The following is a 72,089-nucleotide window of genomic DNA, read 5'->3' on the forward strand; positions in this document are numbered from 1 at the left end:
TAAAACTTCGTTTATATTAATAAGTCAAGATTTTTTTTTTTTTTAAAGCCGATAAAATTCAAGTAAAACACTATGAACGGATATACCATAATTATAGAGTAACTGCGCTAATAGTAATAATGTAAATGGTCTAGAACAAGAAGCAACTATTATCAAGGATCTAAAGGGATAAGACAATGGTCGATAAATTTATGTACATACCCATTGATGATGCACAAAATTACCCTTTATGTAGTTACAATTAGTGGTTAAATCGTTTGAATACTCAACACAATGAAACAACCAATTAAAATTTAAAAAGTCCCCAAAGTTGTTAAACCAACGAATTAGAAAAAGTTATAAAAATATAAACCTTTGGGGACTAGTGGCATAAACATCGCAATGTCCTCTCCCTCCCTGAACCATTATAATACGAAGAGAGAGTGATTGCATGATCCTGGTGATAATGTAAACAATTCACAGATATAATAAGCAAGAGTTTTTATTATACTTTCTCTTTTATAAGTAGCGCAGCTACTTTATAGTTGTAATTAAAAATGATTAAACACTTTTTGAGGTTCTATTACAAACCCAGGAGTGACAAAAGTCGGAGTGGACAAATACAGGAGTATCTAAAACATTAAGTTAATTAAGCATTTTTATACAGGTTAGGTTAGGTTAAGATGAGAATATACAAATAAGCCCCCCGAGGGGGTTAGGCATTTTTTAAAAAATATAGTTTAAAATAGATTAGGTTAGGTTAAGTGTACACTCCGACGTTTATCCTTTTTAACACATTTTTGATACTTGTTTTAGATTTCTATGACCAAAGTTACGCTGTCCTTCCATCTGTATGCCTGAGCTGGATCTTTAAATTATTTCAATGGTGCGCCAATTTGGGGTGAGACAACTTTCCACCAATGAGAGCACAGCATTTTACGAAATGCCGCGCTGTGATTGGCTGAAATTCGGCGCACCCCGATTTGGCGAATCATTGAAATGATTTAAAGATCCAGCTCTGTTTTATTTAATAGTTTTATTTCTAAGAGCTCTCCAACTTTAAAATATTGTCATTCACGTTTATTGAACACTGTTATTAACCTTTCGTATGTCTATACTGTTTATTATTTTTGACACACAACTGTCTCACTTGACGAATATTAATAAAGCACGATATAAAAACGTAAACGATTAAGTCTAGTAAATAGGAACCGTTTTTAAAGCAGGTTTTTGTAAAGTAAAATAACATATATGATTTAATCAGGAGGGAAGGGACTCTGATCTGTAACTTATTCTGGCACCCAAAGTCTTTTATAAACACTATATATAAATACTAGCGGCTACGCCCTTAGAGGCCTCTGGTGGCACTTTGAATGTTTTTTTTTTATTTAAAATATTTAATTAGAGAAATAATTGGTTTATGTTTCGTTCAAGACTCTTTTTTGGGAAGGGGTAATTTTTTTCTAGGGGTTATTTCTCATGGGAGGGTGGTGGTACCCTCCCCCAAAATAGTTATAAACCTTCCCAGGACCTGAGAATCTACCCTGTAAAGGAGAACCCGATCGGTTCAGCGGTTAGTGAGATCCTTCGGTACAAACACACAGACAAACACACAGACAAACACATAGACATCCTAGTATAAGTATAAGGATTTTGAAAACTTTTAAGAAAGCGAATCAAATTAGGCCTTTTTCTCAAATAATTTCGGGAATATTTTTTTTGCTTATTTTGTGTCATCTGTGTACAGGGTTGTTGTTTATTCATGATGTATGTTGTTGCAGGGATTTTAAGGGATAAGATAAAGGCCAATACATTGATGTGCAGGTGCATTAACAATGCACATAGCGATTCTAGAGCAAGAAACTTTAACTTTCAGCAATCAACAAACGAAAACTTCAGTCCTATGTAATTTTGGGTCCAGAATCATAATCTGTTAAAACTAAAATCCTATGTCTTCCTATTTGCAATAAAATCGCATTAAAATTGCAACAAATATTTGCGATACCTTATTTTTATCTTATAAGAAACAATAATCCATTTTGCTAAAACAAAAATTAAAGTTAACCATTTATTAAGTACTTTCATATCTTTAAATTTGCAAAAAAAAATATTTTTTTTGCAGAATAATGCCATTTTTGTCAGCGATATAAAAAGTCTCCTTTAAAACAGGTTGTTAGAAAAAAAAGTAAATGTAAGTATTATAATATGTTTTTCTGAAGTCATTTAATAAATTTATACAGTAAAAACCAGAATTGTGCAACTTATTTGAATGAAAAGCCAAAAAACGTAATTTGCAAAAAAATTGCAACCCCTAAATCACCTAGAAAAATAAACTTTTAACCAAACTAAAGTAATATGTTTTAAAAAACATTAAAAAATATTAATCTTTTATAAAATAAAGTTTGCTTGAAAAGTTCTAATCAAATAGAACAGGGCAAAATTATTTTTTCAAAATGTAAACAAACACTTAACTTTGAATATTTCTATAGATTTTCTAAAACTTAAAAATCAAATCGTACTCAAAATCAATGTTTTGTTTGTTAAATCTTCTTGTGGCGAGATTTTTTAATGTTATTTTTTTATATGTATTGAATAATCATAAAAAAAGAAGAAAAATTGCATTAAGCCGATTCAAATATATTAAATATTTCCTTATTAAGGCAGCAAAATAAAAAAAGGTGTTAAATAAAAATTATTTATTTTTATTTTTTAAGCTGTATAACTTTTTTAAAAATTTAAAAACATGATTTTTGCAAAAATAGATATTTTTTCATTAAAAGGAAATATTGTTTTTCTAATCAGCTGTTATCAAAGAATATATCGTTTTCTTATGTTGGGCTAAGAATAGTAATTTCAAGGGATCGACAGCCGCGCACAAGCCTAAATATCCGCAGTTTTAGATATTCAGCTTAATTTAAAAGTTATAACTTGATGATTTAACTGAGGCTTACCCGCAGCTGCTGAACCCTGTTAATTTTAAAAACTATATTCATATTAATAAGATTAAGTTTGAAATTTGCAGTCACATGAGCCGATAAAATTTTCCTGGTGACCGGGAGGATCATACTTGCATCATAAATGTAGATTGCACTCTCATTTTAATTGCGTGAAAGATTGAGTTACGCCCTCTGTTCCCTCCAAACAGTAATTATTTGGTCGCCCCAAAATAGACATTAAAAAACAAGGATGACAACATCCATAAAAGCGAAGCTCTGAAACGGTAGGAAACAAGGTTAATACCTGTAGATTGTCAGAACTCATTAATTATTATATAAAAGTATAAAAATCGAAAAAAAAGTATATTTGTTAAAAATACATGACAATGTTTAAGGACATACTTACATTGTTAGGACTTGGTTATAGAGATACTTCACTTATGAAATTGTACTTTGTTGTCCTAGGAATCAGTATTCCAAAAATCAGTAATTGGATAATAACATCACATACAAATTTGTTGTTTAAAAGTAAAAAAATCTACATGTTTAAAATGGACGTACGGACATTCTAGTATTGAATATAGAGTTGCTACGCTTTCTGAATTGTACCTTACTATAAAAGGAATCACCCTTTAAAGTTTCAAATTTATAGGACAACTCTAACATGCCATTATTAACGAAAAGAGCTATCCGTTCCGGACGAACGGACGGACCGACCCTAATTATAGAAAAACTCGCTTTTAAAAATGCATCTATAAATTTTAAAGGATAAATAAGGGCAGAAAAATCGCCTAAAACCACCTCAGGACCTACAGAAAGCTTCAATGTAAAGGAGAACCATATTGGGTCAAAGGTTAGCAAAAACCTTTGCCTCAGACAAAAAAGCTTACTACTTTATATAGCAACAACTGCGTCCTTAGTATCTTGGGATATTTGAAGGGAAAGAAAAGGGCAAAAAAATAGCTTTAAACCAGCGGTCGACTATTAAATAAAATTAAAATAGCATAACACCTTCCCAAAAATAAGAAGCTTCGCTGTAAAGGAGAACCATATCAGTTCAGCGGTTTGCGAGACCCTTCGCCACAGAAAAAAAGCTTACCACTTTATGAAATAGGACTAGCAGCTGTGCTGTGCCCCTAGGATCTATGGGCACTATATTCGAAGTGATATTGAATGGCAGAAAAATAGCCCATCGCAGAACCTATAAGAGGCTTCGTTGTAAAGAAGAACCATATCGGTTCAGCTGTTAGCGAGATCATTCGCTACACACAAAAAAATCTTAATACTTGGAAGATAATCACATTTTAATTCAATAAATTACGGCCTTTCAATTAGTGTAAAGTTGGGGGGGGGGGGGGGGGGGAGTTCTGACTCTTTTTCGTAAACAGTGATTACAGGCTTTGTCTTTGGAGGATTATTTCACAAAAAAGTTTGCTTTTGGAATGTAGTTTTCCTATTATAAATTTATTTGGCCTCCATGTTCAGGTACTGCTAGTCTCCAGGTGGATTCTGGAAAGGTAAAAAAATTCAAGTTAGAACAAAACTTATTTAACAAAAGTTGCAACTTCATGGATATATGAACTAATTTGAAATTAAATTTTAAAACCTGCTTCAGGTTCAGGTACTGCAGGCTTCCATTTGGATCCCGGACTTGTAAAAACTGAAAATTTTTACAATAAAAGTTAGAATAATTCTTATTTAACAAAATTTGCTACTTTATGGATGGTATGAAATAATTTGAAGAACATTTTAAAATTAGACCCCAGGTTCAGGTTCCATCTGGAGTTCAATAGAACTTGAACCATGAGTCTAATTTCAAATTTATCTTTGAATTAGTTAATATTATCAACAAAGCAGCAGTTTTTGTTAAATAGATATAGTAGTTCTAACTCTAAAGATAAATCTTTGCATTTTTACTTGTCCAGAATCAACCTGGAGGCCTTCAGAACCTGAACTTGGAGGCTGATTTCTTCATTTTTTTCTTCAAATTAGGTAATACTAGCTAAAAAGTAGCAGCTTTTAAAATAAGGTTCTAACTTAAATAGTAAACATTTTTAGTTTTTAACTGTCCAGGATCCACCTGGAGGCCTGCAGTAACTGAAGCTGGAGCCTGATTTCAAGATTTTCTTCAAGTTAGTTCACACCATCCATAAAGTAGCAACTTTTGTTCTGACTTCAAAAGTAAAAATTTTCTGTTTTTACTGTCTAAGGTCCACCTGGAGGACTCCAGTACCTGACCCTGGAGCCTAATTTCAATAAGTTCTTCAAATTAGTTCATACCATCCATGAAGTAGCAACTTTTGTTAAATAAGTTTTGTTCTGACTTCAAAAGTAAAAATTAGTTCATACCATCCATGAAGTAGCAACTTTTGTTAAGTAAGTTTTGTTCTGACATCAAAAGTAAAAATTTTCAGTTTTTTCCTTTCCAGGAACCCCCTAGAGGCCTGCAGTACCTGAACCTGGAGCCTGATTTCAAAATTTTCTTCAAATTAGTTCATACCACCCATAAAGTAGACACTTTTGTTAAATAAGTTTTGTTCTGACTTGAATTTTTTTTACCTGTCCAGAATCCACCTGGAGGCCTGCAGTACCTGAACCTGGAGGCCAAATTTTTTAAATAGGAAAACTACATCCCAAAAGGAAACTTTTTTTGTATAACAATCTATCCTCTCACTCCAAAGACAAATCACTGTTTACGCAAAAGTGTCATAACTCCCCCCCCCCCTTATAAAAATATTTACTTTTACCTATGTAATTCAAATTATGCTCTATAACTTGGATCTGAGCCCTATTCTTAAAAGCGAAGCTTTTCTATAATTAGGGTCGGTCAGTCAGTCCTTCCGGAACGGATAGCTTTTTTAGTTAATTTAGGCATGTTAGGATTGTCCTATTGATTTTAAACTTTGCATGATGATTCCTGTAGTAGTTAGGTACGATTTAGAAAGCGTAGCAACACTATAATTGTTTCCAGAATGTCCGTACGTCCATTTTAAACATGTTGATTTTTTTACTTTTTTAACAACAAATTTTTATATGTTCTAATTATCCGATTGATCTGATTTTTGGTATACTGATTCCTGGGACAACAAAATTCAATATTATAAGCGAAGCAACTCTATAATCAAGTCCTAAAAATGTAAGTATGTCCATAAACATCATCCTGTATCCTGTATTTTGACAAATTTACTTACAATTTTGCTTCAACTCTTATACATTTACATTCTGATTATTCAGTCCTAACACTATACAAGTGTTAATGTCCGTTTGCCCTCCGTTCCAGAGCTTCGCTTTTATCGATGTTGTCATCCTTGTTTCATTTGCAAATTAAATAAATGTTGCGGGAGATAATTTTTTAAATTTCGTCTTGGTTACCGCAAAATAATGCGGCACTGCTATGACTGTAATAAAAAAAACTACAATGCTGATTGATTAACACTTTTTTTTATATATGATTATATCTTATAAAATCAAATACGAACGCTATTACATTAAAAATCTGTTATAAATTACATTAAATTAATATTATTTTTTTACCACTGGGAGTTAATAATGTGAATGTTGTAAACATTATAGCAGACAGATCTAAATTTCAAATTTAGAAAGGTGAAATTTTCAGTGATATAAAAAATAAGTGCAGAATTTTTTTCATTTAAAAAGATAATCTAATTAATTGTCAATAATCGTATTTCAATATAATATATTTTTGATAGGCAATATATTAACCCTAAAAATTGAAAGTCGTCGTAGTGCTTTTAAGAATAAGGTTTTTAATTTTTTTTTAAAAATTAAATATCTCTGAAGAAGGGGAAAGAAGGATTTAACCGTAAATGAAAACATGAAATATAGGCCTTAATTATATCGCCGCACTTTGCGGATTCTTGCGGAAAGGTGTGGATAGTATAATACGCCTCTGCCTTTAGGTGAATGCTAATACACAAAATTAGATTACAATAAGTGGTTAAAACGTTTGAAAACTCAAAATTCAATAAAAGTCTCCAAAGTTGTTCAGCCAACAAATAAAAAACACTATCATAAAACTTTGGGGACTAGTATCCCCTCCCTCCTTGATGATGTTGTTAAGAATTGGGCCACTTATTTGCCATGTACACACTTAGAAGCTTTTTCTTGTTATACTGGAATAATAATATAAAAAATAAATAACCATTTATTCCCCTTTTTTACAAGTGTAGATTCTCTAGAATTAAGATATGTCGTACATCCGAATGTCCTTCCGTCACTGTGTAATAGTTATTTATGCTGTAGATATATTCTTACTGATTTACAGCTAATTGTTCTTTAAAAAATTCCTTATGTTTTACTACTTATGGAAAAAAAGTTCTTGCAGCGTTTTAAAGGCTATCTATCTAGAGAAATCCAGTTTTCTGATATTTTTTTGATAATACAATAAAACTCACAATTAATAGATAGTTTCTTTAATTGTTCAAACTTATTAATTGACGTTTTTTGGAAAATAATTTGCAACTATTGAAATATCACAGCTATAAAACACCATAGATGAAATAATAAAGTATGTACGTACAATTACAAAATTATTGAATCTTCTAAAAAGTTTTGTTGTTTTTATAATTATTTGGTTTAAAGTTTTCTTATACAGTTGGTGTCGTGAAACTAAATTTAAACTTAAATAGATGGAAAATTATGTCTGATCTTTACATCTAATTCTCAGTTTTGAAGATTTTACTAAACCCACAAAAAAAAACAAATAAAACTTAATTTCAACTTTAACTGGCAGGGGTGCTTTTAAGTCATTATATCTGCTCACAACTTTATTTTAGATACAAGAAAGGTTAAAGATAAGCAGTAAATATGATTTTGGGAAAAATTGTAATCCGATGCTATGTTTCTTCTAGGATAAGACTGCTTCAAACTTATATACTTATGAACATGTGTATATATGAAAAAGGGGGGCAGCTGAAAACAATGCAACAAACATTCAGGTTGATACATAGATACATATCTGTACCTTAACCTATATGTACTGTGTTTGTACCAGGAATCAAGGATAAGTGAATTAGTCTAGAACTCAAAGTTGGCAATTATTTTGTTATAAGTATCAAACCAAACCAAAAAGACAGCTTATTATTTGCATTCACCATTTCAACAGGCATATATCTTTATTACTTTTAATAACAGAGTTCTGTTAGGAAATTATGTATTGAAAATTGTACATATGTTTTCCAGGATTGCTTAGATTAGAACCAGTTTTCAGCTAAAAAGTTATGCGTGTCATTGTATCATATTCAGTCATATACAAATATAAAAGCAAGTTTTTTTGGCCCTTGCCATTAATCTCATTATTGTACATTTTTATATCGGCGGAAAGCTGTTTATAATACAATGCAATAAATTACTATTCTTGTATCGAGAGTATCTATGAAAATCAAACTAAATCAAATTGTGAAATACACTATGGAAATTTAATCAGTAATGGATTTAAATTTGATATGAAAATGTTTACTTATGGCCCATTTATCAATCCTTTTCTTCTGTGTAGTTGTTCTGTGTTGTGCCTTGCTGACTGCATTTATAATTGCATTTCTTGATTGCAATACAAAGTAAATGTAAATAGGTATATTAATATCATGCATAATACACAACTTTTAGACAAATGCTGTTCTAAAGAGTTAAGACAATGTTCAATAAATTGATGAACATCCTCAATAATGTAACACGAAATTACCCCTTCTGTAGATTAAAACTAGTGGTTGAAACATTTGAACACTCAACTTAGTGAACCAACCAATCAAAATTCAATTTAGTCCCCAAAGTTGTTAAGCTAAAAAAATAAGAAAAAGTCATTGAAACTTTGGGGACTAGTGTAATAAATAGCCAATGTCTTCTCCCTCTCTGTATCCAGGTTAATAAACTTGTCTGTTTTTAAATATTGGTTTAGTATATCTGAAAATATCTTATCAATAACTTTTTTGAACAGTAAAATAGATCTATAATTGTGAATCAACTTAAGCCCAGTTCACAAATGACAAAGGTCAACCTCTGGAAATTTTAGGTTGACCTATAAAAGCTTTAGGTTGACCGATTTTATAAAGGTATTTGTGGGTTGTACTTGTTTAGGTTGACTTACATAAAAAATTGGTCAACCTTTTAAAGCTTTTTGTGAACTGGGCATTAATATCTTTTTAGACAGTCTTTATTCACTCCTATACCAACAAAATGTAATTTAAGGAAAAGACTTGACATTTACATAAATATTTTTTACAAATTATGAGAAAAATAAAATTTTTTGATGTTGTCATCCTTAATTTTAACTATTGTGTTCTTTTATATAATTGGCAAAAAAGATACAAAGTGAATATTGTTTACAAAAAAATACACATCAAATAGATCAGGAAAAGTATAACTTCCATAGTGTTTCAGAGAAACAAAATTTCATATTCTTCAAAAGAAATTTAAAATATCACGGAAAATTGAAATCCAAACTTTTATTTGTGAATAATGCAATGAATCCTATTTATTATTTGCATAAACTTACTTTGCTGCTGGCACACAAAGTAATGGCCAAACTTTCATTGGATCAAACTTTGGTTAAAGTCATGATCTCTCCTCCTCCCAGGCTGACCTTACCCAGAGAGGTTAATATGATATAGCAGCAACATTACAATACATAAATATGATGACATGTTGGTTCAGAGTTGCACAGATTAGTGCATGTATACAGAACTAGTTTCAACAACTCTGATTTCCGGTTTCAAATGGAAACTCTATTGACGCAGAAGACCAAAAGGAAATGTTTCATAAAAGGATTTAGCTCAACGTAGAGGCCCTTAAACATTATTCACTTAATAGGATAGATGACTATTGCTTATTAAAAGCAAAGCTTTTCCATAAGTAGGGTCGGTCCAAACAGGTTAGAATTGTCCAATCAATTTCAAACTTTGCATGATGATTCTTATAACAATTACGTAGGATTAAGAAAGTGTTGCAAATTTATAATTGATGATTTCTATGACAATTAGGTAGGATTTAGGAATTGTAGCAACTCTATAATTGCTTCCAGAAATTCTTTCATCCATTTAAAACTTTTAGTTGATTTTCAATTTTCCTGCCTTTCAAATTAGTTGAAAATATTAAAAATGTAATTACTTTTAATAATTGAAAGTGTCTTTCAAAGCTCAATCCTAAAGAAATGGCCCACATTGTTTCTCATTTAAGTGTTAAATAACCTGTCTTTTTGAAAAGACAAAACTTCAAAAGTCATAAAGAGTAATCTTAATGCTCCCTACTGTTTACACCAATTCTAAATTTGTTTGAATCCTTATATTTTGTGTCCAATCAAGATAAAATTTATTTGAAATCTTTATATATTTTATATCCAAAATGTATAAAGAATAAGTAGTACTTGTGTAAAACACAATTTTATTTTATTTACTGTATTGTTTTGTTTCAGATATAAAATGTTATTTCCTCAAAGGTTTATCTTATCTTCACTTCTTATGCTAACTCTAGGTAAGCAAAACAATTCAACATTTCAAGGGGATACTCTTCATGTTGCAATATATTTTATAAGCGAAGCTTTTCTATAATTAGGGTTGGTTCGTCCGTCTGGGACAGTTAGCTTTTTTCATTGATTTAAAAATATTATAAATGTCCTATCGATTTTAAATTTTGCATGATAATTCCTATAACAATTAGGTACGATTTTTTACTTTTATGTTATAATTATCCTATTTATCTGAATTTTGGAATACTGATTCCTATTTAAAGATGTACAATGTTATAAGGGAAGCATGTCTATAATCACATCCTAAAAATGTAAGTATGTCCTTAAACAGCATCCTGAATTTAAGAAGTTTTACATTAATTTTGTTTGGATTTATGCATTAATATTCTGATTATTTAAATCTGACACTCAACAAGGTCTTATATTTTCTCTATCTTATCAAAGCTTTGCTTTTATGGATGTTGTTATCCTTGTTTGAAAGACCATACAATAGGAAAGATAGCATAACTGTGATTTGTATTATTATCGAAATGATTTAATCTAGTATATTTCATGTCTTATGCCATACTGAAAAATCATGTATTGATGTATATTATAGACAATTTTCCATGAATAATAAAATGAAAATCATAGAACTAATACGAGCTTTGTCATAAATGTAGAAGGAAATTATATTATTTTTCATTTTACTATACGCGGAAAGCTGTCTATAATACAATGGGAAAAATAACTATTCCAGTTATAGTATGAAGTAATTGGTTCTTTTTCTCAAAAAAGTCAAATACTCAAATTTAATCTGATAAAAAAAATTTGAACGATTTTAAGTGGTGTATTAAAGCCCATTACAATTTAAGTCGTTTTTGGTTCAGCATTTTTTAAGTATGTTGTTTTCATAAAGTCAAAATTTCTTGTAGAACTAACAATATTATGCAATTATGTATTCATTAATCATTTATTCCTATCTTTTTATATTAAAAACTACTTAACTAATTATTCTGGTAGGTACTAAACATAGTCTAAAAGCTGTTAATTATACGGTTTATATTTATGATTTTCTGTTTGTACATATAGAGGTACTAATTAATTTCTCATTAGTCTTTTTTTTGATTTGTTGATTGAATAAATAGAATTTTTAAACTTCTATGTTTATGAATATTCATTATATTAAGATTTATTAATTCTATTATTTTTATTTCACTTTTAATAGCCGGCTTCCTTCCTAGTCTCAAGTAGCTTGAAATACCAACATTCACTGAAAAAAGCTTACCTTAAAGGAAGCCTGCAAGAAATACCACGCTTTAACTGCTGAAAGACTGCCACAAGTAGACCAAATACCCCAAATTTGAAGCCTTCAGCTTCTATAACAAAAAAGTTCTAGGCATTTTAAAATGACATTTTATGTACATAAAAATTTTGAAAGAATTGCAACGCTCATGTTGAAAACTTTGAAATTAAACTACGTACCGTGGCCTAGAAACAAAATTATAAGCTTATTTTTGTCATAAATTTAGGTTTCCAGTAACTAATTATATTTTTACAATAAAAATACCCATTTTTATAGTCAAAATCATTAAAAAAAATTAAGTTTTACTTGCGTTGTACCGAATGTACTGTAGCCAATCAGAAGGCTGAATCAGCTTAACAACCAATCACAGCTAAGCTTGTATTAGTTTACCCCTTTGTTTCCGCTATGATTTTCGTTTTAAAATGCAATCTAAATCGAATTTTTTTCATAGATTTTGACTATGAAATGTGGTGTTTTTATTGTAATAATGTAATCAGTTACAGGCAATCTAAGTTTCTGACAAAGATAAGGTTATAATTTTGTGTCTAGGCAACGTAATTTAATATTGTTTTTTCTTTTATGAGCATTGGAAATCTTTCAAAAATTCCATTGTACATAAAATGCTATTTTGAAATGCCTAGAACTTTTTTGTTATTGAAGCTGAAGGCTTTAAATTTGGGGTATTGGGTCTTCTTGTGGCAGTCTTTCAGCAGTTAAAGCGTGTTATTTCTTGCAGGCGTCCTTTAAAGCAAAATTAGTTTTATTTATCTTAAAGACAGCCCAATTTACAGACTTTGGTGACTGGTATAAAGTTCCCAAAGTTTTTAAAGAAGGTTTTCTTATTCGTTGGCTTAATAACTTTAACTAACATTTATCTACAGAATGAATAATTTTTTGTATCAGGTGTATCAATTTATCAGCCATTGTCTTATCCCTTTAGATCCATGAATATTTACGCTCCAAATGATAATAAATAAAATAACCTCATCTATCAATAAAATTTGAATACAGATATTTTGTAGTCCCTGCCTAAAATCTAGTAAAAAATTCCTACAGCTTTTGAGCCAACGAATGTTTAGTAAATTTAGAGTGAAATATGTAGTCCAATGACCCCTCCCTTCCTGGTTGACCTGGATCAACAAATAGGTCAGAAATTGCAAGATTTAATCAAATGAAAAGTAAATTATACACCATTCTCTTTTCAATTGAGTATAGGCCATTTTTTCGTACTACAGTAAACAAGGATAACAACATCCATAAGTAGCAAAGCAAAAAGCAATCATGGATGGATAAACGGTCAAAGTGAGGTATAGTGCATGTGTTCAGTTGCCATTAAGAAAATGTGTGATTATTAAATCGAATAAAATTAGGACACTTTCTAGAAAATAGATCTGTTTGTATTTGGAGGATAAACGTCTGATGAACGGAAAAAGTAAACTATTTAATAGATTATCTTTATTAAAGATTCACTTTCCCAGCAGACAAACGGACAGACAAAGTGAATTATAAAGTAGCTTTGCAACATAAAACAATATACTAGCATACAGTAATTATACAGCAACCTTTTGTTTGTTGTGTTTAAGTACCACATTGACTGTTCAAGATAGTGTTATTAAAAGCGAAGCTTTTCTATAATTAGGGTCGGTCCGTCCGTACGTCCGTCCGAGATAGATAGCTTTTATTCGTTAATTTAGGCATGTTAGAATTGTCCTATCGATTTCAAACTTTGCATGGCGATTCCTGTAGTAGTTAGGTACGATTTAGAAACGTAGCAACTCTATAATCATTACCAGAATGTCCGTACGTCCATTTTAAACATGTTAATTTTTCTACTTTAAAAAAACAAACAAATTTTTATGTGATCTAATAAGCCGTTTTATCTGATTTTTGGAGTATTGATTCTTGGGACAACAAAGAACAATATTAAAGTGAAGCAACTCTATTATCAAGTCCTAAAAATGTAAGTATGTCCATAAACATTATCCTGTATCAAGCAGTTTTTCAACAAATTTACTTACAATTTTGCTTTGACTCTTATACTTTTATATTCTGATTATTTAGTTCAGACACTATACAAGTGTCAATGTCCGTTTGTCCTACCGTTTCAGTACTTTGCTTTTATGGATGTTGTCATCCTTGTTTATTTCCTTTTGATACTATTTGAAGGGTATGTACCCTCTATCAAAAAATACTTCCACAAATAATGTAACTTTTAGTTAAAGATAAACATTATACATTTTACCTTCAGAAAGTTTTTTATTTTTTTTTTGTTAATATTTACTTATAATATACTCAGGGATTTAAAGGTATAAGACAATGGCCGTTAAATTAATGTATATCCCCAATGATGATACATAAAACTATTCATTCTAATAAGTGGTTGAAACGTTTGAACACTTATCTTAATGAACCAACCAATCAAAATTCAATATAGTCCCCAAATTCGAGGAGCCAAAGAATAAGAAAACGTTTTCTATAAAACTTTGGGGACCAGTGTAATAAACAGCCTAATGTCCCCTCCCTCCTTATAATATATTACATGTAAAGTATTACGTTAATCCTACATACCGATACTGTCAGGCAATATTGGAAAATAATATACTAGTTATTTTATATTTAAGTAAACAAAAAACAAAAACCTAACATTTTCTGGCTGATTTTTATATGTTTACCTTCTTAAAATTTATCATCTTTCCTTTCCTGTTCTTTTAAACAATCTTAACCATGTATATACGAAAATATTTTCCTGTATGGCTTTGAAACCGATTAATATCCGCTGGATTAGAACCAGTTCTCAGCCACACTGAAAATTCATTTATAGCATCATATTACAGACAATTTACCACGAATATTAAAATTGAAACCATTAAATGAATACCAGTTTTGTTTGCCCGAGACGTCGGCCTCTCTGGTATAACAAAGCTGATATTATTTATATAATTTTTCATTTAAATATCCGCGGAAAGCTGTCTTTAATGCGATGCTATATATTATTAGTGTATTACATCAAAACATTTCAATTGTAGGCGTGTACAAGGGGGGTGGACGCTGGCCCAACGAACAGGAGATGCCAGCATTTCACCTGGAGAACAAGATATTCAACCTGACCGCTGTGGAGGGCAGGAGGGCTGTGCTCACATGCACTGTTGATAAACTTCAGGATAGACAGGTAAATAAGATATTCAACCTGACCGCTGTGGAGGGCAGGAGGGCCGTGCTCACGTGCACAGTTGATAAATTTCAGGATAGACAGGTAAATAAGATATTCAACCTGACCGCTGTGGAGGGCAGGCGGGCCGTGCTCACGTGCACAGTTGATAAACTTCAGGATAGACAGGTAAATAGATATTCAACCTGACCGCTGTTGAGGACAGGCGGGCTGTGCTTACATGCACTGTTGATAAACTTCAGGATATACAGGTAAATAGAACAAGATATTCAACCTGACCGCTGTGGAGGGCAGACGGGCCGTGCTCACGTGCACTGTTGATAAATTTCAGGATAGACAGGTAAAGATATTCAACCTGACCGCTGTGGAGGGCAGGAGGGCCGTGCTCACATGCACTATTGATTAACTTCAGGATAGACAGGTAAAGATGTTCAACCTGACCGCTGTGGAGGGCAGGCAGGCTGTGCTCACGTGCACTGTTGATAAACTTCAGGATAGACAGGTAAATAGAACAAGATATTCAACCTGACCGCTGTGGAGGGCAGGAGGGCCGTGCTCACGTGCACAGTTGATAAACTTCAGGATAGACAGGTAAAGATATTCAACCTGACCGCTGTGGAGGGCAGGAGGGCCGTGCTCACGTGCACAGTTGATAATTTTCAGGATAGACAGGTAAAGGAATAAGGATGACAGCATCCATAAAAGCGAAGATCTAAAACGGTAGAACAAACGAACATTAACACTAGTAGAGTGTCTGAACTGAATGAGCAGAATATATATATAAATATCAAGAAATAAATATAAAGTCTAAAGTAAATTATAATGAATAATAGGAATCAGTAAACCAAAAGGTTTTATAAAAACATTTTCATATTCGTTTGCTTGACAACTTTGGGGACTTTTACTAAATTTTGATTGGTTGGTTTATTAGGTTAAGTGTCCAAACGAATTTTAATCTACAGAAGGGATAATTTTGTGTATCAATATTTGGGATGTACATCAATTTACAGGCCATTGTTTTATAACTTTAGATATCTGGATATTTCCATTCCAACTTATTTTTCCTTCAGGTGAGCTGGATCCGGAAAGCTGCCCACCCGGTGATCCTGTCCAGCGGAACCACAGCCTTCACCACAGACTCACGGGTGTCTGTGAAGAACCCTCCGGGATCTCAGGAAATACATTTCATGCCAACCATTAAACATTTAATGGACTAGAAAAACCAAGGCTCGGCAGCCGCGCCACAGCCGCGTATAAGCCTGAAATTTAAGCCCGCTTGTGTGTTAAAACAAAAATCCGAAGAAATGGATTATCTGTTTAGTAACAGGTTAATACTTTAGGCTGAATTTTAAAGTTATAATATGACGAGGCTTACTCGCGGCTGCTGAGCCCTGAGAAAAATAATACAAAATAGACTGTCTTTAGATATTATTTTTTTAGAAAAGCTACTCAATAATCAGTCAAGATTTTCTATAAAGCCACATATTCTTGTATATGACCAATGAACATTGCTTTTAAAATCATTTTGTTCATATGTTCATCTATGATTTAATTGTGCTTTGCTAAGTAAGTATATTGACATCCTTGTTGACCCTTGTTTATAAATATCTTTTTTTTGCTTTAGAAACCTAGCAGTCACAGAGAAAAACTTTTATTTATTAAGATAAAATCTATTAAATTTAAGATTTTTCAATTTATCTATTATAAAATATTTTCAACTTTATACTAATTTATTTAGCTTTAATATTAGGTATAGAAAGTACTGTTGTATAACTTTCACTGGAGAAAGGGAAAGAAAATATATAATTCTACTGATAGTGTTAATCTACAGAAGGGGTAGTTTTGTCCATCATTATTGGGGATTTTAATTAATTTATCCCTCATGATTAATGATACTTTTATTGCACGAATTTTATCTAGCAGTCTCAGTTGCAAGATTTTGAGTATAATGAAGTATTTTTAAGCCTATTTACTCATAGTTTTTTCCCTGCTACAAGCACATAGAGAGATAACAGAGACCTAGTATACGGGGACTATACACAAGTTTAAAAAGTACGATAGCTAATAAGGACTTTTAAAGCTTCTAAAAGTTAAATTGATAATTTGTATAAAATAAGCTTTGTTTTGTACACTTTCTTAGTAAAACTCAAGAAATATTCATAGATCATAAATAATGGGTTCTAGGAAAAACGTTGCAGTGGACACTTAACCTATTTTAAATCATCTTATAGGTTTCTTTAAATGCCGAACCACTGCACTTTGCGGGGCTTATTTGTCTTTTTTTCATTTGAAACTAATCTAACATGTATTGAAATAGTTAATCAACTTGATATTTTAACACTCCTTCGTTTGTCCACTCAGACATTTGTCACTCCTGCGTTTGTCCACTCAGACATTTGTCACTCCTGCGTTTGTCCACTCAGACATTTGTCACTCCTGCGTTTGTCCTGGAACCAAATAAAATGTACACAATTGGACCCTGAATTTGCCTGTGGTAAATAGAAGAGTAAGACAAGGACATGTCAGTGACACACCACACACACACACACTATATGAAAATAGTATTTACCTAAGTCATTTCCAATAACACTTCACGACATCAATATATATTTACAACCTTATGTTTATATAGCCATACCAAGGTTATATTTAGTTAAATTCATCAAACCTTTTTAAAAGAGAAGTTTTCTGTAATTAGGGTCGGTCTGTTCGTCCGTCCGGGACAGTAAGCTCATTTAATAATTTAAGCAGGTTAGAATTGTCCTTAAACAGTATCCTATATTTAAGAATTTTTTTACTTACAATTTTGTTTAGATTTATGGATTAATAGTCTGCTTATTAAGTTCTGGCACTCTACAAGTGTTATTATTCGTTTGTCCTACGGTTTCAGAGCTTATCTTTAATGGATGTTAAGATCTTTTTAACTTATTAAATAAATTTCTGGCTTTTAAAATAACACTGTCTATGGATTACTTTTTTATTTCTCCGAAATATATTAGCTAGAATAATTATAAAGTTTTAAATTATGAAATTATGTTTAGCATATTCATCATTACTGTGAATTATCTTCCTAGAATTTACCCCTTTAATCATGGTTATAATAAATTAGATTATAGAACAACTAGATCACGTAAAAATTTGATATTAAATATCTTTTTTTTATATTAACATGTTAAAATATACAAAGAAGGTGCTCTTCTTTCTAAAATATACCTAATTTTATCAGGAATCATTGCGCCAAGTTTTGACAAGAATGTATTTTTTTAAATTAACATATAAAATTGTTCTGTAGGTTATAGAGATGCTAGTCTTTCTAAGTTATACCTAATTATAACAGGAATCATTATACAAAGTTTTGACAAGAATGTATTTGATCAGGACTGGGTACTGATGATTGACAAAGTAAAGAGTGGTGATAGTGGACAATATGAATGTCAGGTAAGCTTCATTTTTCAGGGATCTAAAGGGAGAGGACAATGCCCGATAAAATAATCCCCAATGATGATACAATTAGGTGTTTAAACCTTTAGACGCCTAACTTGAACCATACAATCATTATTCATCAAAAGTTCCCAAAGTTGTTAAGCTAACGAACAAGAAAACGTTAAAATAAAACTTTGGGGATTAGCGTAATAAACAGTCCATCGTCCCCCCTTTCTCTGTATATTCACCTATATTATCAGATACAATAATAAACCCAACTAAAATAGGAATTTATAGCAGACAAATTTTTATATTTGGGTAACTATAGCGGAATCTCCGTAGGGATAGGGCTTCGGAAGTTTAGAACCATCAATCGTTCTTATTTCTTATTGTAAAAGTATAAAAAATGTTCCATATATATTCAAGATATATGCATGCAGATAATTTATACTTGGGTGCTTAAAGTTTACTGCTTGAAGGATGCAAAAATTTGGGTTCCCTTAGAATTTCAACTAAACGGGATTGCAAAAATCCGTTTGAGTTAAGTTGTGGTATCCGCCGAGGATAAATGGCAGACACCGGAGTTCAATTAGATTACGGCAGTGTGACAGACGTGGACACCTTACTATAGAGAAGCTACGCTTCTCTAGCTTTCACTAGATAATGATCAACATCTATTTTCAGTTGTCACTTTATTGAAGGGTTAAGCAATACTAAAGCTATATACAACAAACAACAATTACATGGATAGGAATAAATAATCATAACATGAAAGCATAAATAATACATATACAATGGTCAGTTTGGGCAATAATGATTCCCCCATCCCTGGAAAGGGTGGGGGAGAATTAAGAATACAGTTAACCATAATAAACATGACAGATTCAAATCATTAATTCTAAGCGTAGGGAGGGGGTCACTAGACCCCTTCCCCAGGACTCGGGGGAGGGCCATTGACCCTCCACCGAACCCCAGATCAGGGGTGCCATAGGCATGGCTCACGGTTGCCGAATACCACAACTCTCCCCTCGGAAGGCTGGGAGGTGGTTTCCCTATCAGACTTCCGACAGTGGTTGAGGCCTTCGGCCCGCTCATTAGAGCTAAAATATATACAAACGATAATGATTCAATGGAATCCTAGTGGTGAGTATCTTCTTAGGGTTGATGGGCTCCCAATGTGGGATAGAAGGCAGAGGCTGACTTGGGTTGGATACGTTGGTCAGCGCCGGCAGGTATCAGGTTTGCTGGTGGCACAGTTGTTGCTGGAACGGTCAGCAGTGGGGCCTGCGGGTTGTTGTTGGCAGCGGCTGGGGCACTGGCTGCCAGGTTGATTGTCTGAGCAGCGGCCTGTCCTCCTGAGGGGCCGCGGGGTCTGCCGGAGGGCGGTCCTGGCCTACCTGGGCGGTCATGCCCGCTGTCAGTTGATTTCATAGACACCATTTCCTCGGCTGCTTCCCTGCCGATGGGAATGGCATCCCAGTCCACTGAAAAGTCCCGGGACTTGGCATGGTTGAGCCTGGCTCTAGCCAGCGCCTTCCTATACAAAGCTGGATGGTACAGGAACACTTGTGATATCGCATTCAGGGCTGCCCGGACTCCTCCTTGTGCTGCTGCCAGAGAAATGATGGTTAGGTCCCCCAGCAGTTTGAGGATCAGCAACAGCAAGCACAGTATGGCGGCGCCATCTCCCCACTCGTGGATGGCTTGTCTAAATCCTGCCCAGACATCCAGGGCTGCCTCTCCTTCTTCCGCCAGTCGGTCAATGTTGTAGGACACTATCCCATGGTCTCCTGTGGCCGAACAGCTGCCTTGCTGAACGCAGGAGCCATAGGATAGGCCGGTCAGCATGGCACTCTTGTATGCTGGGAACGCCAGCAGTTGTTGCCAGTCGTTCAACTCAGCCTGCGAATACAAACCACCTGAACTGAAGTCATCTAAGGGTTCTGTCAACAACTGCTTAGGCGTATCCAGCGGGGGTGGCCTCTTCTTGGGAGCAGGGGTTAACTCTATCCAGCCTTCCTCCGCGTGCACAGTCAGGGGGTAGGTGGAGGAACAGGGAATCTTGGTGGCGTGCTCACTGTATACCCGTGTCACAGCGTCTACAAAACCTGTGGGCTCCACTGGCACTTTGTCCCAACACTCCTTGTGTTCGCGGACAACATACTTGTGCCTTTGGCAGGTCAGCTGCAGCAGGATGTCTCCCCTCAGTACCGAGAACGTGCTCCCCTGGACACGCACCGGGTGGGCCGGATCTAGTTGCTGGAGCTTCCAGCAGTTGGCCGCTACTTCTTCTGCTGCAGTGCTTCTCATGCGCGTTTCCAGGGTAAACCCAATATAACCGGCATGGATCTGTGCTTGAAGGGGAACGTCAACATCCCTAGCCGACACTCTGGGCAGCGCAGCCGCGGCTGGGTCAGCTGCCACGAACAACGCTGGATGGTTGGTGGCATGGGCCTCGAAGTCGCAGTTCACAATTGAGGTGGGGTTGGTCATGTTGATGAAAAACTGGGCCTGATGGTCAACCAGATATGCATCCCTCACCAGGCTGGGCTGGAGGCTGCGGATCAGCCTCAAGGGGCAATCTCTTCCCAGGTGGTCCCACACGTAGGTTGCTTCCCCAGTGATACAGGACAGCTCAGAATGGGGACACTCGAGGGTCAGGTGGTCAGACTGGGACTCCACCCGTCCATCCTCCACCACATAGGTCTCCTCCTTGACCAGCAGCCGCCGCTCCTGGAGCACTAATTCATTGCGGTAGAGCTGGCCCTCAAAGTGGACGTCCTCCCCCTCGCAACCCACCCCCTCGGGGCTGTTGACGAGGGCGCCCACCATGTCGATGGTGAAGAACAGGGGGTGGTTCAGCTGGAACGTCAGTGGCTGGGTCTTGCCTGGCAACGTGTATACTCGGTTCCTGGCCAGGTCTCGGCACGCTTCTGGGTCTATCTTGGTTGGCCTCATGAGGGTGGGGACCGAGGTCACCTTGAGGTGACCCCATACCCCACACCTGAATGTCCACTGGGACACGGTGAGCTGACAGCTGAACCCAGTGGTTTCCCTCACCTTGACTTGCTGCAGGACGTGTATGTCATGGCCCAGGGGCACCTCCTGGTGTAGGGGCTCCGTGTCACACATCTTCTCTTTATTGTAAGACGTGACATGGGTGGGGTTGGCACAGTCCCACCCCACCAGGACGTAGCTGGTTGTAGGCCACACGGCTGCCAGCAGGAGGCCCCACAGGACCATCCACCAATGGGAGAGGCTTCCAGGTAACCATCTTCCTCGTACACGCGGCTGGGGATCTCCGGCTCTGGTCACGGCTGCTTCTTGGGACTGGACACGGCTGGGCTGCTCCTGGCTAGATACAAATTTCCATTGAGCGTTATCTGTATGCGGCCGAGGCACCCCGATACCCTCCCCAATGACAGACTGGCAAGCGACTGGCACTTGCCTGGGTGTCGGCTCCCCTAGCCCTAAGTGCTCCCTTCCCTGGTCCAAGGCATGCCCAGTGGCATGGGGCTGAAGTGCATGTGGCACAGGCTCGCCCTTACTCAATGCCCTCCCCTGCCCTAGGAACTCAGGTGCATGTGGCACAGGCAAGTCCTTATTTTCCCAAATTTCAATCTCCCCAGCCTCTGGTGCGGGGGGCACAGGCAAGGCTGGGTGTTTACAAGGTTTTGGATACAACACATTTAACAAATTCAACTTATCCTGATGGTGAGCAGCTGGGTTCCCTTGGCTGGTAGAGGGCTCTGGATGGCATGTAGCTGGACTCTCCCTGCAGGCTGGTGGCGCTGGCTGGCATGTAGCTGGGCTCTCCCTGCAGGCTGGTGGCGCTGGCTGGCTGGGGGTGACGGGTGTCACCCCTTCCTCTGGGACCGCTGGCTCGTTCCAGGACTCAGGTCTCTCGGTGGCGGCGACGGTTGTCGCCCCAGACATCAGGTTGGAGGCTGGCTCGTTCCAGGATCCAGGTATCTCGGTGGCGGCGACGGTTGTCGCCCCAGGCACCAGGTGGGAGGCGCTGGATAGCACCCCCCCATCATCCCAGGTGGCGACGCCGGGTGGCGTCCCATACATCGATGCAGAGGTGCTGGCTAGCACCTCCTGCCTCTCTCGTTCAGCGGCTGCCAGGGCCTCCCCATACACCGTCTCAGGGACGCTGGGCAGCGCCCCTCCACTCTTGCTGGGTAGGCTCAGGCGGGCAGGTTCCATCATGTTGAGGCTGAAAGGCTGGGGCCTCAGCACCTCTGGCTCGGCTATGTTGTTGGGCTGTACCAGCTCTGGCCCCAGATGGTTAAGACTGAAGCCTAGGCCAACCCGGTTGGGTTCAGCCGCGCCGCCCAGTACGTTGATCCTAGCTGGGACAGTCCCGAACTGCGGCATCCCATCGGCTCGGTCCGCAGCTCTGGGGGCGGCTGCTTGCGGTGGTGGTGCTGGGGGCGCGCTCCCTTCCATATGGGCCACTCTGCTGGACTTCCCTGGAGGGGCACCCTTGTCGGCGGTGCGCCTGCGGCTGGCTACCTGGGCCCAGTCAGCTCTACAATCAGCCGCCGTGTGACCGTCATAGTGGCAACGCTCACACTTGGCAGAACGGTCACGGCGTGGCTGGGTGCGCCTCTCCTCTAGGCTAACTTCCACAGGCGTTGGACAGTCTCGAGCTCGGTGGCCTCTCCCCTGGCAGCGGTAGCAGCGGCCTGGAACCTTGTCATCTGGAGCGACCTTCCCCATCTGGTGGAGACCCGGAGCCAAGGAGCCAATCTCCATTGGCTCCGACTCGTCATATTGGGGCAACTGGATGCAGGCAGATCCAGTCAGCCCGTCGGTCGAGTCCACTAAGCACACACCTTCCTTCAGCTGCTTAGTAACCATGGTCACGGTGAACATGGCCTTGAGAGTGTACTCAGGTACACTCGCAATTTCATGGTTCATCATGAGGCGTTTTACATTGGCGTTACGAATTCCACGATTTAATTCGTCCACCAACAACTCAAGATCCTCATGGTTGTAGGCGTCCCTATACAAGGCGCACTTAGTTGATATGTACGCTTGTATAGGTTCTGTCGAGTGTTGCTTGTAATCCCTAAACGCTTGTTTAAGCGTTTGGGATTCAAAAGCAGGGCGAAATAGCAATTCACACTCGGTCTTGACCTGTTCGTAGGTCAAGGCTTGGCCTGCCTCACCAAACAGATGGGACGCCATTTCCGCCGCTTGCCCTACCAATGACAGTAGTAGGGCGTTGCGGCGGTTGAGGGAATCATGAGGTGGCACGCGATAAGCCGCCCATGACATCTCCAGTCGGCGGATATGTGCCGACCAGGATTGCTTGGGCGGCCCTCTAAACTCCGGCAGATTGCTCAGCATCAGCTTGCGGTACTCGGCTGGGGCCGGCTGAGGGTCATCCTGGAGCCATCCTGGGGCTTGGTCACCTCCTGGGACTTGATGCTGGTCCATTGGGTCAACGGTGAAACGGCGGGCACAAAGTTATACAGTACTACAATGAATGGGTTGTCACTTGAGGCTTCCTAGCCCAACAGCCAACACTGTTTGTATCACTAGGTTGGGAGTGTTAGTTGCAAAGATATAACTTGGCTGTACTTATCAATAGTTAGGTGTTGAGGTAGATAGATGTTGAGGGTCTGAACTGCTGTCAGGAACTGATTGGGTTTTCCCTTATCACACTAGAGCTAGGAGGAAAGAAACTTGCAATTCTTTATTTGCTAAAAATACCCCTGTTAAATGCTATGGAGTAGCTCTGCTCTGGTGTGAGAGTGTGTGTGTGTGTGTGTGTGTGCGTGGAATCTTCTGTCCTTGTAACGCGCGTTCGCGCCGTCAAATCCGCGCACACGGGGAAAACGCGCTCTCACCCCTCAGCTCGCTCTCTCATTGGTCCGTTTCGTCCGTTGGATTTATGATATTTTCCGCACTCTGTTGCGCTACCCGTGAATGGCGCTCTGTGTCTCCGATCGCTAGCCCCACACCACAGACGGACTTAGTCTAGTGTGGGTAGGAAGGGGGAAGCGCGTGAGGGGACGGGGGTAACTCCGTCCGTTCCCCCTGTGAGGGAGGGGGGTAACTGTGTGCTGGTGTAATAGGGCCTTTTCTTCTTAATCTTAGGTTTATCTGTTATATCACCCTGATTGTATTTGCCTTCAATGGAGAAGGGGCCCCTCCCCTTCCCTTGGAATAAGGGGTGTATTGTTGTTGTGCTGTGGGCTTGAGATTGTTTTGATTATATTACATCTAGCTTTTATTTTTGTCCTTATCACAATTGCATAACAGATTTGTTGACCAACTCTGTTCTATTTTTAGCTGTTATCACAATACACAGTAATCCAAGCCTGTTCTATTCTTAGATTTATCACAACACAACAATTTGTTTGCCAAGCTTTGCTCATAAATCTATTGTTTGGCCATCACACTAGGGTGGTAATCCCTGCAAATGTGATATAATATCTGTTTTCTAGATGGGTGGCTGCGTTGTAGCTTCTCAGGATACTCGGGGTTGACGTAGTTTTTCTCTGTTCTGGTGCACTACACCCGTATGTTAGCTCGCAGCTTGCAGCTATGTGGCATGTTTCAGCCTATCGGCGGCAGGGAATGTCCCGTCCTGCTAGCGCCGCTGATCCAAATCCGGCTGATGGCGGCAGGGAATGTCCCGTCCTGCTAGCGCCACTGGTTCGGATCCTGCTATTTCTTGCAGTAAAATTGGCCTATTTTCAGCCGTCTACACGTATTTGGCTTGTTTCAGCCGGTCCGCAGGCCTGTTTCAGCCCTTTTGGCGCTCAATTCTCCGTTAGATATCAGCGCTGCTCGCGGTTATTCGTCAGATTTCGCTGTTTCGCTTCCACAACTGCCGGATGCAGAGTTAAACTTTGCTGTCCAGGGTGGGTAATTCAGGTTGCTTGCGTCAGTTTTGCCAGATTCACTGCTGGGAGTACCTTAGCCTCAGATGCGCGTCTGCTCTACACTTGTGGTTCGCCGTAATCTCACACAGCTGTCACCAAAGTTGTGGTATCCGCCGAGGATAAATGGCAGACACCGGAGTTCAATTAGATTACGGCAGTGTGACAGACGTGGACACCTTACTATAGAGAAGCTACGCTTCTCTAGCTTTCACTAGATAATGATCAACATCTATTTTCAGTTGTCACTTTATTGAAGGGTTAAGCAATACTAAAGCTATATACAACAAACAACAATTACATGGATAGGAATAAATAATCATAACATGAAAGCATAAATAATACATATACAATGGTCAGTTTGGGCAATAATGATTCCCCCATCCCTGGAAAGGGTGGGGGAGAATTAAGAATACAGTTAACCATAATAAACATGACAGATTCAAATCATTAATTCTAAGCGTAGGGAGGGGGTCACTAGACCCCTTCCCCAGGACTCGGGGGAGGGCCATTGACCCTCCACCGAACCCCAGATCAGGGGTGCCATAGGCATGGCTCACGGTTGCCGAATACCACAAAACCCCCCAGATCTTGTGTGTGAGTGTGGGAGGGGGGGACGGGGTTGGGGTTATACACCGTGGGTTAACCTAATCTAATTATAATTCAATCAATCGTGGGTGCAATTTTATTTTCTTCAAAAAATTATCATACAGCTAGCGTACTATTTTCAGTAGGGAATTTAGATAAATAAAAAGTATGTTATTGTAGTAAAAATCATTGATATAAGGGGATAAAACAATGGCCGATAAAATACCCAATAATGATGCACAAAATTACCTCTTATGAAGATTACAATTATTGGTTAAAACGTTTTTTTTTCTTGCTTTCTATAAAACTCCTTTTGGAAGCCCTAACCATGCGGGGCTAACTAATGACCAATAAAATATAACCTTTCCTAGCCTTATTTAGTACATCATAAATATGTCATTTATGGTTAAAGTTCCACACGTCTATCTTTCATTTTAATAACCTATAGAATTTTTTTTTTTAATTATCCATGAAAGATGCTCTATTACACTCCCATGATATCAAGTTCCAAACTGTGTATATGACGAGCTCATAAAAAAGTTTAGCAGAGTCGTTTATGCCTCGTTATACTTTATTCCAACATTTAGCTGGCAAATTCCGATATCAGATTTTCATACATTTTTAAATGGATTGTCTGAACAACATCTGAAACTCTGATTTTGGGGAAAAGTTTCTAAATTTTATAACATTTTTTTTAATTGGATATCATTCTTTAAAATATGTTTAAATATATATTTAATTTTGTTAAAAATAAAGAGTTTTTGTTCGAAGTTATTAGTGCAATAAATAAAACATGTAAATATATTAACATTTTCGAGAAAAAAGTATTTTCTTGAATTAGTAATATGACATACCAAATAGCCCCTAAGTTAATTTCCATAATTAAGGGTATTAAGGTAAGTTTGAATTCAAAATAGCGTTTAACGTTTCTTGGACCTAAGTTTTCTGGGATTATACAAAAAGCATTTCTATATTAGTAGTTTATTAGGTGTTTCAAACCTTTCTACCGATTAAAAAGGTTTAATCCTATTATCTATAATACAAAGTAGAATGATGTCTGTCCGTCCGTTTGTTTGTACGTCCGTTCGTCCGTCTGAAGCTTAAGATCTTGGTAACCATTGAAACGATTGGATTCTACTCTTCAGGGTATATACCTACTGGTCCTGTGGTGGTTTAAGGCTATTTTCTATATTGCCTTCCCAAAAACAAAAAAACAAAAAAAAACCCATTTTTTTATTGCATTAAGATTTCCTTGGCCCTTTTTTTTGCAGGAGAAAAAACGGCTCCGGCTCCGGAGTAGATAAATAAAGAGATTTTTTATAAATTACTAGAAATGCCTGGATGTACCATCCAGGTTTAGATAAATTAGTGAAAATTATTGTTTCCTTCTGTTATAATACATTATTGATATTGCATCTTATAGCTATTCTTTCATAGCGTAGTGGTATGATATGAGGGAATGGGGTACGAAGATCAGTGGTTCAATTCTTGTTGTTAGAATAAACATTTTTTCTTTCCTTTAAAAAAAAATTGAATTTTTTATTAAATAAATAAAATAAAACTAAAACTAATTTTAAAAGGTCAATTAAAAATTTTTAAAAAAGCAATTTAAAAAAAAAATGTTGCCAAGCCTCGAACCGACTTCCTTGGCCCTAAATATTCTAAAGAATATTTCTTTTTATGACATTGTATGTTGTAAACAATATCGGTAATTAATAAAATAAAACTAATTTTGAAGTCCCTTAATATCTTTAAAAAGGTAATTAAAAAAAATTATCGCCAAGCCTCGAACCGACTTCCATGGCCCTAAATATTTGAAAGAATACTTTATAGTAATTGTTTAAATTAACAGTATATTAAAACTATCCTCTTTAGCTCAGTGGATAAAATTTATTGTTAATATTTTATCCAAGCAGTCTGAAGCACCTAAGATCGAAAACTTCGGGGATTTAAAAAATATTTTTATCTTTATAGAGAGAGAGAGAAAGAAAGATATTGTTGTGTGGAGGGGGGGGGGGGGGTAATTTTTTCCCAGAACGATTTCTCTTGGGTGGGTGGTGTTACCCTCTTCCATAAATAGTTAGAAACCTTCCCAGAACCTATGATAAGCTACACTGTAAAGGAGAACCATATGGGTTCAGGGGTTAGCGAGATCCTTTGTCACAAACAAACAGACAGACAAATAAACATTCTGTTACTTTATTATATGGATGATAGCTTTAATAGTTTATTATACATGCGGGCAATAGAACTGGAATTCTTGATAAGTTACGTGGGGGGTTTTGAACCGACGACCTATAAGCTTTGAGGGATACTTAATGTTATAGGAGGAAAGAGAGAGAGAGAGAGAGAGAAAGAGAAATTCGTAGGTTGCGTAATTTTCAATCATCAGTGACCGTTTAAACGGATATAAAAATCAAAATTTTATAAAGTAACAGGATATTTGTCTGTGTGACATAAATTTTAAAGTATACTATGAGACATAAATTTTTGTATACATTGTCTAATTTTGCTAATTAATCTTGATTTTCTCCATAGCTCAGTGGGAAAGTGGTGGTGACTGGTTATCATGATCGAGCGTTCTATACCCGGAGCTGATTTATTTTTTTTCAGTTCAAGTATACTAAAAGACAAAAATTTTTGTATACATTGTCTAATTTTGATAATGATTCTTGGTGTCCTCCATAGCTAAGTGGGAAAATGATGGTGATTGGTTATCATGATCGAGCGCTCAAATCCCGGATCTGATTTGTTTTTTTTTTCAGTTCATTTCCTTGTCTACCTTGGATGCGAGTTCAAGACTTACGAAAACAAATTTAAAAAAATAGCTTTTTGATATTTTAAGTGACTGTTAATACAATGTAAATATGTAAAATTTTACCAAATATTACTTATTATATCAGAGAGTGAAAATGATATTTAGTGTTTGGGTAGTTTCGAACTGACAACCTTCCGACTTGAATCGAAGTTAAACAAAAAAAAATTTAAAGCCACGACTCTGCCAAGAATCGATCCTGGACAAACACGGCCACATCCTTCCAGCGTACCTCTGTGCTACAACAGCCATCGTAAAAATTATAAAAATTAGTCTACTGTTCTAAATATGTGTGGAAGGGGGGGAGGGGGGGAGAGGGGGAACATTTATTTCTTTATAACTAAGATTCAGGTGACGTTCGTTATTATATACCACTGGCTTTAATCTGAAAAGATTGTGCATTTTTATATTCATAGCAAACTGGATATAATAGGATGCTAAATATATTTGTCTCCCTGCCAAGTATTATTGTGTAAAATTTAGAGAGATATATCGAGACAGAGAGAGAGAGATAGAGAGAGAATATTTTTTTCTTTATCACGAAACCTCCGTACCTAAAAATTTGTATTTTGTAGATTTGTAATTTTTTTTTTAATTTGATTCTTTAGGTTATATTTAGCTTTTTTTGTTCAAAAACTTGTCTAAATTTTTTAATCTTCAAAATACATATACCCCAATTATCACTAAACCTTGATACTATTAACATATTAGAGAGAGAGAGAGAGAGAGAGAGAGAGAGAGAGAATATTTTTTTCTTTATCACGAAACCTCCGTACCTAAAAATTTGTATTTTGTAGATTTGTAATTTTTTTTTTAATTTGATTCTTTAGGTTATATTTAGCTTTTTTTTGTTCAAAAACTTGTCTAAATTTTTTAATCTTCAAAATACATATACCCCAATTATCACTAAACCTCGATACTATTAACATATTAGAGAGAGAGAGAGAGAGAGAGAGAGAGAATATTTTTTTCTTTATCACGAAACCTCCGTACCTAAAAATTTTTCCAACATTTCGAGGTTTCGTGAATCATACTATTTTTACTACCTTATCTATTTTTACTTCCAATCTTTGAAGTTGCATATAGCTTATGTATAGAATGTGTGACTTCTTATCTGGCTAACCCAGGTTCGAATCCCGTCCGAGAGGGCCACCGATTTTGTAAATGTTAAAAATTGGAAGATTTCATTAAATAAAAGTTGTCGCAAATATAGGTATTAAATAATTTGGTAACTCTGTTTTGTCATGTGCAAATGCCCCTATTAAGTTTTTTTCAAGTCCATTTTTTATAAAAAAATTGAACTTTTAAAACCTTCAAAAGTCAAAAATAGACGTGAGGAAAAAAATATGTCGAGTTTTTTCTTGATTTTAGGTTGAAGCTGGAGCCGGAGCCGCCATCATCACAGACGGCTCCACGGAGCCAGAGCCGCACTAAAATCAAACGGCTCCGCAACGCTGCTGTTAATAATAATTAAGAATATATAATATGGGGGAAGTATATGAAAATTGTCATAATATAATTATAAATGTATTCATATTAGTAAATATTATTATATAATATATTAATTCAATTTATTATTATTATATAGACACTGTACATATTTTACTAAAATAAATAATAAAGGGAATGACAATAGAACAACAATTATTTAAAATTTTATCTAAGATATTCATATTTAGAGCAGAGGTGAATTCTTTTTAAAAATTTCCCCACTAATCGCTTAGTGGGGCAATTTTGTTTCATGAAAAATCCACTAAAATCCCAATAAAAATAAAAATTTAACAAAATCATAGAAGGGTTATTAACATAAGATTTTATTCAATTTTTGTAGAATTTTTATGTGATTTTGGAGGATTTTTAACGAAAACAATTTTGCCCCACTAAGCGATTAGTGGGGCAAATTTTTTTAAGAATCTACCTCGGAGATTTAAAAAAGAACAATAAGGAATTATCAAGTTAGAATAAAGAAATTTCTATTTTCAGGGGCTGGATTTTTTAAAATTGGCGTAAAACTTTTTTGCGATGTTTCTAAAGGTGAGAAGGAGAGAGGGAGGATTGAGGGTTGTTGATAAATTTTCCCCTAGAGTAGTTTGTCAGAATTCTGGTCCCTCGTCTCTGAATTTTTAAAATATTTTTAAAAAACGAAGCTTTTCTGTAATAAAAGTAGGTCAATCCGTAACGGATAGCTCTTTTCGTTAATCTAGTCATGTTGGAATTGTCCTATCGGTTTCAAACTATGCGTGATGATTCCTATAATAGTTTGGTACGAATTAGAAAGTGTAGCAACTCTATGATCTGATTTTGTGAATAATGATTCTTAGGACAACAAGGCAAAGTATTGTAAACGAAGCAACTCTAAAATTAAATCAAGAGTTCTTGTTCGTTTATCCTTCCTTCTAATTTTAGAGCTTCGCATTTATGGATGTTGTCATCCTTGTTGAATAAAATGTCCGCTGGTCATTATTGGATATTTAACTTTCAAGAACCTTTAAACTTATTATCCTTATTTATTAAACTTTTAATATCAAAACGGGGGAATATTTTTGAGTAGTATAAATATAATAGATTAAAAGGAATAAACATTTTAAATATAAATTCTTAAATGGATTTTACCCGGGATCTTTAGGGATAAGACAATGAACGTTAATTTGAATTATTTCATTAATGATAATGAACAAAAATACTCCTTCTGTGTTAATATCATTGGTTGAAAATTTTGGACAAGGTTAGTTTTAATCAAATAATCGAGCTTTGATAAAAGTACCCAAAGAATCCACCGGTATGACACTAAAACTTTGGGTACTTTGATAATATACTAGCGGCTTCGCCCCCAGCCTCTAGAGGCTTTGCCCCATAAGGTAATTAATGAAAAAAAAATTAAGTACCTCTGGAGATGCCCCCACTCCACCACTAATTTTAACTAATTAAAAAAAATTAAGTACCTGTGGAGAAGCCCCCACTCCACTACTAATTTTAAATACCTAATTGAAAAAAATTGGGGGGGGGGGGATTTTTTCATTTTTGTGGGGGTGGGGGTGTTCCATCCCCCAAGAAAATAGCTTAAAACCACCACAGGACCAATAGGTATATCCCCTGAAGAGTAGAATCCGATCGGTTCAGTGGTTACCGAGATCTTAAGGGACGGACGGACAGACAGACGGACAGACAGACGGACAGACAGACGGACGGACAGACAGACGGACAGACAGACGGACAGACAGACGGACAGACAGACGGACAGACAGACGGACAGACAGACGGACAGACATCAAGCTACTTTGTATTATAGATAGTCTAATGACCCCTACTTCCCTGGTTTTACCTTTTTAATGTTTTCTAACTTTGTACCATCAATTAGTCTTTTTAAAAGAAGATGTCTTGTCATTGATAGAAAGGGGGGGGGGGGACTTTGGACCCAAACTTACATTTCATAAAATAAACCTAAAGCTTTGAGAAATATTTTTCTCGTATTTATTCGAATCCGGTGGATAGGAACCGGTTCTCATCAATACGAAAAAACTATGTCTAGCATCGTATTATATCCATTCTATATCCGCGGAAAGACGTTTATAATACGATGAAAGAAATAACTATTAACTAATTTAGAATTTTAGTGTCCTAAAATGAAAATCTTTACATTGTGCTATAAAATTTATATTTCAGAAGTAACACAAGGATGGCGGGGATAAGTAAATGAGAAATTATTCTAAGCCTATTATATACGAGAGGGGGGGGAGGGGCAATTGACTATAAATTACAATGGTGCCTAAAAGTTTTATTATTCGTTAGCTCAAAATATTTGTATACTGTTATCGAATTTTGATTGATTAGCTCCAAACTTTTCAACCAATGATGTTTCAATAGAAGGGGTATCTTCATTTGGGATGTACTGTACATAAATTTTTCATTAATTGTCTTATCCCCTAAGATCCATGTATTTACCTATCCCAACTTCCCTAATATCATTACAACATACACATTTCAAAGACATTTAGAAAACTCTTTCAAGTTTGGAAATTTTAATTTACCTATTTATTGCCAGAAACATATTGAAAGACTTTATTATTGTACCATTCTTTAAATAGAAAATTGAACATTTCAATAGAGGTTTTTGCTCTAAGTAGAACTTGCTGTGCAACTTGCCTGTAGGGGCTCTTTATCAAGATCAGAAAATAGCACAAAACCATTATTTAATAAAAAAATAAAGCAGTAAAACCCTACCTGGGACATGAGTGAAGATTCCCTAAAAAGTAGGACTCAAATAGTTAAGTAATTTTGAGATCTTAAGCTTCAGAAAAAACAACCTTAATACTAGCTGCAGCACCTTAAACATATAGGAAGCAGCTAGGGTCTACAAAAAAAACACCCTACAACCTTTATAAATCTTTACTAAAAATGAGAACTTAATTAGTTCAATAATTATTGAAATCTTCAGCTTCAATAAAAAAAAAATTTACTACTTTATATTATAGGATATTTATAATAGATAATAATAATAAATATAGATGATCAATTGAACCAATAAGAAAACAGTTGAATAGAATGTAAATTTTCATTTTATCGAAGCTATAAATAGTTTAAAGTTTTAAAACATCACGTTTTCATCTATTTAAGTAAAATAGTATTCATTGTTACCTAAACCTGATACAAATTGTTTTAATTTAAAAAGGCGAGACTTGATAGTCAAGATTTAAATCAGGGGAGGACACTCATGTTAAAAGAATGGTTACATAAAAAGGTTGAAAGCATCCATAAGTAGAGAAGCTCATTATCCTTATGATAATGAAACAGGATGTACCTAAGGATCTCGCTCACCACTGAACCGATCGGGTTCTCCTTAACAAGGTAGCTTCACATAGGTCCCGGGTAGGTTTATAACTATTTTGGGGGAGGCTACCAGCACCCTTCTAAGAGAAATCGTCCCTAGAAAAAAAATTACCGTCCTACCCACAAAAAAATGGGTTTTGGGATTCAAGTCGCCCCTCCTCAAGTGCCCCTAGAGTCGTCTAATATGCTAAATTAAGAAGTAACAACAGAATGATGGACAAAGCACTTTATAGGGTTAATTCCATAGGAAGTTTTGTGATAAAATTACTACTATTAGTATATTAACCATTAGAATTGAATAAAGTCAAAAAATCCAACTTAAGATGCTGTCATTAATGGGAATGGAAATCTAAGAATTATATCTTTTAGCATACGAGAATAGTTATTTCTCGCATCGTATTATAAACAGCTTTCCGCGGATATAGAATGTACAATTATAAGATGGGTTTAATCTTATGATTGTACATTTTGATATTCGTAGAAAGCTTAATATAATACGATTCTAGACATAGTTTTTTCGTATGGATGTACTCAATGTAATAGACACACGGATAGACGGAGGGACAATAAAGAAAAGATTCTCATTGATCATACCAAACTCTAGATATTGATATTTTTGAACAGGTCTATAGTACAGATGTATATACAGATAACTACATCCCTTCCTTTTTCAATGACCTTACTCGTCTACTACCAAAATATTTCCTGTTACTTGGCTGTGTTAATACACACCACAGAATTTGTAGATTTTCAATGATAAAATTTAAAGTAGTACAAGGACAGTGCGATGGGAGAAACAGTTATTTAACCTTTTCCCTCTCTAGTGTTATACTCTAATATTCTTTGGACGGACACTTGGAATTATAGAGTAGCTAAACTACCTAAAATAGAACATAAAATTTTCCTGTTCCAAAAATAAAATTTAATTTTGTAAAAGCTTGAATGAGTTGAATGATCTTTCTTTCAGGGATCTTAAGGGATAAGACAATGGCTGATAAGTTATTGTACATCTACAATGATGATGTTTAAAATTACTCCTTCTGTAGATTGTAATTAGTGGTTGAACTGTTTAGACACTAAATGACACAACCAATCAAAAGTCCCCAGGGTTGTTTAGCCAACAATAACGTTACTAAAAAACTTTGGGGACTTGTGTAATAAACAGCCCAATGTCTCCTCTCTCCCTGCCTCTCTTTAGCACATACACAAATATAATCTTCAACTTTTCCTACTCTAGAGAAAATCAAATGATCCTATTAAATTGAGTTTTATAGTCCCGGGTTTTAAATAGACCGATAAATAATGTGTATGTAAAAGAGGAATAATAGGGATTCTAACGTTAAGATTTAATACTAAATTTGTACTGCAATATCATATACTGAATCGCAGAAATATTACGGTTCTGATTTTGTAAATATAGGATTTTCTCGAATTTTCAAATATTTACTAAAATTGACAAAACAATCCTTAAAATAAAGTAACAGTATGTCTATTTGTTTGTATGTGTGTCTGTTTGTCTCTACCAAAGGATCTCGCTAACCAATGAAGCGATCGGGTTCTCCTTAACAGGGTAGCTTCTCATTGGTCCCAGAAAGGTTTATAACTATTTTCGGGAAGGGTACCACCACCCTCCCAAGATAAATTGCCGTAAAAAAAACTACCCCTCCTCAAAAAAAATTAAATGAAATTTTTTTAAAACTAAAATATAAATTGAGTCGGGGGGGGGGGGGTCGACCTCCTCAAGTTCCCCTAGAGGTTTCTAGGGGGCACAGCCGCTAGTAAGGTTAAATATGATAATTTAAGTTGTTTAAAATAGTCCTTGGTGGCTATAACGCAGTACAGTGTAAAAATGTAAACAGTACAAAAACTAGAAATTAATCTTAATAGTCTAAAAAGTTATCATCACATTACTAAAAATTCCCCGTCTAGGATAATTAAAGTGCAGCTTTTCAAGAATTTGCGTCACTCCATCCATCCGTACGTCCTATGTTATTTACAAATATTAACATCGCCATGTAAAAAAATTTAAATTTTAAACTTTGGATGATAAATAATTTAACATTTTTTTCATGCTGCAAATATTAGAGTAAAACACAAGAGGGAGAAAGGGTTGAATAACTGTATCTCCCCATCGCAACCGCTGTGTGCAACATTTCTATTGGGTCATCATTGAAAGTCGTGTATATTACCACAGCCAAGTAGCAGAAAATAATTTGAAAGCAGACGAAAGAGGTCTTTGAAAATGAAAGGGAGGTAGTTGTCTGTATATACATCTATACTATAGATCTGTTCTGCAAATGTCATATTTACAGTAATTTTCGAAATTGAGATTCCTAGGAAAATTTGACATTTTGTAATAAGCGAAGAATCTCTGTAATGAAGTTTAAAAACGTCTATATAAAATATATAAAAGTCGTTTTTATCTGTTAATGATTATAGATTTGCTACGCATCCTAAATCGTACCTAACCTTTATAGGAATAACTATGCAAAATTTGAAATCGATGAGAAAATTCTATGCCTAAATTAATAAAACAGCTATCCGTTACGGGCGAACGGACCTATACTAATCATAGAAAAGCTTTGCTTTTAAAAAAGGAAATATTTTTGTGTCATAGTTAATAATCAAATATCCGAATGATAAAAGGATTTAATTGAAAGTCTGTTTTAATTTTAGGTGAATACTGAACCAAAGATGAACCTAGCCTACTCTCTCACCGTTGTACGTAAGTAATTTTATTATTTATACAAGGTATAATATTATATGCGAAGCATTTATAAAACTCCAAAAAAAGTATGTCCTTAAACAGTATTCTGTATTTATGAAGTTTTGCAATAAAAAAACATATAATTGTTAAAAAAAATTTTACATTTATATTTTGCTTATTCTGTTCTGACACTCTACAATTTTTTTGTGTATTACAGTTTCAGAGCGTCGCGTATGTGGATGTTTTCAACCTTGTTTCAGTAAGATTTAATCAATGTATATTATTATCATTTTTTATATTTTAGCTGCGGCTGAAGTCATCCAGGGGGAGAAGTCAGTTTATGTAAAGTCTGGCAGCATATATTTTTAATAGTTTTATATTTTACCTGTTGCAGCAGTCATCCAGGAGGAGAAGTCAGCTTATGTAAAACCTGGCAGAATATATTATGGATATTTTATATTTTAGCTGCAGCCGCAGTCATCCAAGGGGAGAAGTCAGTTTATGTAAAGCCTGGCAGCATATATTATTAATATTTTTATATTTTAGCTGCCGCCGCAGTCATTCAGGGGGAGAAGTCAGTTTACGTAAAGCCTGGCAGTACCATCACTCTTAGGAAAATACATCTCATATATGAAAAATAAATTAAAACCTGTTTTATTAGCCCCTTTGGTCCGATCAAAACTGGTATTGATATTATGATGATCATTTCAATATTCATAGAAAACTGGTTTTAATGCGAAAAGATACATGATTTTTCAGTGTGACTTAGAACCGGTTCTAATCAAGTGGATATTAATCGGTTTCGAAGTCAAATGTTTGTGTTTATGAAAATAAAATCACATATAATTCAAACGAAAATTATTTGGACGGTATAATTTGCCCAAGTAAAGCTTCATCATAAGAAATATAATTACTTTTAGCCAGGGATCTAAAGGGATAAGATAATGGCCGAAAAATGTATATACATTCCCATTGATAATATTCCAAATTAACCCTTCTGTAGGTTACAATTAGTGGTTGAAACACTCAACATCAGTTGAAGTCCCCAAAGTTGTTAAGCCAACTAATAACAAAACGTAATTATAAAATTTTGGAGATTAGACTAATAAAAAGCTGAATCTCCCTCCTTCCCAGACTTATAGCTGATTTAATTTATCAGTCTTGGAACCTAGTAATAGTGTCGGACTGATTATGACGTAAAAAAAATTAGCCAATGAGAGGCCATTATTGACCATGGTAAAATTTATAGTGGCCTCTCATTGGCTAATTTTTTTTCACGTCATAATCAGTCCGACACTTTTACTAGGGTCTCAGTCTTGCCCCTAGAGATCCCGGAAGGCTACCACCAATAGCCAAGGTAAATCTTTTCAAAGAAGGTATACCCATTATGTGAATGCTTGTGCTGCCTAGCTTATACACATATACAGAGTGTTTTTTTTTATGAGAACTTTTTTGAAAGCAATTTTATCCCACTTTTAGTTATCAGAATTTAATGATTAATGGCTTATTTTCTTCGTTTTTTAATGCAATTAATAGAACACCAAAAAAATATTTCAGTTTTTATTTAAAAAGTACAGTAAAACCTAAAATTCAAAACTTAGGTGTCAACATTTAAAATGGTTTTAGTGCATTTTTCTAATGCCTAAATCTTCTTCCCTTTCCAAGAAAAAAATTGAGAGATGACCTTCAAACTTTGATATGTTCAAGTACATGTCCCTCATAGTATCTGTATACATTTTTAGCTCTATATCTCAACTTTGAAATGTTTAGCAGCCATTCTTGCAAAAGGTTGAATATTTGAGCATAAGAAAATACGCTAAAACCCTTTTTAGATGATGACACCTAAGTTTTGAATTTTAGATTTTACTGTACTTTTTAAATAGAAACTGAAATATTTTTTTGGTGTTCTATTAATTGCATTAAAAAACGAAGAAAATAAGCCATTAATCATTAAATTCTGATAACTATAAGTGGGGTAAAATTGCTTTCAAAAAAGTTCTCATAAAAAAAACACACTGTATTTTGGTGCTTTTCCTTAAAGTTCCAAGCAAGAACAGTAACCCCCTACTAACTTATGTCTGAAACTAATTAAAAATAAGAAGGGGTTAGTAGTATTTTTATTAAGGGCAAATGTATAATTAATATTAAAATTGTTTAAGCGTTTAAGTTTCAGGAAATAGTTTCTATATATTTTCTATTTAAAAAAGGCATAAGTTTTTTTTTATGAAACTTAGTCTTGTTTCTTTATGTCTTACCCCTGCAGGGGACCCTGACCTTGCAGAGCCAAGACTTTCGTTGACCTTACCCTCCGGGGCTACTTTATACCTAATAAAAACTAACCTTACCCAAGTTTAAAAACTATAACACATAAAACTATCTCCCCCTCCCCCGTTAATTTGATTTATTTTTAAAAAGGGGTGTTATGTGCTCGACTGAGCACTTAGAGGGAAACCTTCAGATGTTGTGAATAGAATTGTGTATTATTGAATCCTGTATTGAAATCTATTCTTGTGAGTGCTTACCACACAGTTAGGTCCTGATAAAGCTTTTAATTTCATACTCAGCTTCACTCACTCTCTACCCCTTTCAAATATATATCTACCATATTACTATTATTAAAAGCCAGGCATTTCTACATTTAGAGAAGGTCTATACAGAGAGATGAGACAATGGGCTTCTTATTACACTAGTTCCCAAAGTTTTATAACAATATTTTCTTATTCTTTGTCATAACAACTTTGGGGACTTTGGGTTGGATAATTAAGTTGAGTGTTTAAACGTTTCAACTACTAATTTTAATCTACTAAAGGGTTAATTTTGTGTATCATCATTGGGTATGTGTACACCAATTTATCGTCCATTGTCTAATCTCTTTAGATCCCTGATTATTAAAACCCAAGATTTTCTAAAGTTAGGGTAGGTCCTTATGTTTTTAAATCATTGCTTTCGTGGTACATTTTAATGCGTTAGAATAGTTTTATCGATTTCAAACTTTGTATAATGTTTCGGATCATGGAAAGAAAACGAAGTAGCGGGTTTAGTCGTATTTAATGGTAGCTTGACTCCTATTTCCAGCTCATGTGGGGGCCAATTTCTTAACCCTGTCGTGCAATTATTAACATTTACCTAACCTAAATCACAATTTGGTATAATTTGGCAGGCGTTGCAAAAATAAGATCATTACTAGAAAATCTGTAAAGGCACTTTGTATTGAATATAAAATTATGAAAATAATTCAGATATGTTTCCCTATCTTTTTATCCCTGCTAATACTAAAATAAAATTGAAGTTTATACAACTGATATTTAAATAGTTTTAAAAATTTTAATGCACAAAGTAGTAAAATTTTTAGAAATCAAAATTAAGGACATAACATAGACATAGTATAGAGTAAACTCCTTTTTTGTTAGCCCCGAGTGGTTGAAAGTCAGGGTCATTATCAAGCTTTTGTTAGTTTTCAATGCTGCCAGGGATCTAAACGGATAAGACAATGGCCGTTAAATTGATGTAAATCCCCAGTGTTAATACACAAAATTACCTCTTTTGTCGATAACAATTTGTGGTTGAACTTTAGAACACTCTACTTAATAAAGCAACCATTTAAAATTAATTGAAAGTCCCTAAAGTTGTTAAGAAAACGAAATAAAAAAGGTTATTAGAATACCTTAGCAATGCTGCGCTACTAAAATCATCGTGTTTTTTTCAAATTCTGAAATTAAAAGGTTTAAAAATATAAGAAATATTATACTTAAATGTGTAGTTACTCTAGGAGTTACTTTGCCTGTCCGTCTGTACGCACCTCAGTCTGTCAGTCAGTAACGGTATTGGGGTAATGTTATTTTCTAAGCTCTCATTTGAGGTAGAATGTTGTTTTTTCTTGTAAAGATACAAAATAACTGAGAGCATCTATTATACAACTTACTTAGTCAGTCGGTCTGTTGATCATGCTATATTTCAAAAGACATATACTTACATATAAATTTGATATAAAGATTTCCTAATTTTATTTTATTGATCAATAGCAACTAAACATCTAGATGCCTGTAGGGGTATTTAAGGGGGTAAGGTGTGATTTTTTTGACAATTTTTCTTGGGAGGATATTGGCACCCTCTCCAAAAATAGTTATGTACCTTCTCAGGCCCTATAAGAAACTAACCTGTAAATGAGACCCATATGGGAACAGCGGTTAGCGAGATCCTTTAGTACAGACATCTCTCTTTATATTTCTCCCTTTTTATGACTTCTAAACACCAGATATACTCCCTTTGTCCATGGATTGTCAGTCTTGTTTTATATTATATTTGTTTTAAAGACTATTTTAAAGGAAATATATGTGATGGTATTTTGCTGTCAGTTGTACCATCAGTTTGTACTCTGTACCTCCAGCTAATATTCAGTGGTTCAGGTTAGTTCATAGTTATGCTATTAGTTTGTACTCTGTACCTCCAGCTAATATTCAGTGGTTCAGGTTAGTTCATATTTGTATTATTAGTTTGTACTCTGTACCTCCAACTAATATTCAGTGGTTCAGTTTAGTACATAGTTGTACTATTAGTTTGTTCTCTGTACCTCCAGCTAATATTCAGTGGTTCAGGTTAGTACATAGTTGTATTAATAATTTGTACTCGGTACCTCCAGCTAAAATTCAGGTTAGTACATAGATGTACTATTAGTTTGTTCTCAGTACCTCCAACTAATAATCAGTGGTTCAGTTTAGTACATAGTTGTACTATTAGTTTGTTCTCTGTACCTCCAGCTAATATTCAGTGGTTCAGGTTAGTACATAGTTGTATTAATGATTTGTACTCTGTACCTCCAGCTAAAATTCAGGTTAGTACATAGATGTACTATTAGTTTTACTCTGTACCTCCAGCTAATATTCGGTGGTTAGTACATAGATGTACTATTAGCTTGTACTCTTGATTTTTAAAATGGATTGTAAATTATGATGGTCCCCAATGCTTGGCAGTGTCCAAACTTTAGCTAGTAATTTTAATAACCAGATGGGGATAATTTTGTTTATCATCATTTGGAATGTAATTTATTTATATTATCCCTCAATATTTTCGAGGGAAAAAACCATGAAGCGAAGCATTATCATTTGTAGAGTGTCAAAACTGAATAATCAGAATATAAATGTATGAAAGTAAATTTCTTGATACTGCTTGATACAGGATAATGTTTAAGGACCTACTTACTTTTTTGGACTTGATTTTAAAAATGCTTCGCTTATAGTATTGTACTAAAAATCAGTCAATCGGATAATTATAAAAAAAATATAAATCAACATGTTTATAATGGAACAACGGACATTATGGCAACAATTATATAGTTGCTATGCTTTCTTAATAAAACCAAACTACCACAGGAAACTCCATGGAAAGTTTGAAATCGGATAGACAATTCTAACATGTCAAAATAAACAAACAGAGCTAACAGTTCCACAAAAAACGCTAACCGTTACGGACGGACAAACCGACCCTAATTATATAAAAGCTTCGCTTTCAAAAATGTTCATTAAATTTAGATGTACGTGTATACATGTAAAAATAGGCTTAGGCTTACTATAAGAATCTTCTCAATTTTTCTTACATTGCACAGTTTGTTAAAATATAAAAAATTATCTTAATAAAAAGAATATATTTAAATTAAAATGTTAAATTTAAAGTGTTAACCCAAAACAATAGAAGGCGATTAGGCAAAATCGCCTTTCAAAAAAGGGGTACTTTTTCGTTTGTTTTTTAAATTAGGGCAGATTAGGTTAGGTTGTATTGGTTACTAGTAAGCTCCTAAAGGTAACACCCCCCCTCCATCCCTCCCCGCAGGGGAAAGGCATAAAAAAATCTACACATCCCCTAATTTTATTGTGGTTCTAATTTTGAGGGTTCCATGCTCAACAGGCAGATTTGAGGAAACGCACAAAAAAAAGGAAAAAGAGTTTTTGTTTGTTGTTGTTTCTACCTAATATTTAGTTGTGAAAATATTACAGGAAAACCGATGTCCTAATATTTTTTGCAATGCTGCATCCCCCAGTGAGCCAGTGCACCCCCCCCCCCCCCCCCCAGTGAGAGCCAAGATGCACTCTCCCACGGACCCACCTAGGATGCATTTCTAACAAGGATGTCAACATCCACTACAGAAAAGCTTAATAAATAATAAAGCTTAATTGATGTACATCTATTTCAAAACTGCTTTACATACAACTTTGTGGAGCATTTTATAGTGCCTATACAATACAAATGACCAATAAACAGGCAAATACACAGACTAAATTACCAATGGGAGGTCAGTATATATTTTTATTGACCAACTGTAGGCCAGCATGACGTAATTTTTCTTAAGCACTATAAAAAGCTTTCAACATTGTTCCTAATTGTTTTACAAAATACCTATACGAAAATCAAGATAATTAGTAAATTACCTATTCAAAAATCATGATGATGTTTTAATTCAATATTATAATTGTTACAGGAATCTTCACGCCAACTTTGAAACTGCCCAATGTCAATATTGGAACTATCAATTATTAAGATGCGTACGTACTGGCCCAAAATCTAGAGAAGCTTCGCTTTACACAAAAAAATATGTGGTGTGGTGAAAAATATGCTAGTTTTCTTACAGATGAAGATTTATAGACCTGTAGGAGTTTGTGTGTGTGAGTGTGTATGTATGTGTATGTGTATGTGTGTGTGGGTGTTTGTGGGTTGGTGTACACAAGATTCTGTGTGCATATGTTTAGATGCGTGCATGTGTTCAATGTACATTTGTACATTCTCATGTAAATATGTGTATTATGGGCGTACTTTAATGTTAATGTTTTAGGACATTTATCAAAGAAAAGGGAACACATAGCCCTTTCAGGGGTCTTATACTTGCGGTAGCAAATTTAAACTGAACCTATCCTATCCATCTAATGGCTTTTTTGTGAAATAGACTAACGCACCAAAACAAACAAAAATATATAATAATTATTTATCGCATCGTATAATATAATCATTAATCATAAGATATTAATTTTAATATTCCTTGAAAATTGCCTGTAATACGATGCAATACATAATTTTTCAGTATGACTGAAAACCAATTCTTATCCAGCATAAATCAATCGGTTTCGAAGCCTTACTGGAAATCAAATTATTCACATACCCTGTCCCTTATTACCCACATTTGATAAAAGCATGGCAAAAAATATGAACTTGCATTTAGGGGGGAGGGGGGGGGGTGATAATATGAGTTTAAAAAAGTAAGGAAGATGCATAAAAAATTATTTACATTAATATAAACCCCCTTTTACGCATTTAAAGAAGAACAGGATAAGCAGAAACAAAGCAATGTGCAAATTAGGGTTGGGCCGGATATCCGGCAATTTTCAATATCCGGCCGGATACCGTATATTAAAACTATTCGGTTACATGATATCCGGCTGATTTTTGACGCCGGATATCCGGTAAATTGCCGGATATCGAACGTTGGCCAGATATCCGGCCGAAACCGTATATCCGGTATTATAAATCAGCTGGATATCCGGTATCCGGCCCAACCGTAGTTAAAATATCATCTTAGGATCACATTTTCAAATTATTATAATTTAGAAGTAACAGGATGTCTGTGTAACAAAGAATCTCACTAAACGCAGAAGCATTATAATATTCGGATCTACTGCAGTTCATGGTAAAATATTGCTGGTAAGCTATATTTCCAAAAATCTATGAATTTTAAAGACTGCTAGCTGCCAAACGGCTAAACGTACAGATCATGCCCGCACACTGTTTTTAAGCGGCATAAGAAGGCCTACAAACAATCTGAAATAGCCATAAATCAATAATGCATAATTATCTCGCAGTGCAGAGAAATGCGCGAAAAAGACCTACTATATGCGTTTTTTCTCTTCAGTGAAGCTTTCCCTGTGCATAATTGAATCTTGACTATTCCAGATTATTTGTAGGCCTTCTTATGTCTTTTAAAATTGTGTGCGGGTATGATCTGTACGTTCAGCCGTTTGGCAGCTAGCAGTCTTTAAAATTCATAGATTTTTGGAAAAATTGCTTACCAGCAATATTTTACCATGAACTGTAGTAGATCCTAGTAGATCCATAATATTCCACCGAAAAAAAGGACGAAAACATAATTTTTGGTAAATAGCTGATCATTTAACATAGATTGGAAGAAAAAAAAATTATTGCTCCTATAGGCCTCTAGGGGTGAAGCCGCTGGTATGGAATATTGCAATAAAAAATATACATTTCTATATTCTCTATTGGACGGAATAACCTTCTGATATTAAATTGTTACTATTTATACCTTATCATATCGTGAATCTTCAAGCAAGTGACGGTTAAACCTACTTACATTCCTCCCTATATGAAGAAAGGCGTTGGTTTAAAATATTAATATGTATTCATTTGAAATGCCTATTTTGTATTTAAAATAGTTATTTATTGCATCGTATTATAGAAAGCATGCCGCGGATATTAAAAATAAAATTATAACATTTAAACAGTTTTTTAGGCCCGAGAAGCCGGAGGCCTGGAGTAACATAACTGCTACCAATTTTATTATTTTCGTGAAAAAATGTCTGCAATTCGATGCTATACATGATTTTTCAGTATGGTTGAAAACCGGTAATAATCCAGCGGATATTATTCGGTTTTGATGACATACTGGAATAAACACTTATTTTGTTCATTTTGTTCAACAACATGTTTCTAAAAATAAATTATTTTCATAACAGCTTTTGTAGGGCTTGCATCATACAAATTTAAATTTTGATAAATGACAATTTGTGTGAAGTTTCTACAACAACCATTTAATATTTTTGTAATAAAAAACTTGAAAATCTGTTGAAAAACACGTGTAACAAGGATGACAACATCCTTAAAGCGGAGAACTCAAATTGTTTGACAAATGAATATTAATACTTGTATAGTGTGAAAACTGATTCCTGAATAAGATTAATATAAATCTATATATAAGTTTGAACTAAATTTGTTGCAAAACTGCTTACACACAGGATACTGTTTAAGGACAAACTTACATTTTTTGAACATGATAACATAGATAACATTATACTATATTGTTCCAGGAATTGTTATTGAAATCATTATCGAAAGTTTGGAATCGATAGGACAATTCTAACCTGTTTAAATTAACGAAAAGAGCTGTCACGGACGGACTGACCAACCTAATTATGAAAAGCTTCGCTCTTTAAAATATTACTTTTGTTTAATTATACTATTCTAATTAATGACTGTTTGAATACAACAAAGCCTTTAATTATTCTAAATGTTTCAAAACTGTATAGAAAAACTGAACACTTAATTAGATTCTACTCTTGCTTTTTCAGGCTCCTGGCATTAAATAATTGAATGTCATTAAGCACGTGCAACTCATTGCCATACACAGTTAGGCCTTCTGACAAAATTCATGCAGTCAAAGAACTGTTTTTAATGTATGTAAGTAAAAAGATAAGAAAAAAATATCTAATTTAAGAATGCTATGTATCTTAAATCAATGGAAGCTAAATTTATATCTACCCCAGATTATTATCAACAATATTACCCCGTCAGTAACTGTTTTATATATTGAATATATTGGTGGAAAGAGTTTGTACCAACCATACCAGAATTGTTTGAGTAAACGAATGAGAGAACAAGTTTATTAAACTTTTTGCTACCAATTTTAATGTCCCCTCCCTCCTTTAAGATTATAGATTTCCGACAAATAAAGGTAAATTATTAGGATAAGAGTAAACCAATAGAGGGGGAAAGGGGTTAACTAACTGTATGTCCCCACCCTATGACTCTGTGCTGACTTTCAAATTAGTCTTTGAATATAAGCCAATAGCGTCGGGAATATTATTACAGCCAATTCGTTACAAAAGTGCAGAAAGCAATTTGCTAGCAGACAAAAAAGGTCCCTAACACTGAATCCCGGTAGTTGTCTCGGCTATATATCTTTATTTATAGTTTTATCATTTTAGGGATGGAAGACTGCTAAACCTTGGGTCCCCGCGTGGGGGAGTCAGCCTAGAGAATGAGAAGACCCCGCAGTACACACAGAGTACACTGCTGGTGACCAGAGCTGTGCCGGAGGACAGCGGAGAGTACACCTGTACTCCCACCAGTGGACATCAAGCATCTGTCACTGTTCATGTACTTGATGGTTAGTAACCTTATCCGTCATTAGCATCATTCAACGAAAGGACGGACGTACGGACGGACCGAACCTAATTATAGAAAAGCTTAGCTTTCAAAAATGAGTCTTTCCTATTTCTAATTTATGTGTCTGTGTTGCCCTTAAGCTTTTAAGTGAAGCTTTTCTATAATTAGGTTCCGTACGTACGTCTGTATGTAACGGAGAACTCTAATTGTTAACTAAGGCATGACAACATTGTCCTATCGATTTGTATGGTGATTTCTGTAAAAGTTTGTTACGATTTAGAAAGCGTATCAACTTCAAATCGTTACCAGGAAGTCTGGTCGACTTTTTTTTAAAAAAATACATATTTTTTTACTTTTTTACTTCAATTTTTAATAATATAATTAAATTTTTGGACGAAGCATCCCTATAATCAAGTACTAAAAATGTTAGTAAAACTTTAAACAGAATTATGTACATACACAATTTAGAAAAATTAGAACTATTCAATCTATGTTCTGTTTACGTTCTGATACTCTACAAGTGTTAATGTTAGTTGTTTTTGCTACCATCTGATTTTAGAGCTTTACTTTTATGAATACTTTCATTCTTGTTTATGTATGCACAGAGTGACAGAGATAACGCAATAATCTTAAATTCTGACACTCTACAATTGTTAATGCTGTAAGAATTGTGATATTGTATGATAATAGAGCTTATGGATGTTTTCATTCTTGTTTATGTATGCAAAGAGATAAAGCAATATAATCTTCCCTAATTACTCTGTATAATGTCTTTATCCCCAAGTAAATTTCATATTCATTTACAACTTAAAATATACATAGTTACAATTTTATGTAGTAGAAAATGATGTTATTTTTGTTAAAAAAGTTTTGGGTATAATTCCTTTTGGGACAACGCCGTTTTTTCACAGTAGCTTTTGATAGGTTATTTTAGGTTAGATGATTACCCCGCAGGGTTAGGCAATTAGCTTCGAAGGGTTAGAGCGCCTCGCAGGGGCTAGAATTTGGATAAAAGCTTCTGTGCAAATACGAAGAAACGCCCCTTAAGAGGAGTTGTCAGGAAAGGGACTATACCCAAAGTTTTTTTACATTCTGGGTTTGTCCGTCCGTAGGCCTCGTCGAATAGAAACATAGCAAGTTGATGATTAATGTAACAGTTAGCAACATTTTAGAAAGCGTGGCAACTCTATAAACAATACTAGAAAGTCCTATATAATTTTAAAGTATGATGATTTTAAAATATTTTAGAAACAATAGTTCATATCATGTAATCGTCCTATTTATTTAATTGATTTTTTAAAGAATCATTTGGTATAATGGTGTAAGCGTTTAAGGGTGTTGTCATCCTTGTACACTAACGATATTAACTCTTTTGATACTTTTTTGCTAGATTTATAAAATCTTTAATCGGCATTTATGTTATTTAACGCAGAGATCTAAAGGGATAAGGCAGTGGCCTATAGATTAATATACCTTCCCAGTGGAGTTCGCGGAATTAGCCATTCTGTAGAAAACAATTAAGGGTTAAAACATTTTGACACTCAACTTAAACCAACCAATTAACTTTAAAAGGTTGTTAAGCCAACGAATGTGAAAATGTTATTATAAAACTTTGGGAACTAGTGTAAAAAACAGCCCAATGTTCCCTCCCTCCCTGTAATTAACATATTTTTTTTATATTTCAGGTGAGAACCCCCAGATGCAGCGTGGAGGTATTTCAGGCGCTAACACTTTCAATTCTTTACCAGTAGTAACTATAACATCTTTCATTTATTTACTATGGAGATAATTATCATATTTTTAGACTTTTTACAGAAGCTTTTTATGGTGCCTATAGAAAAATAAGTTATGCTGGCCTACCTTGGGTCAATTAAAATGTATATGAGCCAATCTGCATTGGTAATTTAGTCTGTGTATTGGCCTATCATCGGTCATTTGTATTGTAGGCAACATAAAAAGCTTCTAAATAATCATGTTTCATTTTTGTAAACATATACTAGTTTTTTTTTACTTTTCATAATGTTAAAAATGCAAATTTTCAAAACGAAACCGGTAAAAAAATTTAATTTTTATATTCATCTTCTTAAATGAACTAAATGTTTGATATTATTATTGTCATAAAAAGTATTTTTTTAAATTGTTGAATTTTTGGAATAATGAAACAAAATGTACCTATTTTCTAATTGGTAGTGACTTTTATATTAACTAGCGGCTTCGCCCCTAGCCTTTAGGGGCTTTGCCACAAGAGGTGATTTAAAAAGTATTTCTGGTGCTGCCATTTATTGTGAAGTAACTAACTAAAAACAATTTTTTTGTGTGGGGGGGGGATTTTCATTTTTGGGGGGGGTTGGGGGTGTCCCACCCCCCAAGAAAAGTAGAATTCGATCGGTTCAGTGGTTACCGAGATCTTAATGGACGGACGGACAGACATCATTCTACTTTGTATTATAGATATTATAGATTGTATTATTTGGTTAATTTGGCACTGTAAAAGCTATTTTCATTCCCAGGCTCTATTTAAAAAAGTAAAATGAGAGACAGATAGACAGAGAGGATGGAAAGAGAGAGAAAGAGAGCGAGAAAAGAAAGAGACAAAAAAAAGAAATTAGAAGAAAAAAATACTATAAATTTTTTTAATTTTAGAAATTTATCTAAAATTTTAAAATATTTGATTTCTCTAGATTAAAAAACACATATAAAGAAAGAGAGAGAAAAAAAGAAAGAAAAATATGACAGAACGCAAGATAAATGTATAATGATTTATTTCTCTTCTACATATCTATACATTATTTATGTAATAATGTTACACAAAGTTTAATACTTAAAAAACTGCCTAAAATATTATTATTTAAATGAGTACACGAGTTTGACATATATTTGTTTCATCAAATCTAAGTATTTAAATTTTCTTTTAATTAAACTCCCTAACAATTATGAGTACAGCTGTTAACACATACTATTTTTTAAGTATTAGATTCTGTGGGGTAACCCTGACCCTGATTTAATCAAGACCACAACCTCATCCCCCCCCCCCTAACTTCCAAATGTTATTGTTTATATATTTTAAGTATTGGACTCTGTGGGATAACCCTTACCCTGACCCTGATTTAATCAAGACTACAACCCCCCCCCCCCCCCAACTTCCCAATGTTATTGTTTATATATTTTAAGTATTGGACTCTGTGGGGTAACCCTTACCCTGACCCTGATTTAATCAATACCACCACAACCTCCCCCCCCCCCCCCCCAACTTCTCAATGTTATTGTTTATATATTTTAAGTATTGGACTCTGTGGGGTAACCCTTACCCTGACCCTGATTTAATCAAGACCACCACAACCTCCCCCCCCCCCCCCACCTATCAATGTTGTTGTCTATATATTGATAGATGATCCTGTGTACTTGTCAACAGTAATATCCAACAGGGATATAAAGGGATAAGACAATGGCAGATAAAATTATGTACTTCCCAAATAATGTTTCGCAAAATTTCCTTTTCTGTAGATTACAATTAGTGGTTTAAACGTTTGAACACTCAACATAATGAAGCACCTAATCAAAATTCACTAATAGTCTTCAAAGTTGTTAAGCCAACGAAAAAGAAACTTTGGTGACTAGTACTATACATCCTAATGTCCCCTCCCTCCCTGGAAAAATCCACACTCACACATTAATAATATATCATATCAACGTATCACAACCATTTAATTCTAATCTATAAAGTAGTAATGTTTTTTGTCTGGAGCTTAAAATTTCAATGAAAACAGTACTATTTTATTTTTTACGTTTTTAGGGAAGCTTTACTTTGGAACTCTCTATCTTTTTCTCACCCTCTCTCTCTCTCTCCCTCTCGCTCTCTCTCTCTCTCTCTCTCTCTCTCTCTCTCTCTCTCTCTCTCTCTCTCTCTCTCTCTCTCTCTCTCTCTCTCTCTCTCTCTCTCTCTCTCTCTCTCTCTCTATCTATCTATCTATCTCTCTCTCTTTCTCACCCTTTCTCTCTCTTTTTTCCTGATGTTTTCTATCTTTTTTTTTTTATTTAGTAATAAAAAGCAAAGTATAATTTTAATTTGCCTTAATGATATTTTATATTGAAATTAAAATATTTCAAAGTTAATAATCAAAAATCTCATTAATTAGATTTAAACCAAAGCAGTTTGGTTGCCTAGTGCACCAGAAATGCAAATTATTGGAAATTAATAAAAGTGAGAAAGATTTCTTAGAAACTAATTCTTTTCTTTGAAAAGTCTTAGCTCTAGTTTTTAATTTTAGTTGTTGGCATTGAAATCTAAATTTTAAAGTATTACTATTTAGTTTTAACCCTCGAAAGTTAATGGGTGCCGTTGATAGCCCCTACCCCCTCCTGACACGATTAAAACCGAAAAAAAGTCAATCATGACCACTTTTATTTGAGTCGACATTAATGATATATAAAGATATGTCAGCCAAGACCATTTAGTCGAAATAATTTAACCTCGAGGATATCCTTTAATTAATTACATCTTTAACATAATATAAGCAAATTTGAATACTTTATTAAGAAAATAGGGACTTTGCCCCTAGCATCTAGGCGCTCTGCATTCTAAGGGACAGAGAAGGATAGAAAAATAGCTTTAAACCATTCCAAGACTTCAATCTGAAAATAAAATAGCCTAAAGCCATCACAGGACCTATTTAAAGTTTACCTGAGTAAGAGAATTCAATCGGTTCAGTAGTTATTGAGATCTTAAGCTATAGACAAAAAAAACCTTACTACTTTATATAAAAACTAGCGGCTTCGCCCCTAGCCTCTAGGGGCTTTGCCCCAAGAGGTGATCAAAAAATTAATGTTGATTGTTTTTAGTGAGAGAATATTGCTATTCTTTCATTCAAAATAAATGCTGGAATAAAAAATAATAAAAAGGGCAGCCTGCGGCAGCCTGTACCAAAATAAAAAAATAAGGGGGGGATTTATTTGTTTTTTTGGGGGGTAGGGGTGTCCCACCCCCCCAAGAAAATAGCTTAAAACCACCACAGGACCAATAGGTATATACCCTCAAGAGTAGAATCCGATCAGTTCAGTGGTTACCGAGATCTTAAGCTTCAGACGGACGGACGGACGGACAGACAGACAGACATCGTACTACTTTGTATTATTGAGGATGAAACATACATATTAAATATGTTGTATTTAGATATAAATCAGTTTTGTAACTATCTGTTTTTATGCCCGTCATGTTTCCCATTAATTGCAGTGTACACAGGGCTGTAAACCAATGAAAATACAAGTTTCAATGTTGTAAAGAAACTTTATGTTGACTTAGTATACAACCAGGAACGGAGAGGACATTGGGCTGTTTATCATACCAGTCCCCAAAGTTTCATAATAACATTTTCTTATTAGTTTGCTTAACAGCTTTGGGGACTTTTATTGAATTTTGATTGGTTGGTCCATTAAGTTGAAGTCCCAACCGTTCCAACCACTAATTGTAATCTACAGTAGGGGTAATTTTATGTATCATCATGGGGGATATGTATCAATTTATCGGCAATTGTCTTATCCCTTTAGATTCCTGGAGTATACAACACTTTTGCTTGAATGTAGGGATAGAGGACTGGATTTAAAATTTGTATTAATATGTGCACCATAGGGGTCTTCTTTCTAAGATGCTTTTTAGGGCTATTTAAAATTGTCATTTAAAAATATTGTAAAAGAAACATTAATATTTTCAAGACAGAAGTAATTTTTTTATAAGATTCTTTGTTAAAGTCAAATTTCCTCGTGTTATATAAACATATGATCTATTATTAAACTTTTTACTAATTTATTATCAATTATCCTATCCCTATATTCATGAATTGTTTAGTGTATAGTATAGTCTACAGATACAGATATAATAAACTCAGAAGCTAGAATCATTTATTATCTTTAAATAGTAAAAAGAAATGCAATTAGTTGCAATTTTATTTATTAGGCCTTCTAACTAATATAGTAATTAATTTTATATCTAATTTAAGAAAACTTCAGTTCCAATTCATGGATCTAAAGGGATAGATCAATGGCTGATAAATTTATGTATAATACATATAATGGTAAAAAAATTACCCCTTCTGTAGACTACAATTAGTGTTTGAAACGTTTGTACACACAACTTAATAAACAAACCAATCAAAATTCAATGTAAGTCCCGAAAGTTGTTCAGTCCAATAATAACTCCCTCCCTCCCTACATTACTTTAAACATTAAACGCTATTCTGAAGTCAAACTTACATTAAAATTAAGAATTATATACATTAAACTTCATAGATCTTATGACCAATCTAACAAAATTATTCTTTCTGTTAAAAGTTATTACATTTCCAGTTTTAACCAACCAATTAAGATTCAATAAGTTTTTAACGACCAAGCTAATATTGCTAAATTCGCTTCTACAAGTGATGCGATTGATAATGATTATTTTTTACTTAAAATATATTCAGGAATGACAGAGAAAACTTTTTCTTTTCAAATTGGGTCGAGAAAAATTTCTAATTGAATAAAAGTAAACCCACGACCGTGGCTCAACACGTAGCGCATCCGCTCGTCGTCGGGAAGGTGATAGGTTCGAATCTCGGTCCGACACCGCGTCATAACTAAAACGTTAAAAATGGTTCCCGCTGCTACTATGTCAGATGCGCTACGTAAATAGTTAGAGTGGGGGGAATGCCTTGGCCCAAAACAGGCGCAACTCGCTACCATGCACAGTTGGGACTTCTCAGACAAAGGTCGTGCATCTCAGAGAGTTGGTTGTCTGATGGGTGAATGAACGCTTTACAACGCAATCATAAGTATTGTTTGTGTATTTCAAGGTGCGTGGAGGAAAGTCTAGTACCCGAAGCGACACCTAGCCCCCTAGAGTCTTATTAATCTAAACTGAATAAAAGTACCAGAAGCCAATGATTAAAAGAACTTATTTGGATACCAGAATAATCCATAATCAAATGTCTTATCTCAGAATCATTAAGTTAATATCATTTACTAATGTAAAAAAAAAATATAATTTTACATAAACAACAATGCCCTGAATAAAAAAAACTTACTAAATATGTGTAATTTTATAGTACCAACTAATCCTTAGTTGATTTATAAAAAGGTGTACAATATGTACATAAAATATTTGGTGCAGTGGGTATTGAGAACATAATCCACAATTTATGGCCGTTTTCATTACAGCAGCAAATGTGCACCAGTGTTAGTTATATTATTTGTACAGCTAGTTAAAAGTACAACTACACCCGTTTCTTTCAATTAATTATGCAGCAAGTAAAATGTATTTCCATTTTTTGTACAGCAATTTAAATGTGCAGCTGTTTTATATCAATCATTATACTTTTACAATTTTAGTTATTCATGGTACAAACTTTGATGTTGTACAAATGTTGCAAATAAATTTTGGAAGCTAAAGCAAATTATTTGGGTAAAAATTTACGTCCTGTAAGAAGGTATATTTAATCTTTTTGCACCAAAGCTAATGTGCCAATTTTGTGCCTTAAGGTTCACTCTGATTATGTTATGCTTTTAGAGCAGCAGCTACTATTTAGTTAGGATGCCCGGCAAAAACATTCAAGAGGGGATTTGTGGATTAATTGCCTATTCATGAAGAACTTTAGATATTTTTGGAAATGTATTAGGTTTTTGAAGCTGTTTATAATGCCTATAAAACATGACGTCATACTGGCCTACCATTGGTCAATTAAAATGTATACTGGCCTGCCATTAGTAAGTTAGTCTGTGTATTATTTGAAATTTTTATTGCATGACGTAATTTTTTACAGGAAATATAAAAAGCTACCTCTCTATTGCATAAAAATTACACCGCTACTTACTACTGCACATAATAGTTCTGTTTATTTTATACAGAAAATTTATTAGCAATATTATTTAACTTTCAATAAATTGATGCACTAGTTAGAAAATAGGTACATTGTTTCATGCAGTGGCGTGCGGTAGGGGAGTGTAGAAGGTATTCAACACCCCCCCTTCACACCTTTCTATACAGGTTACTGGTTTTATGATTTATAAAAATTATTATATTTTCAAGAAGATTTTATTTGTTTAATAATATTTATGTCTATTAAATTCCAATTCCAATTCAAACAAAAACAATTTTTGTTATCAAAATCGATATTATAAGTCAAAATTTATAAATGTGATTTTTATATTTGTTCATCTAAGAGATTTATAGAAATACTTTTTTAAGGATCCAAAAACGCGCGGCACTTGGTCGTCTAACTTTATCTCTCTATTTAGAAGGAACTATTAAGCAGGGCTTGGCAGCCGCGCCTCAGCCACAAATAAGGTTCAAATTTAAACCCGCTTGTGGCAAAAAAATATTTCGAAAAGATTTTTACATCCAGCTGAATTTTAAAGTCATAAAAAGAAAATTTCACTCAGGCGAGGCTTACACGCGACTGACGAGCGGCTGCCAAGCCCTGCTATTAAGTGTGATTGTATTTTATTCATTATATTGTTTGTATATTGTAGAAAATTTTAAATTATAAAATAATAAATTTTTATTGTCTTTATAATGTTATTTATGGAGGGTTAATTAATGGTATGATTTTGTACACTGTATATGAGGATTTTTCTCGAGTTTTACAATTATTTGAAGGTTTAAATGTACAAAACAAAACTTTAAGACTAAATATTAATTAAATTTTTAGAAGCAGTAATTTGATGGTTATTTGCCCGTGTCCTTATTAAACTTGCGTACAATCTTGGTTTACTGTGTTAGCGCGGATAAAACATCTAAGAAGAATAGGCACAAAGTAGAACGATGTCTGTCTGTCTGTCTGTAAGTCTGTCTGTCTGAAGCTTAAGATCTCAGTAACCACTGAACCTATTGGGTTCTACTCTTCAGCGGATAATATACCTACTGGTCCTGTGGTGGTTTTAGGTTTTTTCTTGGGTGTTGGTGCAACCCCACCCCCAAGAAAAGAACCACCCCCCACCAATTTTTTGGGGGGTAAATCATGGTTCTTTTTTACAGTAATTAATATTCATGGATTTTACAAATATTTATCATAAGGTTTGATAAATACAAAATGTAAGGAAACAAGGATGACAACATCCATAAAAGCGAAGCACTGAAACGGTAGGACAAACGGACATTAACACTTGTATAGTATCTGAACTGAAAAATCGGAACATAAATGTATAAATGTCGAATCAAAATTGTAGGTAAATTTGTTGAAAAACTGCTTAAAAACAGGATAATGTTTATGGACATACTTACATTTTTGGACTTGATTATAGAGTTGCTTCGCTTATAATATTGTTCTTTGTTGTCCCAGGAATCAATATACCAAAAATCAGATCAAACGGATAATTAAAACACTTGAAAATTTGTTGTTAAAAAAGTAGAAAAATCAACATGTTTAAAATGGACGTACGGACATTCTGGTAATGATTATATAGTTGCTACGCTTTCTAAATCGTACCCAACTACTACAGGAATCATCATGCAAAGTTTGAAATCGATAGGACATTTCTAACATGCCTAAATTAACGAATAAAAGCTATCTATCTCGGACGGACGGACGGACGTACGGACCGACCCTAATTATAGAAAAGCTTTGCTTTTAAAAAGATTTCTAAAAACCAATTGTCAATTTACCATTTTGTGGTTATTTCCCTTGCTTTTAAAATTATGTGTTTATACTCGGAGCACCGAGTATGTGTCACCAATTGTTGGGGCAAAATAGTTATTTATCGCATCGTATCATGGACAGTTTTCCGCGGATATTTTTAACTGAACGATTATAAGGTTACACTAGTTTCGTTAGCTTCAAGAGGCCGAAGGAAAATTGTCTATGTTTTTTCAACATGGCTGAAAACCTGTCTCAATCCGGCGGATATTAATCGCTTTCGAAGCCAGACTGGAAAATCAATGTCTAAATTAATACATCACTATAGTGCATTTCTGTACACTCTGGAGCAGAAATTTAAATAAATGCACCAAGAAAGTTTAGTGTTAGTGTATGTGTGTTTGGTTATGTGTGTGTGTGTGTATGTGAGTATGTGTGTGTGCGTGTATGTGTAATATGTCCAATGACCTAATATTCTTGATAGGGATAATATATAATACTTTAGGACTTTATGCGTCTTTCAAAATAATCGATATATAGGGCATGAATATTGAATAATATTAAATATATTCACTTAGTACCTCCAGTTAGGACTTCAAGCCAAAGGTAGCGCAATCACAGAGATGGTTGGCTGATGGGTATTACTTAACCTAATAATAACCCGGGTGATTGGACGGAAAGAAAGATTTGGCTCCCCTTAATTGGACCTGGCGTTAAGGTGTCACTGACAGCAACCTCGCCTGTATGAGGTAACTGATAGGTAATGCCGGCTGTTTTAGATTCTCTTGCACTTTCAAATCTTGCTATCCACTGAACCGATATAGTTCTCCTTTGCTGGTAAGGTTTATAACTATTTAGGGGAAGGGTACCTCCAAGCTCCAAGGAGAAATCATCATTGGAAAAAAATGCCCCCCCCCCCCCAACAAAAAAAGAACAACTTTGGCATACTATAAATATTTTAAAATAATTGACATGGGTTTCGGATTAACATCGTTTGATTATCTAAGCAAAAAATATAAATAATTATATAGAATCAAGCCTTAATGTTTGATAAATAAATGGATAATGGGCCTTAATTGTTCTGTTTTTATATTTCATCACAATGGAAAACTGTTATTTAACCTAAAGGAGATTTTTGAGTTCTTTGCAAAACAAAATTATTTTAATTTTATATTTGTTTTGCTGCCATAGCCAATACCTTGAATGATGCTACACAAAATTACCCTTTCTGTAAATTACTATAATTAATGGTTAAAACGTTTGGGGACTCAACCTTGTGAACCAACCAATCAATATAATTCATTATAAAAGTACCCAAAAGGGGGTACAAAATTGAAAAAAAAATTTTAAAAATTTTCTAAGAGGATAACGCCGAAGATTGTTGTTCTTATCCTATTATATAAAGTAGTATTTTTTTATCTAAAGACTAAGATTTTTTAATAACTACTGAACTGATCAAGTTCTACTTTTAAGAATGGCTTTAAGCTATTTTATTGTAAAATTTCAGTCTCAGATTGCTTTAGGCTATTTTTCTGGCCCCTTCCTCTTCCTTCTAGATTCTTAGGGCGCAGCCGCTAGTTTATTCATAACAAAGTTAAGTAAAACAAAGTTTTGAATAAAATAATGTGCGACATAAATAATTTCATATTTATTCTGTCTGTGAAACAATGGCTTTAAATCAGGGAGTAAGGGAGAGGACAATGGATCGAATATTCAATTTTTAGGAGTCTCAGACTTTGGGTTCTGGCTTAAAGGGAATGTGCAAGAATTTAGCGGGTTCTCACTGACTTTGGGTACTAGCGCATCATTGACTTAATTTAAAAATAAACTTAATTTCTAGCAGACAGAAAAAATTTTTATGAGATGGCTGGTTTTAACAATTTAATTTTTCTCCAGAAAATATAATTTTATAGATAAAACCTTTATTTGTGATATTTGTGTAATCAGCAATCTAAGAATCCTTAGATTTAATTCTTAATTTATTAAATTTTATTCTTTAATTTAGTTCCAAGGGCAATTTTAATTAATTAACGTTAATGGTCAGTCCGATATTCTGATAATCTAATTTTTTTAATGAATGCTTTTTCTTAGAACTATTTTCTTATTTTATAGTTTTCTAAATTTGATCAACATACCCTATACAATTTTCTTCAAATTTTCTGGATAAATCTGGATTTCATGGCCTTTCAGCGAAAACTCTTAAATTGAATTAATTGCTCATTGTCCCCTCCCTTAATCTCTGGTTTAAATAAATTTATTCATAGAGTTTTATAAAAGTTTTGTTTCGAGTCTAAAAATATTGCAAACCTGGCAACTATTGAAGCATTTCACTAAAATTGATCATTAAGTTTTAATATTTTATCACGGGCCTGATGAGTTGATGGGTTTTTATTTGAAATGTTTGCAAATGTCCAAGGTCGTTGAATAATTTATGCTAAGGTTGTGTTTTGCGATGTAAAATAATTTATAAACATTTATATTTATATGTATGGATGTGCGCTAAGCGGTTAGTAAATTGTGCCATTTCAAAATTGGATTTTTATTCTATAAAAATTGTATACTTGTGCATGCATAATATGAATTTGAACTATTTAGTTTTCGTGATTTTTTTTTATTACACCTAAAAAATATAGAAATAATAAAATTTGTTTTGGCTTTTTAGTTGGATTTGATTTCCTCCCAGGACTACCCCTATCAAGATTCAAGAAAACATGGTTCGTTAGTTAAAACTGTTTTTACTCACAGGAAAACTAACTTCCCCATTTTTAGTAGCGAAGCTACTCTATAATTCACTTTGTCCGTCCGTCCGTCCGTCAGTCCGTCAGTCCGTAACGCTATGGGGGAAATGGGATTTACTCAGCTCCTATAAAAGATAGAATGCTGAAATTTTTTGACAACATTCCCATTATCAAGGAGCACAATTAAGTATAAAAGATCGATGGCGATAGGACCGCTCTTTAGCAGGTTTTAGGCTATTTTTGTATTTTTCACATTTTTCTCAATATCTTCTGTGTTTATGGTGCGATTTTCAAAATTTTTTCAGTTATAGATATCTAAATTAAATTTTCAGTCCTTTAAAGAAACCAACTATGACGGTCAGACTGCCTTTAAGCAGGTTTTAGGCTATTTTTGTATTTTTCACATTTTTCTCCGTATCTTTGGTGTTTATGGCCCGATTTCCAAAATTTTTTTAGTTATAGATATCAAAATTGAATTTCCTGTCCTTTTAAGAAAACAACTATGATGGTCAGACTGTCTTTCAGCAGGTTTTAGGCTATTTTTTTTATTTTTCACATTTTTCTCCATATTTTTGGTGTTTATGGTACGATTTCCAAAAAATTTTCAGTTATACATATCTAAATTACATTTCCTGTTGTTTAAAGAAAACAACCATGACGGTCCGGCTTCCTTTTTGCAGGTTTTTGGCTATTTTAAAATTTTTTCATATCTTTGATGTATATAGTCCAATTTTCCAAATTTTTTTAAGTTAAGGATTTAAAAATTTAATTTCCTGTCGTTTTAAGAAAACAAGCATGGCGGTCAGACTTCCTTTTAGCAGGTTTTTGCTATTTTTATATGTTTTACATATTTTCTCATATCTTTGGTGTTATTGGTCCAATCTTAAAACTATTTTGGGATATCAGTATCAAAATAATTTTTCCCATTGTTATAAGCATCTTTTATGTTATTTACTTTGATTGTCATCATTATACAAAATAGAACAGAGTTTCGTGTTTATTTTCTCCAATAAATCAATTAATAAATACATTTTAAATCTACTTGTATGTATTACCATCTATGATTTTATTTTTTGTGCTTTGCTACTTATGGATGTTGTCATCCTTGTTTAATAAATAACTTTATTGGGATGGGGGCCGGGGAGGGCCGGGGGGTAGTTTTTTAGGTTCCACGACAAACGCAGGAGTCCCAAACATCGGAGTGGACAAACGCAGGAGTGTTAAAATATTAATTCAAGTAAGTATTTCTATACAGGTTAGGTTAGGTTATAATATGAATATACAAAAAAGCCCCCGCAGGGGTTAGGCATTTAAAAAAAACTAAAACATGGTTTAAAATAGGTTAAATTAGGTTAAGAGTCCACTCCTGCGTTTGTCCTTAGACCGTTTTTTATGTGTTAGTGTTCCGCATTAATTCAGGTTTATTTGGGTTATTTCATTAGGCACTATGAAGTAAAGCACCACTATTTTTGTTTTAAGCAGTTTTTACTAAAAACAGTCATACATTTTTCATAAAAAGTCTAGTAGTCTAGAAAGGAAGAAATTATGAAAAATATCTGGAAAATCTATTTTTACTAAAGTATCATTAATATAAAACCCAGAAAATCATCTTTAGACTTTCTGTTCTATCAATCATTCAAAGAGAAAGTTATCAAGTATTTTTTAGTAATATTATAAAATTTTAATCCATGTCTAAGAGCGATTAAAAGATGTGAAAATAAAAAATGTTATTTTACATTAATATTGAATCAAAGTAGAATTGATTGTTGTCATTGTTAATTTTTTCTAACCTTAACAAGTTGCAGGAAAAAAAAAAAAAAAAAAAAGGTATTAAAGTTTTTCCTTTTCACATTAATTACAAATTTTGATTACAGACCATGAATAAATCAATTTAAAAATTCATTTTTATAAATTTGAATTCTATATTTTGTTTCCTTTATATATACATCAATGATAAACCTAGCTCAAGTTCAAGGTAAGCCACAAAGTTTCTTCTATAAAGGAAATTAACACTTAGCTTTAGAAATTAGAGTTTCAAATTGATGTTAAATAGTATTTTGAAAATTCTTTAAAATTCTTTTCATGTTTGTGTTTTTAATTTTACAAAATAATAATATGCTTCTTAATAATAATATGCCAGCGGCTACGCGCCTAGAGGCCTTTAGGGGAAGGGGAAGTTGAACATCCACTCTCAATTTCATGAAAATACTAGAATATGGGTAGTGGCTCTTTTTTTATTGATTTGCCTTGGGAGAGTAGGGTTGTACGCTGTCCAAAAATAGTTACGAAACTAACCTGGACATAAAAGAAAATTCACTGTAAAGGAGAATCATATAGGTTCTGTAGCTAGCGAGATCCTTCGCTATTTGACATGATTTCATAGCTGGATCTTTAAATCATTTCAATGGTGCGCCAAATCGGGGTGAGCCAACTTTCCACCAATGAGGGCACAGCATTTTACGAAATGCCGCGCTGTGATTGGCTGAAATTCGGCGCACCCCGATTTGGCGCACCATTGAAATGATTTAAAGATCCAGCTTAGTTTATTTAGATTTTACCTTTTAGCACTTTTTCTGTTTACGATAAAAGACTGAGAAAAAATTACTTAATTTAAGTACAATATCCCTTGTCCCTGCAAAAGAGATGTAACAAACCCAGTGGGAGAATATCCTGCTGCTTTGTAAGACAACCCTTGCAAAAACAATTACTTTGTTGTGTACCTACAGAATTGTGGATATGGAATATACGTGGATATCATGACAGGTGAGAAATTGTTATCACTCATTTCTTGGTCCGTTCGTTCAACCAGTAAGAGGGGTGGGGATGGGGTAAAAGGGGGTGGATGGGGGTATGGTCATTTTACCACCGCTGCAAGTTTTATTTTATTAGAGAATATAAAAATCTGGTGTAACATCCAAGTAATAATATGTCCATTACCTATAACTTGAACAATGACGTCTGCAAGTTATGGTAGAGTAGGATGCATTTATCATTTAGAAGAAAAAAACTCGAGAAATGAGGTTTACAAAAGATTGGGAATCTTAAGATATAAAGGTTCAAAACCTGTCCGTAAGAAATACAGAAATAATTTTCCATGAAGGCTTCGAAGCAACTTAATATCCGTTGAATTAGAACTGGTTCTCAGCCAAACTGAAAAACTATGTATAGCAACGTATTATAAACAATTTTTCGCGAATAATAAAATGAAAATCACAAAACTTGTCTCGACATTTTAATTGACTAATGATAGGCCAGTATGACCTTATTTTTTATAAGCACTATAATAATCTTAATGGATCACATGCCTTTAAAGACATAGAATAGAAAGCTAGTAATCAAATACGGAGATGTATGATTGGTTAACTTGAGCAAAAAATTCAGAAATTAAAAAATGTGTCATCAAATGTTTTCCTAACGGCGGTTTCATATCTTCTTAGATCTTAAATTTAGGTATCTAAAGGGATTAGACAATGGCTGATAAATTAATGTACATCCCAAATAATGGTATCCCTTCTGTAGATTTTAATTAGTGGTTAAAACGTTTAAACACTCGACTCAATAAACCAAACAAACAAAAATCACTAAAGTCCCCCAAAGCCAACAAATAAGAAAACTTTATTTTAAAACTTTTGGAACAAGTGTTATAAACAGCCCATTGTCCCCCCTCTTTATTTTAACTTGAACAGAAAATTCAGAAATTCTGAAATTCAAAGTTGTGTCATCAAATGTTTTCTCAGATCTTAAATTACATCAATTTGTTTTCCTCTATTCAAGTTTTTAATAGCAAAACTATCCTATAATTAGGGTAGGTCCGTCCGTATGTCCGTAACAATTAGCACTTTTTGTTAATTTAAACATGTTAGAATCGTCCTAACGATTTCAAACTTTGTATGATGATTTCTATACCAAATAGGTACAATTTAGGAAGCATGGCAACTCTATAATCATTACCAGATAGTCCATACGTGCTGATGTAATTATGTCCTTATCATATTTAAGCAGTGTTGCAACAAATTTATTTACAACTTTGTTTAGACTTATATACATTTATATTCTGCTTATTCAGTTCTGACACACTAAAAGTTTTAGTGCTGGTTTGTCCTGCCGTTTCAAAGCTTCACTGTTATGGATGTTGTCATCCTTGTATATTCTACATGCGCTTTTACATTCTTTATTCTTTGAAATTTGTGGAATTATAACATTATAGGAATGCAATAATGTATTGATCTACTAATAGATTATGCTCCGCGGATAAAATATGAAAAATTAGGGGATTAATTTGTTGATTTATATTTAAGTTCTCGTGTAAAATTTCTATAAAGTCTAACTCTAGGGAAGATGTGAGGCAGGATAATAGCCTAAAACCATCCTAGACTTAATTTTTATATTGAAACATACTAAAAACTAATAAATTATAAAACTGTGGGTATAAATGTAATTTACAGTCCAATGGTCCCTCCCTTCCTGAATAACAATAGACTGATATCTTTTCCTGATACAAAGGCCTTTCTAGGAATCATGTACATTAATCTATACAACAGTCAGCAAGAATATATGCAAGGTTAATCTAATAATAATAATAATCATAACAGGCATCAAATCATTTATCCTATTTTAAAATTTTTAAAAAATTTTATTTGTTAGATTAAGTTTTTCACTTAGATCATTTAAGCCGCTAGTTTTGTCAGTAGTTACTTTCGTTAGCAGCTACTTTCTAATAACCCATCTTGTAGATTATAATTAATGGTTGAAATGTTTCAACAATCTTAATGAATTAACCAATCAAAATTCAATAAGAAAACTTTATTTAAAATCTTTGTGGACTAGTGTAATTAAAAGCTGAAGGTCACATAACTCCTAAGGATGGACTAATGAAAAGCTTCCTTGAAAATTTATAGAAAATAAAATGTAAACAAGTATAACAACATCCATCAGAAAGGAAGCGCAATATTTCATGAAATTTACAATTTATAGAGCAGATGCTCAGTTATTATAAGAAAAGAAAGAGAGAACAAGCAAAAACTCAAAGAAATTCATGAAAACTTTTAAAATTAAGCTTTATGTCTTTTGAAGCATGACCGACAGACAGACAGTCAAAATAATTTACAGACTAGATGTGTAAATGACATAGAATCTTCACAGAAAATGTCAGCTGTCGAACTAATAAATAGCTGATAAATTCACATTTCACCCATAGCGTAACGTACTAACTGACGGACGTACGAACAGACAAAGTGCATTATAAAGTAGCTTCGCTACTAAAACTAAATAATTACATCCAAGCTGCTGCAATAAATTTTAGAAAACATGAACCAACAATTAGATAGAATTATTGCCCAGTTTTTTCCAACAAATTTGTCTGAATTCTAGACAAAACAAGGATGACAACATCCATAAAAGAGATGCTTTGAAACGGTAGGACAAACGAATATAAACACTTGTAGAGTGTCAGAACTGAATAAGCAGAATATTAATGCATAAGTCTAAACAAAATTGTAAGTAAATGTGTTTCAAAACTGCTTAATGTATTATACTGTATAAGGAAATACTGACATTTTCAGTACTTGATGAAAAGGATAACTTGAACATACAAAAATTTGTTGTACAAAATGTTTTAAATATACGTATGGACTTTTTCTAGTAACGATTAAAGAGTTGCTACGCTTTCTAAGTCATAAGTACCTATTATAGGAATCATCATGCAAAGTATGAAATCGATAGAACAATTTTAACCTGTTCAAATTAACTATAAAAAAGTTAATCGTTATGGACGGAGGACGGACCGACCTTAATTATAAAAAAAGCTTTGCTTTTAAAAAGAGGTAGTAAATGTTTTTACTGTTATATAACAATACTTAGTACTTAGTTTGTTATTATAATAATTACTGATAAATGGAAAAGTGTTCGGTCTAGTTATGGTTTAAGTTTCATTAAGACTTTTCGTTTTCATTTTGTTTAAATGGAAATTTTTACAGGTGAAGCTTTTCTGTTATTCTTGTAACAGGCAGGTACAATTATAATAGTGTAGTAAGTCAATAATTATTATCAGAAAGTCCGGAAGTACATTTTTTACTTTTTATATCACAGATTTGTTGAACCTTAAAAGAATATCATTATTTTGAATGTTCTGATGTGAAAATGATTAAAATTTGGTTCTAAAAAATAATGTATAAAAAGATTAAAATCTCTGTTGTAGAAAAAGCCTGGTTTTAAGAAGATTTGAATAACCTTCGCTACAATACAACAAACTGGTTCTTGTTTTATTAAAGCTTATATTTTTATTATTTCATTAATATGTCACAATGCTAAATAGTAAAAATATTTGAAAACATTAAAGTCATTTATTGACCAAATATACCCTAGTAATCTCTGTCTCAGCAATTTACCTTTTTTTGTGCTTATATAAGCATTTTTGTCAGATTTAAGTAGGACGTGCTCACATCGGGAAAGTCCGCACTTTACAACAAAAGTGGCTTACTTAAATCGGAAATGTCGGACTAACGAGCCATTTTCGTAGGTTAATTGCTTACTTGAAGAACTATTATTGCCCTATAAACCCCTAAAAATCCCCAAAAATAAGGGTGGCTGATAAGAATCAGCCAAATCGGACGCTTTTGACGTAAATGTCTTACAGATTAAGATTTTAATCCGGATTATTTTTCCTCAAAATTTAATCCCTTCTCAGCCATTTAGGCTATATTTGTAGTTGATTGCTTACTTATATCTTCCATTTTTGCTACAAAATCCTTACTTAAACAAGCCATTTTTGTGATTAATGTCCTACTCATATCTTCCATTTTTGCTACAAAATCCTTACTTAAACAAGCCATTTTTGTGATTAATGTCCTAATTATATCTTCCATTTTTGCTACAAAATCCTTACTTAAATAAGCCATTTTTGTGATTAATGTCCTACTTAAATCATCCATTTTTGTTGCAAAATGCTTACTTAAATAAGCCATTTTTGGGGTTGATTACTTACTTAAATCATCCATTTTGGTTGCAAAATCCTTACTTAAATAAGCCATTTTTGGGGTTGATTACTTACTTAAATCATCCATTTTTGCTACAAAATCCTTACTTAAATAAGCCATTTTTGGGGTTGATTACTTACTTAAATCATCCATTTTTGTTGCAAAATCCTTACTTAAATAAGCCATTTTTGGGGTTGATTGCTTACTTAAATCATCCATTTTTGTTGCAAAATCCTTACTTAAATAAGCCATTTTTGGGGTTGACTACTTACTTAAATCATCCATTTTTGTTGCAAAATCCTTACTTAAATAAGCCATTTTTGGGGTTGATTACTTACTTAAATCATCCATTTTTGCTACAAAATACTTACTTAAATCATCCATTTTTGCTACAAAATCCTTACTTAAATAAGCCATTTTTGGGGTTGATTACTTACTTGAATCATCCATTTTTGTTGCAAAATCCTTACTTAAATAAGCCATTTTTGGGGGTGATTACTTACTTAAATCATCCATTTTGGTTGCAAAATTCTTACTTAAATAAGCAATTTTTGGGGTTGATTACTTACTTAAATCATCCATTTTGGTTGCAAAATCCTTACTTAAATAAGCCATTTTTGGGGTTGATTACTTACTTAAATCATCCATTTTGGTTGCAAAATCCTTACATAAACAAGCTATTTTTGGGGTTGATTGCTTACTTCTAATCATCCCTGTTAGATTCAAGCAATTTTATTTATTTTATGCTTTCTTTAATTCAACCATTTTGCTGTGAAATATGTGCTTGTACACCAGCTATCTCATGTACATAACTTACCTTTCTTTTGATCTACTAAAACCTAACATAAACTTGCTCAAACATAAAAAAATATATTTTATATATTTATATATATGTATATATTAGAAATGACTCTAATTAAAATTTATTCAAATTAATTTGATGTCTCTGATCAAATGAAGTCTACAGGAGGTCCAGCAAAACCACTCTAACAACAGACTGAATTAAAAAAAAAAACAATCCATCTTTAAAGTGATTCTAAATGTCCTCTGTTAATTTTTTTGGTGATGAGTTTTGTTCTTCACTGCAGTAATCTAATGAAAAATAATTACAGAAAAACAAAATACATTTAAATGTACTAAATAGGATTACAAAAAATAGTTCCTAACAATTTACAATTAGATATTCATGAATTATTATCAACATTTAATAACAATAAATAATAATTAAATGTATGAAATACAGAAACAAAAAATACTAATGCCTGTTTGTGAATAAACCTGAATAAATTTCAAAAACAAGCATTTTAATTTAATTTTTTTGATTATTATTGTGCCTTAAAAACCAGTTTGTGGATTTAAAGATTATGCAAAAAATGCACACATTTTAAAAATTCAAATTGCACAGCTTGTAATAACAGTAAAAAAATGTTATGCATACTGTTTTTTTTCAGCTATTTGTAGTTTAGGAGCTACATTGAAAATGTGAGAAAAGGGTTGATATGTTTTGGAAGAAAAGTTGGAACGTAGCTCCTATACTAAACTTAGCACAGGAATAGTTTTTACATATCCAAAAGCTAGAGCTTATGACAATTTTGCATAACATTTCTCTACTATTATTAATACAAGCTGGGAAATTTGAATTTTAAAAATGTGCACATTGTTTGCACAATCTATAAATCCATAAAATTTCCAAAATAAGGCCTTTGGAATACAAGGCATAACAACTATTGATAATAGATTATACAGGTAGGAAGGGGACAATGGGCTGTGTTTACACCTTACCTTAATTAGAATCTACAGAATGGATATTATGTGTATCATTATTGGAGATACACATCAATATATCAGCCATAGTCTTATCCCTTTAGATCCCTATATTAGATCTATATAGATCTATATAATATTACATGGATGTGTTACCAGACTTTAGTATGCTCAAAAAAAGTAATAATTACAGCTGGCTAAAATAACAATAAAAGTCTTGATGAGTAAAATGAGGACCTTTTGACCATTTCAAAAAATCTTTTTCCTAGCCTTAAAAATGACTAAAAAAACATTATTTTTTGGGGGGTTTATTGATAATTGTCCAATTTGTAGATTATTTTGAGATTTTCTCAGGCTAGGAATAAGATATTTTGAATTGGACAGAAGCTCCTGATTCTACTCCTCAAGGCTTTTTCACAATGAAGCCATAGCTCTTATTTAATAAATTTTTGACTCCCATTCACAAATAGCTACACAATTGTATGTGTGGTACCCAACAGTTTTTAGACTTAAGATGAATCAAAATTATCCAGAGGTGTATTGTACTTATACTAATCAAGTACAAGTTCCCACTTTGGTGTCAGATAAATTGCCAATATGAACCCACCCTAATAAACATAATGAACAAACTAACAAACAAACAGACAGACAAACTTTAAGATGTAGCAAAGACCATAGAAAATGACAAGAGAGCATTGAAAAAATATTTTAAATTGGTGGAATTGAAAACTCCAAAAAATTCCAAAAAAATATTTATTTACCTTACACAGAAAGATAAACAGACAAATGGACAGACAGTCAAACAGACAGATGTAAATAAAGACAGACATATCAACAGACATTTAGATAAACTTTCAAACAGGCAGTAAAACTACCCCACCTCCCCCCAATTTATTAGGGTTAATATTTTTGTTTAAGAAGGTATGCTTGTTATGTTGCCCTACTTATATTCTAATTATTCTTGTTTAAGAAAGTGTATAATGTTATTTTGTGCTACTTATTGGTATAATTATCTTTGTTTACAAAGGTATATGTTGTTATTGTTGTGCTACTTATGAAATAATTAAGAATTTAAATTTAATTTTTACCATGAATCTTAAGGAATTAGAAAATGGAGTATAAAATGATAAAAATATCAAATTATAATACATAAAATTAATAGTTATTTCTTGCATTGTATTATAAACAGCTTTCTGCGGATATAAAATGTACAATTATAAGATTAAAACCAGTTTTTTAGCCCCGAGGTGCCAAAGGAACTGGCTAAAAAAACTGGTTTTAATCTTATAATTGTACATTTTTATATTGTAGAAAGCTGGATATAATACTGTGCTAGACATAGTTTTTTTTGTATGGATGAGAATGAATACGAGAAATTAAATTATTGGCCAAAAAGGTTAAGATTCTGCTAGTTTGGAACCAATCAATCAAAATACCAAAGTTATATCAAAATATAGGGATCTATAGACAATGACTAATAAATTGATGTACATTCCCAATGATGACACACAAATTTACCAATTCTGTAGTCCCCAAAGTTGTTAAGCCATCGCACAAGAAAACGCTATTTTAATATTAGAGGACTAGTGTTATAAACAACAAAATGTCCTCTCTCTCTCTCTCTCTCTCTGCTAGTTCCCAAAGTCTCATAATAATGTTTTCTTATTCGTTGGTTTAAAGGAAGCCTGCAAGAAATACCCCGCTTTAACTGCTGAAAGACTGCCACAAGTAGATCAAATACCCCAAATTTGAAGCCTTCAGCTTCTATAACAAAAAAGTTCTAGGCATTTTAAAATGACATTTTATGTACAATGAAAATTTTGAAAGAATTGCAATGCTCATGTTGAAAACTTTGAAATTAAACTACGTGGCCTAGAAACAAAATTATAAGCTTATTTTTGTCATAAATTTAGGTTTCCAGTAACTAATTATATTTTTACAATAAAAATACCCATTTTTATAGTCAAAATCATTAAAAAAAATTAAGTTTTACTTGCGTTGTACCGAATGTACTGTAGCCAATCAGAAGGCTGAATCAGCTTAACAACCAATCACAGCTAAGCTTGTATTAGTTTACCCCTTTGTTTCCGCTATGATTTTCGGTTAAAAATGCAATTTAAATCAAATTTTTTTCTTAGATTTTGACTATGAAATGTGGTGTTTTTATTGTAAAAATGTAATCAGTTACAGGAAATCTAAGTTTCTGACAAAGATAAGGTTATAATTTTGTGTCTAGGCGACGTAATCTAATATTGTTTTTTCTTTTATGAGCATTGGAAATCTTTCAAAAATTCCATTGTACATAAAATGCTATTTTGAAATGCCTAGAACTTTTTTGTTATTGAAGCTGAAGGCTTTAAATTTGGGGTATTGGGTCTTCTTGTGGCAGTCTTTCAGCAGTTAAAGCGTGTTATTTCTTGCAGGCGTCCTTTAACAACTTTGGGGAATTTTACAGAATTTTCAATTTTGATTGGTTGGTTTAACCACTGCTATACTTAATAACCTAACCATTCAAAATCCAATAAAAGTCCCCAAAGTTGTTAAGCCAGCGAATAAGAAAACATTATTGTAAAACTTTGGGGACTTGCGTAATAAACAGCCCATTGTCCCCCTCTCTCTCTGCTAGTTCCCAAAGTTTTATAATAATGTTTTCTTTCTCGTTGGCTTAAAAACCGAAAAATTCCCATCCCCCATTTTTAAAAAAATTTGCTGAATATTTTTCTGGTCCTTTTATAATTTTTTTTTTAATCACTTCTTGTGGGAAAGCCTCTAGAGGCTAGGGGCGAAGCCACTAGTACTTAATAACTTACCTATTCAAAATCCAGTAAAAATCTCTAAAGTTATTAAGCCAGGGAATAAGAAAACGTTATCTTAAAACTTTGCAGACTAGTTGTAATAAACAGCCCATTGTACCCCCTCATTTTCTATTGGTTCCTGGTAATTTAATTATATTACAAGGAGGGACAGGACACAAAGAAGTAGAATAAAATAGATCTTAAAATAGAACTTAAGATGAAGTTGTTATAAAACTTTGGGTGCCAGTAATTTACAGTCCACCTGGCACCTTCTTCATTGTTTTTGCTCAAGATATACATCATCTAAAACAAGTAATGCACCCCCCCCCCATCCCCTCCTCCTTATACAACCTAACCTAACCTTGCCTAGTTTCAGTGCTCAACAAGGTACTTCAAGTGAAAGCGTTAATGTGTTTTTTAAGCATTTTAGTATGTTTTTCTTGTTTTTACTATAATCTAAATTTTATTTTTTACCAGGAATATTAAAGGAAGCCTGCAAGAAATACCACGCTTTAACTGCTGAAAGACTTCCACAAGTAGACCAAATACCCCAAATTTGAAGCCTTCAGCTTCTATAACAAAAAAGTTCAAGGCATTTTAAAATGACATTTTATGTACAATGAAAATTTTGAAAGAATTGCAATGCTCATGTTGAAAACTTTGAAATTAAACTACGTGGCCTAGAAACAAAATTATAAGCTTATTTTTGTCATAAATTTAGGTTTCCAGTAACTAATTATATTTTTACAATAAAAATACCCATTTTTATAGTCAAAATCATTTTAAAAAATTAAGTTTAACTTGCGTTGTATCAAGTGTACTGTAGCCAATCAGAAGGCTGAATCAGCTTAACAACCAATCACAGCTGAGCTTGTATCAGTTTTCCCCTTTGTTTCCGCTATGATTTTCGTTTAAAAATGCAATTTAAATCGAATTTTTTTCATAGATTTTGACTATGAAATGTGGTGTTTTTATTGAAAAAATGCAGTTAGTTACCAGCAATCTAAGTTTCTGACAAAGATAAGGTTATAATTTTGTGTCTAGGCGACGTAATTTAATATTGTTTTTTCTTTTATGAGCATTGGAAATCTTTCAAAAATTTTATTGTACATAAAATGCTATTTTGAAATGCCTAGAACTTTTTTGTTATTGAAGCTGAAGGCTTTAAATTTGGGGTATTGGGTCTACTTGTGGCAGTCTTTCAGCAGTTAAAGCGTGGTATTTCTTGCAGGCGTCCTTTAAGGAATAAGACAATGGACGATAAATTGATGAAAATTTCCCATTTACGATAAGAAATAAATAAGTCATTGGTCTAAAAGTTTTGACACAGCTATTTTTGAACCAAGCAATCAAATTTCAATATAAGTTATTAAGCTGACCAAATACATTAGTCCCCAAAGTTTCATAATAACATTTTAATATTTTTTAGGACTTTTATTGAATTTTTATTGGTTAGTTTATTAACTACAAGTGGCTACAACCCCTAGAGGCCTCTAGGGGCACTTGAGGAGGGGGGAGTCGAATTTGATACACCAATTTCTTATTTTAGATTTTAAAAGAAAAAGGAAAAAAAATATTTTGGGGGGTGAAATTTTTTTTTAAATTTTAGTTAAAAAAATTAAATTTTTTTAAGGGGGGGTATTTTTCATTTGGGGGGGGGGGGGTGGGGGGTGTCCCGCCACCAAGAAAATAGTTATAAACCTTCCCGGGACCTATGAGAAGCTACACTGTTAAGGAAAACCCGATCGGTTCAGCGGTTAGTGAGATCCTTCAGTACAGACACACAAACAGACAAACATCCTGTTACTTTAGTATACGGATAGTGTCCAAGCGTCCACTTCTAATTGTAATATTGTAATCCATATAAGGGGTAATTATGTTTACCATCATTGAGGATGTAATTATACATCAATTAATCTGCCATTGTCTTATCTTTTTAGATTCCTT

At 33.9% G+C, this 72,089-nt stretch overlaps 2 protein-coding genes across 2 annotated transcripts; both read left to right on the forward strand.

The window, feature by feature from the left end:
* The first annotated feature begins 10,345 nt into the window (after positions 1-10,345).
* LOC145312631 (uncharacterized) lies at positions 10,346-16,066 on the forward strand. The gene is made up of 3 exons (XM_080151891.1): positions 10,346-10,400; positions 14,707-14,849; positions 15,920-16,066. The coding sequence occupies exons 1-3, from the start codon at positions 10,349-10,351 to the stop codon at positions 16,064-16,066; spliced, it is 342 nt and encodes a 113-aa protein (XP_080008017.1). The 5' UTR covers positions 10,346-10,348.
* A 2,163-nt stretch (positions 16,067-18,229) lies between these two features.
* On the forward strand, positions 18,230-48,495 carry LOC145312877 (igLON family member 5-like). The gene is made up of 6 exons (XM_080152101.1): positions 18,230-18,287; positions 36,078-36,126; positions 36,655-36,719; positions 40,462-40,514; positions 46,089-46,270; positions 47,955-48,495. Exons 1-6 carry the CDS (start codon positions 18,240-18,242, stop codon positions 48,056-48,058), a joined length of 501 nt encoding a protein of 166 aa, XP_080008227.1. The 5' UTR covers positions 18,230-18,239; the 3' UTR covers positions 48,059-48,495.
* Positions 48,496-72,089: the final 23,594 nt, after the last annotated feature.

Source organism: Acartia tonsa, chromosome 2 (assembly GCF_053477335.1).
Source record: "Acartia tonsa isolate MP-2025a chromosome 2, ASM5347733v1, whole genome shotgun sequence".
NCBI classification, from domain to species: Eukaryota; Metazoa; Arthropoda; class Copepoda; order Calanoida; family Acartiidae; genus Acartia; species Acartia tonsa.

Bases quoted from the DNA above. Each gene is read 5' to 3' on its own strand.
- LOC145312877 (XM_080152101.1), top strand. From the start codon at position 18,240: ATGATTGACAAAGTAAAGAGTGGTGATAGTGGACAATATGAATGTCAG. The intron at 36,127-36,654 runs GTAAGTAATTTT...TTTATATTTTAG, and splicing joins CTACTCTCTCACCGTTGTAC to CTGCCGCCGCAGTCATTCAG. The intron at 36,720-40,461 runs AGGAAAATACAT...TATTTTGCTGTC, and splicing joins CTGGCAGTACCATCACTCTT to AGTTGTACCATCAGTTTGTA.
- LOC145312631 (XM_080151891.1), top strand. From the start codon at position 10,349: ATGTTATTTCCTCAAAGGTTTATCTTATCTTCACTTCTTATGCTAACT. The intron at 10,401-14,706 runs GTAAGCAAAACA...TTTCAATTGTAG, and splicing joins ACTTCTTATGCTAACTCTAG to GCGTGTACAAGGGGGGTGGA. The intron at 14,850-15,919 runs GTAAATAAGATA...TTTTTCCTTCAG, and splicing joins ATAAACTTCAGGATAGACAG to GTGAGCTGGATCCGGAAAGC.